Here is a 72,089-nt window from a genome sequence, read left to right on the forward strand (position 1 = left end):
AAACATCAAGAGCCCCTCTTCTAACTGAAAAGACTAATCCTTTCTATGAATTTCAACTAGATTGCAGTTAAAAGGCCATTTCGTTTTTATTTGAAAAAAGGGAAACCAAAGTTGGAGAAGCATTGCTGAGAACTGTTGAGGTGATTCTGTCAAGGTCTCACCAGGTGGTGCTGGTCAGCTCAGGCGTAATTCAGGCAAGGAGATGACACATCTCGTTGGAGAAGCATTGCTGAGAACTGTTGAGAGAGATTATAATTAGAATTGAAGGATCGGAAAATAGCTGGCCTCAGAGAAAAAACGTGGCGGCTTGAGTCGTTTTTGCCGGACTTAGAGATATATCATTAGGATTTAGTTTGAAGTCCCTAAACTCTCTGGCAAACTTACTTTCCATATTTCAATCAATCAAGGATTCCACTAACATCACACTTTTGTTTTATGAAATTAAGCTGTTCATTAATGGAGTTAATGTTGAGAGTATGAAACTTTAAGTTTGATTTGTTATTATTTATTAACAGATATATAATGGGTTGATTTCAATTCATAGACATACCAATTCTTTTGCAGTTCTTGGTGATACATAAAGATCGTCTAAAATTTTTTGTGTGATGAAAAGATTCTTGTTTCTCTATCTGAAACTGGGGATAGAAATCCTGAAGGTATGAGGATGGTAACAAAGAGAAAGCAGACAGTAGTTGGAAAGTAGGGAGAAACGTGTTCAGATTTAACAAAAGTTGTTAAAGGATCATGGTTAATCAAAGTGAAATACGGTTAACAGATTTGAAAATGTGTTAAGCTGATTAGCATTCATTTGACAGATGTTAATAATTGGTTGGAGGACAGGGAAGGGGACAGGAATTAGGGGACAGCAGATTTTCTTCCATATTGAATGGGATATAATTTTTAAAAATTGGTTCAAAAAACACAAAAGTTAAAACCAAAAATGTGGAAAAGTATTTTCATGGCACTTTGACGGTGATTTTCTTCAACCTACCACCATATTTTTTTTCTCTAATATGCACCCTGAAGTAGTGGGATGTTGGATGGTAAAAATAGAAAGTGGTGGGGTTAATGGAAGTTCAATCTTAATTCTCGAGTCATCAAGGTCTATAAGAAAATATTAGTTTACAACTCAACCAAACTCAATAAAAAATCCAGTAGAAACCATACATCAATATATATTTTCATTGACTTCCCAACATTTGTTGCTTAATTTCGATTTCCTCTACTAACCCATCTCGATCCTCAAATTTTTCGTTTCCCAAATCCGACTCCGAATAGAAGCTTTTAATTACTTCAAAGTTCACTGAAAATTTATTTTATTTCCTTAAAAATTAGATTCAACCAACCATCTTCCACCATTTTTTCTGACCACCTCGAGCTCATTAATTCTAGATTGGTTTTCCCGTTTCAATCCTTAACATACCAACTTCAACTTCAAATTTTCGTTTCATCCAAAATTGTGCCCGAAATCAAACTTTTTTAATCCATTTGTGACCCCAAAAATGCCATTTTTTTCTCATTCTCTACTCTAAAATTTCTGATTCAATCACCCTTTTTCCAATATTTTTTTCAATCCCCTTGAGTCCATTAAATACAAAACCTTTTACACTCATTCAATCCCTGACATACTAACTTCGACCCCAAACCTTTGTTTCACCCAAAATCTTACCTGAAACCTGACCCCAAGGCCGATCCTGAGATTCTAGAGGCCGAGAGGCGAAGTAGCAAATGAGGGCCCTCAAGTAAAAAGTAAAGTAAAAAATCAATTATGTAAAGTTTTCACAATCTGCTGTTTTGACAAACTCAAGAATTTTAAATACTGACATCAACAATTTTGCCAAAATCATTTGCAACAATTCTGTATTTTTTTTTATAAAATTTTATTTTTCGGCCTCTCTCTCCCCCCTCTTGTCTAGATGTATTCTGCGATTTGTTTAGGCCTAGTATTATTTATTTAACTGTTGCACCTTTTAAGATTTAATTTCTATATTTATTTATTTTTTTGAAAAAATATTATTTTTGGGCCCCTACATCCCTTGGGCCTTGGGTAGGCGCCCCTCCTGCCCATGCCCAGGGACGACCATGCCTGACCTTTCAAGTCGTTTCTAACCCTTGGGACACCAATTTTTGCTGCCATTTATTTACATTTTTGTTCAATTTGTTTAAGTGCAATATTTTCCAACATCAATTCGACCCCTCTCAAGCTACGAACCTATTATTTTTGCTGACTCGTGGCCATGACATTGAGAAAAATTCCGCAATTCATTCTCGTTCATCAAAGTCAAGTGTTCTTTTAATTAATTTTTCTTAGCAAACTTTCTTGACATTAATTTATTTCATTTTGCAATTTTCATTCCTTCATAAGATTTACGTTATAATTTCTTACTTTCGTGCATTATAAAAAAATCAATAAAAATATAAAAATTAAAAATCTTTTGCGTTTGATTTTTATTTGTTGCTTTCCTTGGTAGCCATGTGTGAGCTAGTTAAGCTCTTTATAAGTGGAGTTAGGAATCCAAGAGAGATTTTTTCAATCCTTGAGTCATCTGTCGATCGTTTCATTTTTAGAAGTCAAGTTTTTAGGCGCAATTATTTTCTTAGAAATACCAAAGTCATTTGGAAATTAATTTCCCTGGCACACCCGCATCACATCCACACACATCAAGGTTGAAATTAGGATATTTCAAAAATATCGCTAACACTCTTATATAGGAACATAAACCACAAACACTCAGAAAGGAAAACAAAAAACGATCGGCCATATAAGGAGAAATACAAAAAAAAACTCCAAATAAAATAGAATCTATTAAACCTACCACTGTAGTAGATCGATCAAAAAAAATTATTGAAAAAAAAAGAAAAAACCAAAGTAAAGTAAAGAAGAGACTTATTTTCCAACTAAAACCCAAAAAAAACTCCAAAACCTGATGAAGAACTTCAAGAAAGCAATCAAGCCTTTTCCAAATAGTTGTTGATCCTAATCGCCTATTATACCACGTGAAAGATGCCCCTTCAAAATCCAGATCGATTAAATTATTTTCTTCAGTGCATAGAAGAAAATTTGTCATATCCACATTATCTCGGAACCTTCTTCCTTTCTTCTCCGAACTCCACATGATTTGGTTAAAATTGCCAAAACATAGTCTATCTTGCCAAAATAATTTATCAGCTAGGTGAATTTTTTATTATGACATTCAAGCCAACCATATATCGCTAGCCCTCCCATACTACCGTATCATTCTTCCTCGCTAGAAAGTATATATAGTTCACTGAGTACCTGTTGATCTCGATATTTACCTCTATATCCTTCCTCCAACAGAAAATGAGACCCCCACTCTTCCTTCTTGCATCCTTAACAAAAAAAAAATTAATTGCTAAAGCTATTTAAAACATTCTTATAGACGCATTTATGCATTAGGATTTCCATAAGAAACATCAGATCTGGGCAACAATCCCTCATTATCCATTTGAGGGCTCAAAATTTCCAAGGATTACCCATCCCTGGGACATTCCAACTCAAGAGTTTCATCATGTAGGGCGGGGCCGAAGGTCGGTCACAACCGTTTCTATTTGATCAATCTTCATACATGTTTTTTTGTTCACTTACATAATATCCACTTCCTCACATTCCAAAGATCACTTTCTAAGTTTGTTACTGTCATAAGTCATTCTTGCAAAAGCATCCTCCTAATCAATTGTTTGCTTTTTACTAAGTCGAGAGCGATTAATCTTAATTGTTCGTTCTCCTTTCTTAATGATGCTCATGTTGGTGTCTCCCATTGCTTTGATTATGATATTTCCCCCTTGAATAATGTCAAGCATATTGGGTCTAGACGTATTCTTATGTTTGTTCCATTCGCCTCCCATGGCTAATCTCCTTCACTTTTGTAAACGTTACGTCGAGATTACTACATGCGTTTGGTGTTGGATTTTTAATGCCAATTCTAGAGTAACTAGATGATGAATTGTCACATTCACCTTTTTTCCCATTGAAGAGTCTTGCTTCCTTTTTTCTTTGCAGGTTCTGAAAATTGATTTTTTTCGAAAAAGCTCTTAGTGTCGGCCTATACGGCCAGTCTATAATATCATCATCGTCTAGTCGGAGCTTGCTGTTAGGGTCTTATCATATAGGGTTTTAGGCATACTTTTAGCTTTATTTTGTATGCTATGAGCGGCTAATTGGTCTATATTATGGTATACTCTTCCATTATTTGTTTTATGTATGTTTTGAGTGATTTCAGGGATAAACGCATGAGAAACAGAGTGAAATAGGATGAAAAGGAAACTGCCAACCTCTGCTCTGTGAGCAGCAGTCAACATTCGACATCTCCACATCACTAGGCAGTCAACACTCGGGTCAACACATTTGGGACCCCTGCTTGGTGAGCAAGCACATGTGTGCTCGGCGAGCAGCGACTGAGGATGGACTTTGATCAGAATTCTTATTTTAAAAGCCCAATCTGACTCCAACTCGTATCACTCCAATTCGATCCTAAAGAGACCAGAAGACCTAATCGGACTAGGAGGCGACATTGAGCACTATAAATAGAAGTTAAATATATGTTCTATGATCAATCAATTAGTGTAGAATCAATCAATTAGCGTAGAATCAATTTAGCTTTATTATAGCTTTTATGTCTTTATATTTCAGTACTATTTCCATTCCGTTGTTAATTTAGTTAAAGCAAGCTTGACATTGAATTATTTCTCATCTTTTATGAATCAAGTTCAGTTTATTTAGTCTCAAGTTCCATCTTCCTTCATCGTATTCTTGAATCAATTAATCTAAATTAGATACACAAAAGCTCTTATCCGCCCATCCCATTATGCCTCCGTGTATTAGCTCAGACATGAGCTAAGACACCTTCGGCTAGGATGATGGTGAACTGTGCTTAGCAAATAGAATCATTAAATGTCTAGATTGTGTTGTAGGAGTAACGGAGATTCAGTTAGGAATTATTGTCTATACTAAATAACCTAACCAAGTGATTAGTATAGGAGTTGGATTGTGTAGTCTAACCAAGCGATCAATTCAACCAAGCAACCCCTAATTTTACTCATACCCTAACCGGATAGTGCGGCTTCGTGGTCTAGGTTACGGCTTAGCCTTGATTTTCATAGTGTCTAATGCCCTCAATCACTGTTAGGGATTTTGCCTAACCAAGCATCTGTCTAATAGTGTTAAGGTAGATTTAGTAAGTTGTTGATCAAAGTTACTATTTTCTGATGGAGAATCACCGTCTCAAGTTAACCTTTAAATTCACACAACATTCACTTATCGATTTATAGGAGTTAGCGCACGGGGATCCTGAATCCTAGTCATCCATTCACTCATTAATTATATTCATTGTTGAAATTGCTTTGCTAGTTTTATTTGCTTTATTAGTAGTTAAGGTTACAATCTCAAAACACTTAATTCAATCCTTAGATAATATAGAATTCGAGTACGGGGCTGGGCCGCCAGGCCCAGCCCAATAGCACTTGGCCTTGGCCAAGTGCAATTTCGCTGCACTTGGCCAAAGCCAAGTGCTTTGTTTAATTTATTTTTTTTAAAAAAAAATAAAAATAAAAATAAAACAATAATAATCATTAAAAAATAAAAGTAAAAATAAAATAATAATAAATAATAAAGCTAATGATGGTTTGGAAATTTCCATGAAATTTCCTAAGCTCATTTAGCTTATCTTTGGCTCCAAGTTGGCTTGGAGCCAAAAAATAAATTATGTTTGGGGCTCCATATGCCTATAAATAGGATGGAGTCCCAAGGCATAGAGGGGGAGAAAAATTGGACCCAAACCCTTGGAAAAATTCAACGAGACCCGAAATCTCCCAAAAACACAAAAAACCGACTCAAAACACAATCAATCGACTTGATTTGGATCCCCATTACCGATTGAAGAGGTAATAATCCGAGGAACTAGACTCATTTAATTCTTTTATTGCATTTTGGTTATGTAGATCTCTTTATTTACTCTTTTATTGCACTTTTATTGTTTAGATTTGTCAAATTAATTTTCTGTTTTCATTCTACAAATACTTGAGTTTGGATCTAAAATAAAAACCTCGTTTTATGTCCCAATACGAACCGTGACCCCATTTAGGGGTAGTTCGGGACTAAAACGTTGTAGATCTAGATTTAGAAAATGTTTTAATTAACGTTTTAAAATAAAACATCGTTTTGGGAGTCTCTGTTATAGACTATGACCCGATTTGGGTAGTTCAGAGGCCAAAAATGATAGAATAGATTAGATCTAAAGCTTTTTAATAAATCTGGAAAGTTTGGGGCTGTTTCTGTAATTCTGTCTTTTCTGTTACTAAAAGCAGTTTACCGACGGATTTTTCGTCAGTAAAGCTGCTGGAATCCGAAAAATGTCTTTTTAATCCTCCTTTCTTAACTTTTTGACATTTATACTTGTATATATATGTATATAATTATGTAATATATTTATTAAAATTATTTTGGAAGTATATAACTAATAAATGTTCATTATATATCTATTTATTGTCCCCTTTAAGTATCATTTACACTAAATTAGCTTTTATAAAAATTACATGTATATATATATATAGGTTTTGCTTGTTTGGTTTTTTTGAAATAACTAATTGATAAATGATTTTGGGGGTTTATGGGCTATTAGTACATTATTTGTGTTTATAGATATATTTGGGTTAAATTGAAGGTCATATATGTATATAGGGGTATATTAGAACATTAAATATAGTCTTTATGCTTTTTGTTTTCCTAACTATTTTTAATAATAATCTACTTATTATGTATAGTATAATAGTTATTTTCCTATTTAAATGTCATTTATACTAAGTTAGCTTATATATATATATATATATGTTTCTTTAAGTCTATTTGAGCTATATTAGTGATTATTTTGGGGATTATTTATTTGGGCCTTTTGGGGTAATTAATTAATAAATATTTTTAGATTCATTAAACACTATTTTAAGTATTAATATTTAGATGTACATTTGGGGGTTATTTTCTATATATTTATTATGTAAAAACTATTTGGAGTTAAAAGTTATTTTCTTATTTATGAACCTTGTTCATCGTTTTTTCATGTTTTTAATTAAGATAAAAAAGTGTATTATATCTAATATTATTTTCATCACTATTTCTACCCATTAATATATATTATCTTCTCTATTTTGTTTTAATAAGTATTATTACCCTTTTTGTATATATGTATATATTTCAAATGTATTTGGTTGGGTGAATTTGGGCTTAATTTGTTAATTGTTGTGATTATGTTAAAATGAAGGTTAATTGAGTGAAAAAGGGGAAAATAAACCACAAAAAGAGATTTCAATTTGGTTATTCAAACTAAAGTTTTTCTAGATATTCTTAAAGTGTAAATAAAAGGTTTTTTATCATTTCAAACGATTTCCTAAAACATCACGTTTTAAAACCTTAATTCGTTCCAACGACGGATTAAGTGAACCTTGTAATTAAAACCGTTTCTTAAATTGTACATAATGGAGTTTTGAATCGCTTTCTTATCCAAATGGTTTTGTACAAAAATAAATGGACTTGTATGCTTAATCATGTTTTCGTGTTAAAGCTTTTTATCTCACACTTTCAAACACTCGAATCGTTCCAACGGCGATTCGAGTCGATATCATGTAAATTAACGGGGTTTTGAAACGTACCTAAATCATTCCAACGGTGATTAAGGTACGAACCATGTAAATAAACTCGTTTTGTGGAATGAGCTTAGCTTAGAGTTAGTGTATAATATGAAGTATAAATCACACTGTGAATAAATCAATTCTTTCTTCTCCCCCTCTCTCTCCTATGTACTTTAAATTTATGCAAAATGGGTGATTCTTTACTAAGATGGCTTTTAATGACATGCTCAAAATGGTTTTCAAAGCGAGAAAGAAAAGGTTTCAAATGAATTTTAAACTTAAAGAAATATGCGATTAGTCCGTTATCGCCTAACACGCTGAGTAGGAGGCCGGTGGTTCATAACCGGGCGATGTCGGGGTGCCTAGTAGCCTTTCTCCGGAAAGGAGCTAGCCTTCTCGGCTCGTACCTAAGTTTCCCGAACCCTCACCGGTCTCCCGCAAGGGATCGGTGTTCATTTTCCCATTCGTGGGTGGCGACTCTTCCATACTTCGAGCTCCGGTCCTGCCGAGCAGCTTGATTCCACGATTGGTTACTTTCGGCGCCAATCACCGCTTACGTCACCATGAGGTGTCCACCCCCCGGTCCGCCCGGGCGAGGCCGTTCGGCACCTTGTCTAACAGTTGGTTTATTGGTAAATCTAAATCTTAACCCAGAAATGACAATGAGTGAGAGGAATCTCGGAAGGGCGTTCATGTCCATGGAATCCTACCATTATTCCTTTCAAACAACCGAGGCTCCTCCCTTAAAACATTATTGTTATCCATTCTATTCTGAAATTCACATATAAAATGCCATGAAAGGCTTTCTTAGAATGAGCTTCTTCTGGATTTGGGGGGAAAGAAGCTGGAGCTTTCTTCAAAATAGAGGCTTTTTTAGAAGAAGTCGTTTGTGATTTCGGAGCCATGAAAGGAAATTAAGAAACAATAAATGAAGAAAAAGATGGAGAAACTTACAGGTTTATTTGTAGAAGGAATGACGAAATCAAAAGGTGAATGATGGATCTTCGTTATATATAGAAGGAGAATTTCAAGCGATTTATGATCATTACTTCATAGGCTTTTCGTTGTCTCAAACCCTAAGGCAATAATGGCAGGCTATGAAAAGACGACTCATGTGAGAAGCAAGAGAAACGTTATTCTAGATTTGTCTTCCAAAAGTAGCCTCATTTCGACAGATGGCAAAGCCCTAAAGAGCTTTTAAAGCAAATGGGGGGGGGTGGCATTTGATATGAGATAAAATAATTAAGTCCAGACTAAGGCCCAGCCGAACCAATGAAATGGGCCTACATCAGGAGCTCATACTAAATCAAGCCAAAAGGTTGTGGCACGTGCAACAATATAAAGACTTCAGCTGAAAGTTAACTAGCCTAATTAGCTGGACATGTGGACCAATGAACAGTTCAGACCTTAAAGGTATGGTATCTTTCCCTAGAATACGTCGTACATTAGGTATAACATAAAGGGAAAGGAGTCCAAAGCCAACCAGGGTGTGGAAACGTACATTATTCGAACTAATCAAGAACTTGCATATGGAAAGTGTGAAACACTTTAGGTATGTAAATATCTATAAATAACATTGGAAACAGAAATTAAGGTACATTACTATTCATTAGGGGTGCACACAAAAACCCGGAAAACCGAAAAACCGAAAAACCAAACCGAAATCAAACCGAAAATAAGGTTAACCGAAACCGATGGACTAGTGTACGGTTTTTAATTTTAAAAATAATGGTTAATGGTTACGGTTACGGTTTTCTTGTTCCAAAAACCGCGGTTAACCGAAACCGACCGAATTTTAATTAAATATTAAAAAAATATAAAAATAAATTTATTTATATGGGTAAACAATTATTTAATTCTTATAGTTTTTCATAACTCATTAATCAATCCACTATTTAATTATAAGGTCTCTAATTTTTTTTACTTTTAATGGTTTGGTCCTTCTATCAAATATTAAATACGTAAGTAACTCTCAGTTGATTTGTTACTGTCTCTCTAATCTAATTTCAGTTTATGCGACTTTTTTTTTCTTTTATATTTCTGGATGTAGAAACAAGGATAAAATTTTATTACTTGTTTTCCAAAACTTTATAGTCATAAGTTTTATTAGGGGCATTTTGCCTTTTTTTGGTCCGTTTAATTATTCTTTAACACATTTTTAGACGGAGATTTGATATACGGATTAAACAATTTAACGGAATCAAAACTGAAGGATCATAATGCACGTACATATCCTTTTCTGCAGTTAATCTCTTCAACTCGTCATTGACCCGCCGTCTCCCTCATAATAAAAATTAGAATTCTTTTATTATTTTTATTTCTATTTACTAATGGTTAGAAACCGAAATAAAAGGTTAACCGACCGAAATAATTGGTTAACCGATTAGTGGTTAACCGAATTTAATGGACTAGTGTATGGTTAGTGTTTTTAAAAAACCGATTAAATGGTTAACCGACCTAATTAACCTTAATGGACTGGTTAACCGACCACGTGCACCCCTACTATTCATTATATAGATTGTTTTCAAGTTCATACTTTATCCAGAGTATCTTACTAACTTAAACATCGGAGACGGGACGCCAGATTTGGGCCCCTCCCTAACTGTTTTCTATTGATTCAAGTCATCTCAAGACCAATCAGAAGTGTTATTCATAATTGAGACATCAATTAGCAAAATTAGTATATATTAATTTTAGTTTGATTAAAATTAATTAAGTTCATAGAAAATATAAATTATAAGAGCAAAAATATACAAGTAATTTTTGTATATAACCTTACCTTACCGTCAAAACAAACACAATTAAATTATTAAACTATCACTTATCTTACTTTCTATACAAATACACTAGGTTATTTCATACACCTTACTTACTTTACCTTACTTTAATTACACTTCATCTAAACAACGTCTTAGTGATTTGAGGAGTGACTAAAAATCCCTTAGAGACGGTTCTTAAACCAACTCATTTTACCTTAAAAGCCCAATAAATGAATCTTTGGGAGATACTCTAAAGATCAAAATGACATCTAAATTGAAGTTGTGAGACGGAGCCAGTTTAGTTGACATCGAAGTTTAAATATTAATTTAGTTCCAAAATTTGACAAATTAACCCAAAAATAATCTAAAAGTTAATCCGATTTGAATTATATTGTCAAATTTTACAAACTTCAAGATTAAATTAATACTTAGACTTCAATTTTGTTTGAGTTAAACTAAAATTCTAGGATAATTTCAAAAGATAAATTCACCCACAATTCAAATTTTGTAAATGGAAACAACAGCAAACAGCATAACACGTGTCAAGAGACTAACATCATGTAAACTTGGCGACCAATGGACACGAGTCCATGAAAACATAAATATATATATATATATAAAAAAGAATAGATGGTAAGTGCGTACAGGAGCAAGCAAACAAACAAAAACAAAACCAGTAAACAAAACAGCACAGATTTCAGAATATTTTGTTTTTATGCCATTTTCATTTTCTCTACTTTTCTCCCTCTATTTTAACTCGTTTTCGACGACTCTGTCTTCTTCTTCTTCTTCCTCCCATTTCCCCCATTTCTCTTTTTCTCGGAACCATCTCAAAGACCATCCTTTTATTCTATCTGAACCCTCATATCTGAACTTGTACTTATTCTTCTTCAACTCAATTCCTCAAGCTTATGCACAGGTTAGTTAATTTGTTCTCTCTCTATTTTAATCAGTTGAGTTGTTTGATGGGTTTGATGATCGCCTTTGAATGAACTTTTCCATTTCCATGTGTCTTTTTAATCTGCTCATACAGCTGATTTTCTTTTATCTGATTCAAGGAATTTGGGGAACTTCGCTTTCTCTTCATAAAACTAGTATCTTAGGTTATGTTTTTGTCCACCTAAAAAATTTTTCTTATGTTTGTTTGGGAAGAAACTCTTCCATTAAAACACAGCATAAAGTTAACTCATTTATGAATACTGTTTGATTTTCTCGGGTGAATTTGAATTTAATTCTATGTTTGGTGGGTGGGAAAATCTTCTATGATTCCAAAATATACTTGTCTTTCTTTTTTGTTATTCCATTATTTGAGAGGGTCTCTGGAATCTTAGAACAAAGAACTTCACCCTTTTGTTTGCCTTTTCTAATTCCTTTTTTTTTTCCTGAATTCTGATTCATAAATTGATTGAGGAATCTCACTTTCTATCTTTTTGGTGGGGAAATTCCTTTTTTTTTTTTCTCATTTCTGAAGCTTAAAAAATTGCTTCTTTGCATCTTTAGTATATTCCTAAAGTAAAGTTGAATTGATAGGATTCTAGTGATTTAAACAAATATATGTCAAAATTAGAGCAACCATCAATTAGATCATTACTTTCAGGTAACCCATACAATTTAGCTGAAGGAGACCTTTTTGCTTTGCAATCTGGAAACTCTATGATTAGGGGTAGGGTGGAAATTCGTGTAAGTAGATTGTGTTCGTGTCATGTCAATTATCAGGTTACTGTCAAATGAGCCAACCTCACCTAAAAGATTTGTGTCAATTTCATGTCAACCCAAAAATGACCCATTACATGTTTAATAGACCACTAAATTCATGTTGAGTTCGTGTCGTGTACACGATTTCCTTTGTTGTTTTTCATGTTCTTTGATGATATTGTTGAGTGATTAAATTTCTCCATTTCAGGTAATCCATTTTCCTGCCAATTTTTGCAAGCAGCAGCCATAGTTCTTCTTCTGAATTACTCATTCTACCTGGTAGAAGGTTTCAATGAGTAATCTCAAGCTAGGAGTGGAAGTTGTGAGTGCCCATGATCTGATGCCAAAAGATGGGCAAGGCTCAGCTAGTGCTTTTGTGGAGCTTCATTTTGATAATCAGAGATTCCGTACAACGACAAAAGAGAAAGATCTGAACCCTGTTTGGAATGAGAGTTTGTACTTCAATATTTCTGATCCAAACAACCTACCAAACCTCAATCTTGAAGCTTATGTATATAACCATGGCAAAGAAAACAACTCCAAATCATTTCTTGGCAAGGTTCGTCTCACTGGAACGTCGTTTGTGGCTCATTCTGATGCAGTTGTTCTGCATTACCCTCTTGAAAAACGAGGAATCCTTTCTCGTGTCAAAGGAGAGCTTGGTCTCAAAGTATTTGTTACTGATAACCCTGCAATAAGATCCTCAAACCCTCTTCCTGCAATGGACTCTTCTTTTTATACAGATTCTCGTTCAAACCAAGCTTCGGTTGCTGAACAACAGATTCGAAACTCAAATGAGACAAGGCATACATTTCATCACCTTCCAAACGTCAGCCAACAGCAGCAGCAGCAGCAACATCAGCAGCAACAACAGCAACAGCAGCAGCAGCAGCAGCAGCAACATTTTTCACCAGCAGTAGCCCAACAGACAATGAATTATGGGACTAATGAGATGAGATCAGGTCCTCCTCCTGGTCCGAGAATTGTTCGGATGTACTCTGATGCTTCATCACAGCCTGCTGATTATTCACTTAAAGAGACGAGTCCGTTCCTTGGAGGGGGGCAGATTGTTGGAGGTAGAGTCATACGTGGAGATAGGCTTTCGAGCACTTATGATCTTGTTGAACAGATGAGGTACCTTTATGTACGAGTTGTAAAAGCTCGTGACCTTCCCTCGAAGGATATGACGGGGAGCCTTGATCCGTATGTTGAAGTGAGAGTTGGGAACTATAAAGGGATTACAAAACATTTTGAGAAGCAGCAAAACCCTGAGTGGAATGAAGTGTTTGCCTTTGCAAGGGAACGGATGCAGTCGTCGGTGCTGGAAGTTGTGGTCAAGGATAAGGATCTCGTGAAGGATGATTTCGCTGGCATTGTAAGATTTGACATGAATGAGATTCCATCAAGGGTTCCGCCTGATAGTCCGTTGGCTCCAGAATGGTATCGGCTCGAAGATAAGAAAGGAGAGAAAGGTAGAGGAGAGCTGATGCTTGCTGTCTGGTACGGTACTCAAGCTGACGAAGCATTCCCTGATGCTTGGCATTCTGATGCTGTTACTCCTTCTGATAGTTCCTCTACCATCTCCACGCATATTCGCTCGAAAGTTTACCATTCTCCGAGATTATGGTATGTTCGTGTTAATGTGATCGAGGCTCAAGACCTTATGGTTCACGAAAGGAATCGATTCCCAGATGCTTATGTTAAGGTACAGATTGGTAACCAGGTATTGAAGACAAAGATGGTCCAAACTCGGACAATGAATCCTGTATGGAATGAAGATTTAATGTTCGTGGCTGCTGAGCCCTTTGAAGATCATCTGATCCTTACGGTTGAAGATCGTGTTGGCCCCAACAAAGATGAGAGCATAGGCAAGGTTGTTGTACCATTGAACTCTGTGGAGAGGCGTGCAGATGACCGAATGATCCATAGTCGGTGGTTCCACCTTGAAAAGTCTATCTCAGCTGCCATGGATGAGCATCAATTGAAGAAAGATAAGTTCTCTAGCAGACTCCACCTTCGTATCGCGCTTGATGGAGGGTACCATGTGCTTGATGAGTCAACTCATTACAGTAGCGATCTTCGACCAACGGCCAAGCAGCTTTGGAGGCCATCAATAGGTGTGTTGGAGCTTGGTATTCTGAATGCTGAAGGACTCCATCCAATGAAAACAAGGGATGGAAAAGGCACGTCAGACACATACTGTGTAGCAAAATACGGACAGAAATGGATTCGGACTCGAACCATAATCAACAGTCTTAGCCCGAAATACAACGAACAGTACACTTGGGAAGTGTATGATCCTGCAACAGTTCTTACAATCGGAGTTTTCGATAACAGCCATATCGGTGGTTCAAATGGTAACAGAGATGCGAAAATTGGCAAGGTTCGGATACGACTCTCTACTCTTGAAACTGGCCGCGTTTATACACACACGTACCCGTTGCTAGTGCTTCATCCTTCTGGTGTGAAGAAGATGGGTGAATTGCATCTAGCAATCAGATTCTCCTACACATCACTTTCAAACATGTTGTTTCTCTACACAAAGCCGCTTTTACCGAAAATGCACTATGTAAGGCCGTTGAGTGTTATGCAGCAGGACATGCTGAGACATCAAGCTGTCAACATAGTGGCAGCTAGGCTAAGTCGGGCTGAACCGCCGCTTAGGAAAGAAATCGTGGAGTACATGTCTGATGCAGATTCTCATCTGTGGAGCATGAGGCGAAGCAAGGCGAACTTCTTCAGGCTAATGTCCGTTTTCTCCGGACTATTCGCTGTTGGAAAATGGTCCGGAGAAGTTTGTATGTGGAAAAATCCTATCACAACAGTGCTAGTACACCTCCTCTTTGTGATGCTTGTGTGTTTCCCAGAGCTGATCCTGCCTACTGTGTTCCTCTACATGTTCCTAATAGGCCTATGGAACTATCGGTTTCGCCCGAGATACCCTCCACATATGAACACAAGGATTTCTTGTGCAGAAGCTGTGCATCCTGATGAACTTGATGAGGAGTTTGATACATTTCCTACTACTCGTAACCCTGAGGTAGTCCGAATGAGGTATGATCGGTTAAGGAGCGTGGCAGGGCGGATTCAGACAGTGGTGGGGGATGTAGCTACACAAGGAGAAAGGATTCAGGCACTGCTGAGTTGGAGGGATCCTCGGGCCTCGGCTATATTCGTGATATTCTGTCTAACAGCTGCAATTGTATTGTATGCAACACCATTTCAGGTTCTTGCTCTTGGTGCTGGTTTTTATTCCATGAGACATCCAAGGTTCAGGCACAGAACACCATCTCCACCTATCAACTTCTTCCGTCGTCTGCCGGCCAGGACAGACAGTATGTTGTAAAAGGGGCAAATGAATGACTAGAGTCTAGAGCCCTTCCTCTCACCGGTGTGTCGGATTCTGGTTTTGTTTTGATGATGTTTTATAAAAAAGCCTTTGCCTTTTGTGTTCTGATGTGTTCAGTGGGTGGAAAACATGATTGAAATGTATACATGGTAGTAAATTATAGTAGAAATTCAGTGTTCCAACTCCATTTTCATAGTAGAAATTCACTGTTTCAAAGTTTTCTTTTTTAAGGACCCTCTGGTTTCACAATTTGATATTTTGAGGCCGTTTGTTTTTCGTATTTACTGTTTTATCCTAAACAACAGATTTTGAAAATTTTGGAAGTGTTCGGTTAAAATTAAGTAGTACTCCCTCCATTCTCAAATAAGTGTCGTTTTAGAGTTTTTCATACAAATTAAGAAACACAATTAATATACACATAAATTAGTATTTTGGGATTTTTCGTGGAAAGTGCTTGTATTTATTTTAGAAATGTCAAGTTCTACAATTGAAAAGTCATTCAATTTGGATTTATATAGTGGACCTGTTTTCTGACCAGCATTAAATAAGGCTCAGTATGCACTTCTGCTTTGAAATTTCGATGACTATTCATTGGTTTTGAATTGATCTTTTATAATGACTTCTGCTAGCAGAGTTACTTTGCTTTGGCATGTAGTGTTCATTATTATGTTCTTTAATGGCTTCTTATTATTAACAAGAATTTGTCTATAACGACTCGGTTACGGGGTGGCGTCGAGGTGGAAGGACTAAGCAACGAGCATCTTAAAATGATGGCATGGATGGTAATGGAGTCGAAAATGAACTAAATCTCATATCGGAAATGGAGAATAAATATTTATGCTGTTTTATTAAAATGGATTTCAATCATGTATACATATTTTAAAACCGTGAGGCCAATAAATAAAACAATATCTACATGATATTATACGTTTGTTTCTTTTCGAAACTGTTTAATAGTTTTGTTTTTTCAAGGATATTGCACAACATATTTTCGTCTCAATATTCTTTGTTCCAAGTACTTCACTCCATCAATTCTCTTATAAGTTTTTTAATTGATTTAAAACATATTCATATAATTCGTTTCACACATGTTTAGCAACAATAATATTATTCTACCAATAATAAACAGGTAATAGTAACAAGATTAAATAGTTAATACCAACAAACCAAAACTATACATAAAATGATACTTATAGTTTGGTTTGGTATTCACTGTTAGATCCAGACTCATTATAATCCTACGGTGCATATCCAATACATTCTAAGATGTAGATGAGTCTAGATCTAACGGTGAATGACCAAAGAGTCCAGATGTTACTGGTTATAGTTTTCGATCTTAGCAAATAAAAATGGTAACTAAAGCAACAATGAAGTTTTGATATCACGATTAAAGTTGGTAATAGGGTGGAGGGAATTTTTGTTCATGCAATTTATTTAATTATAATAATAATAAATAAATAATGTATATAAAAAAAGAGAAATTTTAAAATAATATTAATGATCCTGTTTGTTCAGCTGTTAGCTAATAGCTGTTGCGGTTGCTGTTAGCTGTTTGTAGTTGCAGTAAGCTGTTAGCTGTTTGTTATTAGCTGTTTAATTACTAGTGTTTGGTAAAATTATATTGAACTGTTGCTATTCGGATTTAAAATGTCTAAAATGGACATGTTTTAAATTAATCAACGATGAAATTATAAAAGGGAAAATGTGAAAAAATACCCATAAAATTGCTTTTGGCCGCTAACATTAGGGTTATAATTGCACCATTTTAGACGTTAAGGGTAAAATTTCTTCTAGCTACAAATGTTAGGGGTATTTTTGCACTTTATCCTATTATAAAATAAAAAATGTGTTACACAAATTAATAAAAATAATCTATATAAAAAATAAGAAATTTATTGAACGCAATAAAACCTTGTTCTTCCGGTAATTATGTTATAGAAATATAAATAATGTTAAAAAATAAATATAATTTTTTCAATAACATATAACTACAAACAGCTGTTTATGAAAAGCTTCAAATAGGAGCTTTTCGTGAAACGCTCCAAAACGCTGCAGTTTCCAGAGAAAATGTTAAACTCTGTGGTTATGTAAACCTGATAACAAGGGAGAAATTTCTGATCGGAGCTCGTCCCTGTGGGGGGCGTCGTTGGGTTCGACGGGGGAAACTCCGATGCCAAAGTCAGTAGAGAATATGAAGAATAAACTGTATTGACAAAGTTTAGAGAATATAGAAAAGTGTGAGTACCTTGATAGCCTAGAATGGTAGGCTATATATAGTTGAGAAGTTCGTAACCTCTAGGTAACTAGAAAGTCTCCATTAATGCTCATTTAATAGCGGTTACAAGTTACTCTTAACCTGGCGGGTAAGATAATTAATGATCCATTTAATGATCCTTTATGGCCGAGCCGGCGGCCAGCCGTTACCAAGGTGAATGGAGAGATTCGCCTTAGAGATCCGCCAGCGGATCTCCTAGAGCTATTCCAGGGAGATTCGCCAGCCGACTTCCTTTGCTACGTGGCATACTTAAAGGCGAATATCTCTTTTGGTCCTCATGATAATATCTCGATGTTATCAGAAGCCCCCCCTAAAATGCCTTTAAAGTCCTTTAGGGCTTTTGGACTTCTGCGCGCCGTCATACGCTCCCTCATTAATGTGCACTCTGTTCAACGCCATTTGATGGCCGACACGTGTGGTGGCACACTGCCCTAGGAAGGTTCAAAAAAAAAACCTTTTTCTTCTTTTAGTTTCTCTTTCTTCCTCATTTCTTCATCTCTTCTTGCCCTCGAAGCGTTTTCCTAGAAATTTTTCAGAGATCCTACTCAAGCTTCTACATTTCCATGTAAGTGCATTTTCCTTTTATCCTGAATGTTTAGAAGTTCATCTTCATCTTCTGGGTCGACTTCTGAACTTTTTAACTCGACATCTCCTCCTAAGATTGAAGTAGATTTTAGTTGGACCACTTCATCATCGGAAAACTCCCAATATTCTATAGGTGTGATTAATTCCGGTTTAGCTGAGTTCAATAACTCGGTGCGTAACCATTACCAGACTCGTTCCACCAGAAATCCCTCTTTCTTTTCTTCGGTTTTCGGTGCCGTTCCGGTCGGGGCTCGTAACCAGCTTCTGGGTTCTATGGCCACTTCCTCCTTCCCTGTTAGGAAAAAGAATCCTCGAGCGGAGTCCACTCCATCTCGTATGAATGTCGTGGATCTGGTGAATCTGGCGGATCGCTTTCCGTGGGTCAAAAATTACGAGACCCAACTCGCTGCTTCTCATCAACGTCCCTCCAATCCGCCTAACGGCTTCCTTACTATATTCTGTAGTCATGTGGAGAGAGGGTTTCGTCTTCCTCTTCCCAAGATGATGGCGGATATCCTCTCATACTTTGACATTGCCGTCAGTCAGCTACATCCTAATGGCTGGCTCGACATGGCCTTAGACTGCTATCTCGCTTCAAATTTAGGCATTGTTTATACGGGTCGTATCTTTAGAGCCTTTCATAAACCTTCCAAGAGGAAGTCGGAATCCTATCTTACATTTGCCAAATTTGGTGTCTACTCGCCCTTTTACGACAAAATGTCCAACGTTCATAGCTGGGATGAGAGTTTCTTCTATGTGAAGATAAAGGATGATGAACCGTTAGGTTTCCCTTCAGTTTGGAATTCTCGTCCGCTACATATGGCGGGTGACATGCGAATCTTAACAAGCAGTGATGAAGAGGTGGCGAATCTCATGAAGCAGATCAAGGCGGATGCATGGACTTATGCGGATCCCTTAGCCTTCATGATGAGTGACATTCCATTGATTCGCCGAGAAGAGGATCAATTTATTTATTCAAAAATTACTCAGTTTGATCAAGGTACCTTTCTGTTACTTTCAGGAGTCTTGATTATTTTGATGTCTTCTTTGGCAGGGGTGTATCTAAGGCCAATCACGCTCTTACAGAGACGCGCAGGAAGCTTTTGGAAGATGAAGCGCGCAAGAAAAGTCAAGCGGCTAATCCTCAAGCTGATACGGGCAAACGTCTTGCAGAGACAGCTGTCGATCCGCCACTGAAGAAGAGGCGGCCCAACACTATTGGTAGTACTAAGATTATGGCGGACGCGATACGATCCGCCAAACCTGCTGAGAAGATTGTTCAGGTAATCCATCTCTTGATTACTTTTTTGCTCATCCGATTCTAAAGCGGTGTATGGCTCTTTTCTGTTTGTGCAGATGGCGAAGCCCGATATTGGAGGATACTGGTCCGCCAAATTGGGGGCCCAAGGTTCTTTTGAGAATGAATCCCTTCTGAATGATCTGGATGAGGCCTTGGGTCAGGTGGGAGAGGTACAAAGGAACTATAACCAAATCCCTGGACCAATTCACGTCCACAAGGGGAAATCAGAGCTTCTTTCGGTGAGTTCAAAAAAGAATGTAGATAGTGGTAATTCCTTCACTTCCTTTTCGCCCTTGGACTAAATCATTTTGTCTTTTATAGCTGTATGCCCGTCTGCGTACTTTGGAAAATGGGCTTCTTCAGAACGTGGTGGACAGGGCAACTATTGAAAAGTTAGAAAAAGAGATAGCGAATGCCAATTCCACCATTGCCTCAGCAAACGCGAATCTAGCTTCCGCCACAGCTGCTTTAGTTCTTCGGGATGAGGAGATTAAAAGTTTAAAGGCAAAGATGGCTTCTGATGCCAAAAGCCATGAGGATGCTCTCGGAGAAGCTGAATACACGGCGGGTGTACATGCGTTTTATTATGGCGAGATGCTTATGGCGTACTTCTCCCTGGCCTATCCTGAAGTTGACTTCACAGATCCCCAGTTCGCTGTCCCCGAACCAGAAGACGTGGCGAGGTTTAATAAAATGCCAGATGTCAGGGAATACCTCCGCAATTATGTACGGAGATGGATGAAGGGACCCATGCAGGAAACCAAACCTTCTACCATAGCTGTGGCGGATGATTCCGAAGAGATGCCGCCCAAGGCAGGTACAGAACCAATTCTTGATTCTGTCCTTCCACCGGGTCCTGTTCCTTCGAAGGATAAGGAGGTATCTCCTGATGGCGGATCTGTGACTGTGGTGAAGAAGGATCCTCAAGCAAGCATCGTAGGCGAAGGAAGCACAAAAGAGGATGCCCCTATTATTATTTAGCTTTTGCTAGAGATTTTTTTTTTTGTAAAAACCTTCTAAGTACAATTTGGTTAATCCTTTACGCTGCTATCTATTTATTTTACTCTTACATTTGCGCAAAGAAGTACTTTAAATATAAGCATGTTTAGGATTTATGTTTGGAGTAGGTGGCCAGCCATACTCCATGGTATGAACCTTTGCGAAGGTTTGAAGCTGTTCTATTCCTTCTTGGAGGAAGTAAAGCTGCCCAGGGGTTCAATTTGCTACCTATCTTTGAGGTGAAATGATCCGCCCGCAGGACTTGTGAATCCTTCTCTGGGAGGGATAAGAGAGTGTAAAGACCTTGCGTCCAAGGATCGTTTTAACTCTATCGGTGATCAGGATCCGCCAAGTGGCGGATCTACTGTGAATGTGGAGAGCGTTGGATGCCCCCCTTCTTTTTAAGACTGGAATATTGATATTGCAGCAGTAAACTATAAAAAGAACATAGATAATAAAACCAACAATGTTTATTAATGGGAGAAACACCTTATTACAGCGAATAGGTCTTTATAAATGAGCCTCGTTAAAACCTTTAACAAGAAAAACCACATGGGAAAAAGCTTGTTAAAGGAAAAAGAGTACTCAAGACTATGGACATACTTCATTTTTTAACAAAGTATTTGCGGAGGTTTTGGAGATTCCACGTGCGTGGCAGTGTATTGCCCTCCATATCTTGTATTTTGAATGTGGCCGGTCCAACCTTGTCTACTATCTGGTATGGACCTGTCCAGTTGAGCCCCAACTTGCCCTTGCCTTCTCGAGATTGGACTTTGTCAGTTTTGCGAAGCACAAGATCTCCTATCTTTAGATCTACAAGCTTGTCATTTTTATCATGGTAAGCCACGATCCGCTGTTTGTATGCTGCCATGCGTACATAGGATTGATTCCTGCGATCCTCAACCTGATCCAAACGCTCCCTTAGTCGTTTGTTGTTGTCCTCTTCACAATAAAAGGACACCCGATCACTGGGGACTTGTATTTCAACTGGGATCACGGCCTCCACTCGATGAGAAAGGGCGAATGGTGTTTCCCCAGTAGCTGTTCTTGGGGTGGTACGATAAGCCCATAAAACACTTGTAAGCTTATCCGCCCACCTCTTGTCATGCTCTCCCAACCTCTTCTTTATCCCCTTAACAATCGTCCGATTGGTAACTTCGGTCATTCCATTGGACTGAGGATAATAAATGGAGGCGAATCTGTTCAGGATGCCCAACCCCTCACAGAAAGCCTTGAATTTGCCACAGTTAAACTGTGTTCCGTTGTCAGTGATGATGGTATGTGGAATGCCATATCTTCCCATGATGTTGTCCTTGACAAACTCCACCATCTGTTCTGCTGTAATAGAGGAAACAGCCTCGGCTTCTACCCATTTGGTGAAATGGTCTACTGCCACTATTACATACCTCTTTTGCCGGCGAGTTGGGGGAAATGGGCCAACGATGTCTATTCCCTAGAGGGCGAATGGACGTCCCTCAATGATTGGCTTTTGGATATGTTTGATAGTATGTGACTCATTTGCGTGAATCTGACAATTGTAACAAGATTCTACCAAACTCTGGGCATCTAATTCAGTTGTGAGCCAGTAGAAACCTGCTAACCTGGATTTCTTCAAGATCGTGGCGGATGCTTCATGCGACCCACAAGATCCCTTGTGTAGCTCCTTGAGGATCTGCTGTCCTTCTTCTGGTAGAATGCATTTTAGCCAAGGATGACTAAAGGATTTTCTGTAAAGACCATCATTGATCAAGGAGAAATAGGCTGATCTCCTAACTATCCTCCGTGCCTCTTCCTTGTCTTCGGGTAATGTTCCATTTAGCAGATATTGGCGGATGACTGACCTCCAATCATCCTCCACCGTTGTGAGTAGGGACACTTCTTCAGAGGCAAATGCTGGAGCCATTTTTACTTCAAAGGGACAATCCGGGTCCGCCCACTTTTCCTCACAAGAAGCCATTTTGGTCAATTGATCAGCCTCTGTATTGGACTCCCTTGGTATGTGAATCAATTCCCACTTAGTTTCTTTAACTTCAAGGTGATCCAGCAACTTTTTGACTTCTGCAACATATTTGGCCAGAACCTCGTCTTTCACCTCGTAATTCTTGATTACTTGGTTGACCATTAGTTTTGAATCGCTATATATCACGATCCGCTCTGGGGTGATTTCTTGAAGTAGACGTAATCCCAGTATCAGAGCTTCATACTCAGCAGCGTTATTAGTGGCATGGAAATTTAATTTTGCTGCGTATCGCAATCTTATGTAGTGGGGACCTTTGATCACAACTCCTACACCTGCTCCATCCGCCGAGGAAGCTCCATCAGTGTACATCGACCATTCTTCTAACGGAGGCTTGGGATGAGATATCCCTTCGTCAGTGAATTCATTCACGAAGTCCGCCAGGACCTGACTTTTCAAAGATGATCTGCTTTCATATCTTACATCAAATTCGCCCAGGCGAATCGCCCATTCCATCAACCTTCCTGAAGTGTCCGGCTTCTGCAATACCTTTCTCATTGGTATATTGGTTCGAACTATTACAGTATGCGCCTGAAAATATGGCCTAAGGCGAATTGCCGTGGTTACAACAGCCAGTGCCATCTTATCCAGCTTTGAATATCTGGTTTCAGCGTCTTTCAAAACTTTACTCACGTAATAAATTGGAAATTGTTGGCCATCTTCTTCTCGTATCATGACCGTGCATACGGCTTTATTCGTGACCGATACATACATGTATAGATCTTCCCCTTTCAAAGGTCGACTCATCATGGGTGGCTCTGTGAGGAACCGTTTGATTCCTTCGAAGGCATTTTGACAATCTTCATTCCACTCGAATGCTTTTTGTTTCTTGATGACTTCGAAAAAAGGTTGACATCTACGAGCTGAGCAAGAGATAAACCTGCCCAAGGCTATGATACGCCCATTGAGGCGTTGTACTTCTCTGATATTCTGGGGCGCTTGCATTTCTAGGACTGCTTTGACCTTGTCAGGATTTGGGCTAACTCCTTTTTCGCTGATCATGAATCCTAAAAATTTCCCATATGTTGCCCCGAAAGTGCATTTCTTTGGATTCAACTTGATGTTGTGGTGCCGAAGTACGTCCAGTACTTCCTTTATATCCTCTGCATGCCTTTCTACAGTCGTGCTTTTAATGATCATATCATCTACATAGACAGAATAATTACCACTCTTATTGTCCGCGAATATCTTGTTCATCATCCTCTGATAGGTAGCACCTGGGTTCTTGAGCCCGAAGGGCATAACTTTAAAACAATAAGTAGCTTGATGCGTCACGAACGAGGTCTTGATTCTATCTGAGGGCTCCATGGGGATTTGATGATAGCTTGACTTCACGTCGGTAAAGGAATGCATTGCGTGACCGGCAGTTCCATCTACAAGCATGTCTATGCATGGCAAAGGATAGTTATCCTTGGGGCAAGCTTTATTGAGATCTGTAAAGTCAATGCACATGCGGTAAGATCCGTCAGCTTTCTTGACTAGCACGATGTTCGCCAACCACTGGGTGTAAAGTACCTCCTCAATGGCATCTGCCTTTTGGAGCTTGGTGATTTCTTCCTCTATCACCTTTTGCCTTTCCGGACCATGGTTTCTCCGCTTCTGAGCCACAGGAACTGCATCTTTATCGATGTTGAGTTTATGGGTGATCACGTCTGGGCTAATTCCGGGGAGAACTTCATCCTTCCATGCGAAAACATCTTCAGCTTCACAAAGTACTTTGGTGATTGCATCTCTGATCTTGCCTTGTAGCCCCTTAGCTATCCGCACCTGCTTCTCCTCTGCCATAAAGTACATTTCGGTTTCGCCTAAGGCCATTGTGACACGCTCCTCTTCGTCTTCTTCCTTAGATTGAGGGCGAATCATTAAGGATGCCGAATATGTTTCTTGGGCCACTTTTTGACAACCTTTGACCATCACACCTCCCTTGACCGTGGGAATGTAAAGTGTCAAATGGCGAATAGAGATAAGAGCTGCGACTTCGGAGATAAAAGGTCGTCCGAGGATAATATTGTAAGCTAATTGTCCATCCAAGACCGAGAACTCCAAATCTCCTCTCCAAACTTGATCACTGTCAGTAAGCTCACAATCCAAAGTAACTTGGCCTTTCGTCTGAATGGTATGACCTGTCACTCCCAAAATGTCGACCACCGTCGGCTCCACCTGGATGGGATCAATCCTGAGTTTGGCGAATGCTCCTCGGGTAATGACATTACATGAACTTCCCGTATCAATCATTACCCTCTTTATTTCCCAACCTTCAACCATCATGGTGACAACCAGTGCATCCGCATGGGGTGGAATCTCAGGACCTACGTCTGAGAAAGGGCGGTTTAATGATGTCCTATCAAGGGCGGTCGTCTTCGCCTTTTTCAATGCTGGCTGATAACCAGGTCCGCCTGCTATGACATTGATGGTACCCTTTCCTTTCTTCTTTGGGTCCTCCTTGGATCTATCATCTTCTTTTCCTTCCGCTTGGATGAACCGATCCAATTTACCTCTTTCAATGAGTCGTTCAATTTCTCGAGCTAACTCCCAGCAAGCATCTGTATCATGGCCATTTTTCCTGTGATACTTACAATAATTTTTGGGATTTTTACCTTTATTGGTGTACTCCACCCCTTTTGGCTCGGGGTATGAAATGCTCCGCTTGTGCTGGCTGTTCTCAATCCACATAAGAACTTCGCTTTTAGAAGCATTGAGAGGTGTGAAGGAGGTGACAAACGTCGATTTGTTCCGAGAATCCCTTCGTTTGTTTCGAGAGGAAGAATCCTGACGTTTGTCCTTGTCCCGGTCCCGAGGACGAGATTCGCCTCTGTCCTTTTTTGGCGATGATGGCGAACCTCGGCGGATGTCATCTACCTCTATAAAGTCTTTGCAACGCTCCATTAACTATGCCATGCTGGTGGGCTTTTTACGAATGAGATCCTCTTGCAAACTTTTACAAGTAGTGTTTCTCACAAAACACTCCACAGCTACGGAGATATCTACATCAACGATTTGTATACACAATTGGTTGAAAGTGTCCACATAGTCTCGGAGGGGTTCATTCGCCTTCTGCTTTAATTCAAAAAGCTTTCCAGATTTCACCACTGCAGGCATACAACCAGCAAATTTAGCACAAAATTCCCTGCTTAATTGATCGAAGCTATTTATTGATCCTGGAGGTAGAGATTGAAACCACAAATAAGCTGGACCTCCCAGCGTGGTGACAAACATTTTGTAGAGCACGGGCTCGGTGGCTCGATTGAGTCTGGCCAAGATTCGGTACTTTCGAACATGAGCCTCCGGATTGTCTTTGCCTGTGTATATTGCAAGATTAGGAATCTTGAAAGCTCTGTCGGTTTCCTCTGCCTCGATCCAAGCTGCAAAAGGCGAATCCCTATTGGCGAATGGATTGTGCCTAGCATTTTTTTCGTTCATTTGGAGTACTAGGGCCCTCACTCTATCATCAAAATTCTCTGGATCCGCCCTGGGGCGACCCCTTCGTGGCGATCTTCTTGGAGAAGAAGAAGAGGAAGAACTTGACTCAGACGATGGATCTGATGGCGAATGTCTTCCTGCATTACCACGTCCGCCCCCTCCTCTCCCTCCACCATCTCCTCCACCACTTCCTCTGCCTGGGGGAGTTGGACCATTTCCTCCTTGTTGACCTCCAGACGAGGTGTGTCCAACAGTTCCCGAAGATGGATGTGGCGGTGGTCCACCTACATGAGATGTTTTTTCCGGCCTTTTGCTTCTTCTATGACTAGTAGATGGAGGTGATCTGCCACGGCGCGGGGATCTTGCTCGCTTATTTTTATCCTTTTTATGCTTTTTACGAATGCGCTCCTTAAATCCGCCAAGAGACGAATTTGTCCGCGGGCGCCTAGGTACATTCAGTCCATCAAGATTAAACCTTGGAACCTCTGATCCGCCAGGAGGGACCGTATCATTCCTTCGACTTCCCTCACCAGGAAATAACTCCCTGATAACCGGTCGCCCGCCACCCGATGCCGTAGTAGTTATCATGGAATCAATGTTGTGAGCTTGAAGGAATGAAGAGCTATAGGCACCTGGTCCCAGACCAAAGTTTAATGGAGGTAAAGATGAGACAGTTGACGTAGATACTGTACTCCAACGAGGAGGAAGAGTCATGAACGCCCGGAGGCGGTTCCCAATTTCAAGCCCGTACCGTGCTTCGATATCCTGAGCACACATATCGATGAAAGAAGCAGTGGGCATATTTCCATCGATATTTGTTATAGGAGCAGTTGTGTTAGTGCGACCAGCACTAGATGGTGTAATTATCGGTGATTCAATCCCAGAGGAGGGATTTTGTCCTCCATTGGTCATGATGTTTCAGTGTGAACGAAAAACCCTTTATTTGATCAAGGATTCCACGTTCACCTCACCAATTGATAACAAGGGAGAAATTTCTGATCGGAGCTCGTCCCTGTGGGGGGCGTCGTTGGGTTCGACGGGGGAAACTCCGATGCCAAAGTCAGTAGAGAATATGAAGAATAAACTGTATTGACAAAGTTTAGAGAATATAGAAAAGTGTGAGTACCTTGATAGCCTAGAATGGTAGGCTATATATAGTTGAGAAGTTCGTAACCTCTAGATAACTAGAAAGTCTCCATTAATGCTCATTTAATGGCGGTTACAAGTTACTCTTAACCTGGCGGGTAAGACAATTAATGATCCATTTAATGATCCTTTATGGCCGAGCCGTTACCAAGGTGAATGGAGAGATTCGCCTTAGAGATCCACCAGCGGATCTCCTAGAGCTAATCCAGGGAGATTCGCCAGCCGACTTCCTTTGCTACGTGGCATACTTAAAGGCGAATATCTCTTTTGGTCCTCATGATAATATCTCGATGTTATCAAAACCTAACCAAACGCTATATTTTCTGCGGTTTGGAGTGAAACGCTAAACGCTCATTCGAAAAGCTGAAACAAATACCCTTTTAATATGTTTTTTCTCAATTGATATAATTTTTCAATAAAAATCATAATTCAACTTAGGTCTTGTATGATAATCATTTAAATTAGTCAATTAAGTTAAAAATCACTTATTTTGATAAGTCAAAATATTTAACACTTAGTAATATTCAACACTTATTTTTGTTAGCATTTAATTTCAGTTTTATCAAACAACACCTGAGTTTACTCCCATATGTGATACTATAACTGAATATAGATTTTAAAGATTCTTAAACCGAACCGGATATCTGAATAAAAAAATTTATAATTGAATTAAATCGCTAATTTTTATTTTAAGATCAAATCGGAATGTACTGTTGATTTACATTAAGTGTAATTTTGAAGTTTATTAACTTCCACTGTTACGGAATAAATATGTTAGTGATTCTTGAAGCGCAACGAAGTTGACTTTTTCTTTAAGGTCAAATCACATTATAATGTCGACTCTGATTAGGTGTAAAATACCAAAATTGGATTCAACCAATCACAGAAAAGAATCCACCGGTAGGATGAAATTCACAGTAGTAGTTGACAAGGGCCTGATTCGATCATTACAAGATTCACACAACAAGGTTCACTTTGATACAACTCTGATGTTAACGTTTTTAACAGAATCAAATATTGTTGTAAATTGTAATTCTCAAAGCTCATTGTTTACAGGGCTGGCAATATTATATACCAATTCAAAACCAAAAATGAGAGTTTATGTTTCATTAATTACAGGGCTTAATAGTATTAATACCCCTCCGTCGTCTTATTTTATCATTTAGTCTCCTCTGTTTAGTGGTCAACTTATCATCCTGTTGTGAACATTTTTTTTATTGCTTTAAAACAACCATACAAACTTAAGAGGCGCGAAGTGTTATATTTATTGAATTAATGGGCTAATATGATGCATAAGATGAATTAAAATTAGCAGGTTAGAATTTTGCTAAATAGGTTTTGGATTAAATTTTACTTCAGGTAAAGATTGACATGCTACTCTAAGGGTCCGTTTTGTTGTTTGTCGATGGAAAAAAAAAGTTGTTTTTCCAAAAAGCATGGATTTTCTGTTTGTGTGAAAATGTCCCTAATCAAACATCTAAAACTCTCCATTTGAAAATGAAAAGGCAAACATTATGGAAAAAATAGAGTAAACAAACACCCCTTAAAAATAATAGGAATATTAAAATTGAATACTCGGCTGAACCAAACAGATTCTTGTTATTATATTCTCTCGTATCTTTACTTGTTACCCTTTACAAAGATAGTAATATCACAGACATCAGTGAATATGATAAAAATGACATAAACCCAATTAGATTAATTGGATAATGACACAATTTTTTTTAATCAGATTAGAGTTAAGTCGTTGATACTATCCTGATAATATTTATTAAATCATTGATACTATCCTGATAATATTTATTAAGGAACGGATTGAACTAAAAACTTAGTTAAAATCCAATAATAACCTCTGACGACAATATTGATATCCTTAGTCAAGTTTTATGTGGTTTTTACTTTCCTATAATCCCTTTAAATACCTCGAACAGAATCCCCTTTCAGCATTCAAATTAAGACAGAGATCAAATGAGGAATTTCAGCCTGTCATTGTGTATTTTCTTGTTCCTCACCATTGTTATATATTCAATAAACATTGAAGCTAAACCTTGCAAGCCAAGTGGCAAACTTAGAGGTAAAAAACCTCCTCCAAACAAATGCAAGAGAGACAATGACTCTGTTTGCTGTGTTGAAGGCAAGCTCTACACAACCTACAATTGTTCGCCTCCCGTCACAACCCATACCAAGGCGCTTCTCACTCTCAACAGCTTCGAGAAGGGTAAAGACGGAGGTGGTCCATCCGAATGCGACAAACAATTCCATTCCGATGACATCCCGATTGTAGCACTCTCCACCGGTTGGTTCAACAAAATGGGAAGGTGCTTCCACAATATCACCATCAAAGGCAACGGGCGGAGCGTGGCAGCAATGGTGGTGGACGAGTGCGCCTCGACAATAGGGTGTGACGAGCCTCATGATTACCAGCCTCCGTGTGGTAACAATATTGTTGACGCCTCGAAGGCTGTTTGGAAAGCTTTGGGTGTCCCGGAGAATGAACGGGGTAGTCTCGATATTACTTGGTTTGATGCTTAGTGAGTGTTTGTTTAACTTTTCTGAGGAGTGTTTAGCGTTTCACTCCAAACCGCAAGAAATATAGCGTTTGGTTAGGTTTATATAACCCCAGCATTTAGCATTTTCTCTAGAAACTGCAGCGTTTTGGAGTTTTTCATGAACATTTGTTTGTAGTTATTTGCTATTGACAAAATTATCCTTCTTATTTCCACAAAATATTTTTAAAACATATACAGCTAATAACAAACAGCTAACAACAACAGCAAACAGCTTATTGAAACAGCAAACAGCTTGCTGAAACTGCAAACAGCTGAACCAAACAAGTACTTAGTTTCGTGCATTTTTACTGTAACGAGTTTTCGGAATCTTCTTTTCATTGAACAGACAAGTCTAAGAAACAAACTGATACAATCATGGATGGCTACCTAATAATGATCTAAACTTAACATAATAAACTATGAGCACTACAATTTCCATCTAATTGTCATAAAAGCTGCAAAAAAAAAAAAAAAAAGAGGACAATCCATTGTCTAGCCAATGCCAAGGTTAAAATCCAGTGAGAAACGGGTAAATCGGCCCTCATCGCCGGACTTCAGAAGATGAGAGATTCATTCAAGGAATATATACATCGCCCACGAAACAATTGGTCGACGAAAATCTATCAACCCCGCATCAAATCGATGTCGACGTGTGAGTTGCGCATGTCCATGGACTGTGAGCCTGCCCATAAGCCGACGGATGAGGTTGAAGTAAGATTCTGATTTGGAGGAATGCTGCTTGGAGTAACCGGATTCTCGACTGTCTGATGGTCCATATCCCGGCCGGCTTCTATACCTTCTTTTTTGTTCTTTGTCTTTGAACCACCCCATATGAAACTTCCAACTATCACCTGCAATGATGCACTAAAATTAGCAAAAAAAAATTGCTATTATAAAGGGCGGTCCGGTGCACTACGCGTCCCCGCTAAGTCAGGGTCCGGGGAGGGGTCCCACCACAAGGGTGTGAAGGGGGCAAGCCTTCCCCTACCAATTTCTTTTTGGCAAGAGGCCGCTCCTAAGACTCGAACCCGTGACCTCTCGGTCACACGATAACAGCATTTACCGTTGCGTGAAGGCTATTATGAAGCAACATAATTAAATATTTGATCTACACATGATGATACCTGAACAGTGCTTGCTGCAACAAGCATCCCTCCGACTCCTCCACCGATAACACGACCATCAGGACTAGCAAGAGAAACACTCAGCCCACCAGTTCGGTTTCGGGAGCCACCATTGCTAGTAACCAAGTAAGAGCCTGATAAACACAAAATCTCGAACCGCCCCTACGAAACAAAATGCTTTAGTTTCAGTCTCACAAGATATGATCACTATTAGGCTTAATTCGGGAGCCGAAGTAAATGTTCCCATCAAACACAAAGATAAAAGAACACGACAAGGATGAAGTGCTCAAACCTCATAAGTGACGGTGCCTCCAGAAGTCGATGGCTGGCGAAGAGTCACAGTAGAGACTGCACCATTTGCCGACAAGATGCATATGGCTCTTGGTCCTTGCTGTGAGAATGACATTATCTTTGTTGCAATGTCCTACACAAGATATTCGGTATTCTCTATATGAACAAAATTCATTAACACGAAACCAAGAAGCAAAATAAAATTTGACAATTGCAGAAGCATAAATCGCTATTTTCCAGCTTTCTCTCGGATACTTTTTCCTATTCATTCGTATAAGCCAGTTCAGTGAAGTTCCTATAGTTTCTACCTTCGTATTATCTTCTCGGATCTTTCTCTTAAACTACTACAATATATGATTTAAAGATTGTAACACATTGTTCTTCCCTCACTTACATGCTTATACTTTCAGGTCAATACGAACTATCTTTCCCGAAAGAGTTCTTTGTGTGTGTGTGTGTTAACATTAATTTGATACAGTAAAAAACGTTCACGGATTGAGGGGAAGAATTGATCATACTTCTCCTACTGCAATGGTGATGATATGAGGCGTAAACCCCATCCCGGCAGAACCAGACAGCCATTCACCTAGCAAAACAATTCTGGTTTCAATCACTCAAACACCAGCAAGTACAAGAACAGAAGAGAAATTTCTAGTCAAGTTACGGATCTCAATATCACAAGGCGCAATCATACTCGTAAATCATCACCAACGAGAACTTAGAAGCAAAAACGTTATGCATTCCATCAACATATATTTAAGCCAGCAAAACCTTCATTGGCATCACCAAAACAAGCATATAATTAGGACCATCAATTGCTCATACGACAACCCGTTTCATATGATTATCATTTAGATCACATAACACGATTATGACTCGATAACACCATTTTGACACCACTACATACAAATAAAGATCATGTTCAAGTTAGCATCAACACAAACATTCAACCTAGGACTAGTTCAATCCAATTCAACTATCATTGATCAAGCAATCATCTTTCACATAAACACAAACCCGAAATTCGAAATCTTACCAAGGGAAGCTAATTGTTGCTTTCTACCAGTACCAGGCGGCCGGCCTCTACCACGTTTCTGAGTAGGGGTTATTGTACCTGGATGAGTAGACAATGTTGGAGATAAAGCCAATGAAACAGCCCCATCCGGACCATATTTCCGGGGCCTTCCCCTTTTCCTCTTCATAACCTCACCCTGTGATTGTTGCATAGCTGATTGTGCACCCACATTGACACCATGAGATTGAATTGCAGTTGAAGTTTCCATTTGTAAACTAGATCCCATTGCATTTCCCCCAATATTAGATTGAAAAGGCATAGCTGTATTACTTAATTGGTTGATGTTTGATGATACATTTAAACCAGACTGATTCCCAGACCCGGAACCAGGCATCCCTCTCTGCATATAGAATGAAGCAGAACCAGATATCGCCATTGCATCTCTTCGATCCATGCATTTACTATCTCTCTCAAACTCCCAAATCTTCAATAATTGTAATTTACTATCTCTCTATGCTTTTTCAGTGACAAATTCCACCCAAATGTAGCAACTTAGAACAATGTAAAACTATAATCTGTCTCTGAAACATGAACAGCCATACCAAATACTTCAAAATGGAGCAGAAAAAGAGCATTCAAAGTAACATAGCCCAAACTAGGTAGATTAAAGAAGTGAATATGAAAATATGCAACAGAACCAGAGAAATAACTGAAAATTAGACTAAAACAAGAGAAATCTAAAAAAAAAAATACAAACTTTGCAAAGAAAAGACAAAAATGCAAGCTAGCTTACCAAACAAAAATCAGAAGAAACAACAAGAAAGGCTTCATTTTGAAGATAAAAGAAGTGAAACAGGTCCACAATCTCACCAACCCATCATTCATAAAACCTTAAACTTGAAGCATCATCTTAGTAACCCCAAATTCAAACTCAAAGTTCAAGCCAATGCCAAGTAAAAACAACAACAAAACCCCCAAAACGACCCAATTTCTCTAGAATTGAAGTCTGAAATGCTATGTGAGTGAAGAGAGAAGAAAAGTGTGTTGGAAATTAAGGCAAAAACAGAGTAGAGAGAGAGAGAGGGGAGAAAAAGGTGAAGGAAGTAAATTACTTACTACTACTAGTACTAAATAAAAGGTAATTGACACAAGTCCTTATCGGAATGCATATATGATTTTTCTAAGGTAGACCTTTCTCTTTCTTTCTTATCTATATCTTACTGTAAAACACACAATAAAGCTGGTTTTATCTTTCTTTCTTTCTTTCTGAGAGAAGGGGGGAGAAAATTGAATTGGGGGAAACAGGGAAAAGAGAAAAAAGGTGTGATCTTTATTTTATTGTATCAATTTCTCTGCAATTGCCGAGTGATGAATGATGATGATGATTTGGTTTACTGGGTTTTTTTTTAAGAGAGAGAGAGAGGGAGAGGTGTGGTTTTAGTAAAAAACAAAAACTGGAACAGAAAAAAGCGCTTCTTCTTTTTTGATAATACTGAAATTTTTTATTTTCGATTATTTGTATTTCTTTTCTTTTTCAAAGTAAATGAAATACGGCCGACCTGTTTTTTTCTGTATCACCACTCTGCTAATTTTCTGTCTCACTTGCAGCCTTCGGCGCGTGACGAAACTTCCTTGCTTTTTCATATTTCGGATTTTGAAAGGGTTTTATTTATGGGGGTAAATTGTTATTATAATGTTCACGGAATTTCATTTTTTTTTTCTAATGAAGTCAATGGTTTTTTATTATTATTTTAATAATAATTCAGGAGAACTTAACAATCAAGTCCAAAATGATTAATTCGTTTGGTTTACTTGCTGTTACGGTCCAAACAGCACGTGTCTAATCAAATATTAAAAGCTTTCCATTTTAAAAGTTAAAGATAAATAAAAGAACAAAATTGAGTAACTAAACATCCTTTAACTTTTATGTAGAATATGATATCACGTGGTAAGGTTCTGCACTAAGCTCATTTCTTTTTGCCATCGTTATGGATGAACTAACGAGTTCACTTCAAGATGATATATCATGGTGCATGTTGTTTGCAGATGATATTATGTTGGTTGATGAGACGAAAGAAGGCGTGGAGAGGAAGTTGGAACTATGGAGACAAACTTTAGAATCTAGAGGCTTTAAGTTGAGCCAAAGTAAGACGGAATATTTGGAGTGTAAGTTTAGCGGCGATAGGAGTAGGGAGGCGGAGACAATCACCCTAGATGGGAGAGTTAATCAGGCATCGGATTGCTTCCGGTATTTTGGATCTATTATCCAAACGGATGGAGAAGTAGATGAAGATGTTGCTCATAGGATTAAATCTGGGTGGACGAAGTGGAAGAATGCTACGGGTTTCCTTTGTGACCCCTGCATGCCTAATAGATTGAAGGGAAAATTCTACCGCACGGCAATCAGACCAGCATTGTTATATGGTACAGAGTGTTGGACAGTGAAACACTGTCACATTCATAAGATGTCGGTGACGGAGATGCGTATGTTGAGATGGATGTGTGGTCATACGAGAAAGATCGGGTGAGTAATGAAATAATTAGGATAAAAGTAGGGGTTACATCTATTGAGAATAAAATGAGGGAAACCCGACTAAGGTGGTTTGGCCATGTAAGACGAAGAGCGCTTGATTCGCCGGTTAGGAGGACTGAAGAGTGGCAAAGGGATGTAGTGGTGAGGGGTAGGGGAAGACCTAAGCAAACTTAGAGAAGGGTGATTGAGAGTGATATAAGTTTATTAGGGATTGAGGAAAATATGGTAGTGGATAAGACAGAGTGGAGGGAGAGAATTTGTGTCGCTGACACGACTTGATTTCACGGTTTTATTTGATGGTTCATGTTAGCCGACCCCAAATCATTTCGGGACTAAGGTTTTGTTGTTGTTGTATTTAAATCAATTGTCTGAAATTGTCACTTAACAACTAAAATATATATTTTCTTATTTAACTGTCACGTGACTGTCATATCATATATAAAAGTAAGCTTATTACAATATGGTTATCGTATCATTATTGCAGTATTTTTTATGTTTGAATGTGTCACAATGATTATTGAAATCAAAATACAAATAATGCTTTTGTCAAGAGAAAATAAAGTCCAGTAATCTTTTGAAATAAATTTCAAATTTCAGTGACAATCAATTAGAGTTGTAACGGTGTATGGATTACTTTTCTTGTGGTGTAGGGATGGAGGGAAAAAATGTGTAGAAACGAGGATGGCGGAAACAGAAACCTATATCCACCCTACGATGATCTTCATCTTCACTCCAACTCCATTATATCCCCACGCGAAATCCCATTTGGATTCTTAAAATATATTTTATATTATGTTTGGTAGATTAATTTACTTTTACATTAATTATGATTGTTGTATTATATATATATATATATATTAATATTTTATAAATTATGTTTGCTTAATTGTATTATATATGATAAAAAAAATAACTATACTATAAAAATGCTATTTAAATTTGAGTAATTAGAATTTTTCAGAGATCCGAAACGCTAAAAAAGTGGAAACAGAGATAATTTTTCCACATAAATAGAGACAACGATAGAGATTCCTATTATAGACTAATATTAAATTTCTATTATAGATTAATGTTAAATTTATTAGTACAATATGGATAAATATGGAAATAAGTACAATCTAATTAGTATGTTTTTAGTTAAATTTGTCCAATTGACTTTTTATACTTTTTTAACTTTTATACCTCTATTTTCGTCAAATCCACTCATAGCTAATGTTTTTATTAGTTTCGATTTGATAAAGTAAAAATTACTTTGTCAAATAAAGTAATCATATCCACTGTCAATTAATTTAAATGTATATGAAATTCAATCCTAAATTGATTAGGATTATGTTTATAACGTTCACCGATGTATATATGCACCTTATGTTTGTAAAATAATAAGTTGAGAATTATTTAACTAATATTATTATTATATAGTATCAGAGTTTCAACACACAAAATATGTATACCAATTCGAATTCTTCCTCCTTTCCTTCATGTCTTTCGATATGTCGGGTTCAACAATGAATGAAAACCATCCGTGCACCAAACCTCTTTTAGCATTCTGTGGAAAACCTAGTTAACAAATATTTTAAAAGGACGTATTTTCATCATTCTGAAATGGACTGAGCTGTCTAATTTGTGACTTCGTTTTCTAGGATGACGAGGCAATCAAGTTCAATCGTAGATTTTCCCTTATATTTTTGAAAACATGCACATTTGATTGGATCACCTACTGCAAAGTAAGTTTGTAATAAGTTGCATGCTACTTTCTCAACTGGATTTCGGCCTCAAATCACGAATATTTGAAATCAACTTGTTACCTTTTAAAAAAATAATGATTCCATCTATGTTTATATGCACAAAGCCAAAGGCCTTTTCGATCAACTAATTGCTTTGTAAAATTGTATAATTTTGTAGATTGTATTCCGACACTACAAAATAAATGACTATTTGGGACAAAAATTAAGGACAATTTAAATATATTGTCCTTAAATATGTTAGGAATAATTGAAATTACGATAAACGAAAATAAGCAAACACACAAGAATTGTTTACCCAGTTCGCCACTCAATATGAATGACTACGTCTGGGGGCACTACCAAGCCAGAATATTTACTATAATGAATGAGATACGGATTACAGAGAAAGAGGTTACATTTATACTCCTGAAACCCTAACCGTCTGAAACCCTAATCGCCAAAAAAAAAATTTGGATCGCTTCAGTTGGGCCTATATATATTAGTCTCCATAAGCCCAACAATCTCCCACCTGGAGACTAAATCCGTCCTCTGATGGTAGTGCCATGCCTTTAACTTAATTACCAAGGCCAGCTGAAGCCATACATAGCTTCAGCTTCTCTAAGGTTACAACCTTAGTCAACATGTCTACAGGATTCTCTGTGCTTGGAATCTTCATCAACTGCAATATCTTCCTGTCCAAAAGATGTCGTATGTAGTGATACTTCAACTCTATGTGCTTTGTTCTTGAGTGAAAGGCGGGATTCTTTGCCAAATGAATGGCACTCTGATTGTCGCTGTACAGAATAGGATCCTTCTGCTCCTTTCCCAACTCACGCAAGAAATTCTGCAACCATACCATCTCCTTACTAGCCTCAGTCACTTCAACGTACTCAGCTTCTGCAGTAGACAAAGCCACCACCTTCTACAGCTTTGAAGCCCAAGAGACAGCAGTACCACCCAATGTGAAGACATATCCGGTTGTACTTCTTCTCTTGTCGAGGTCACTAGATGCCAAATCTGCATCCACATATCCTGTCAACATAACTTTCTTACCCTCAAAACATAGGGCATGTTCAGTGGTTCCCTTTAGGTATCTCAAAATCCACTTTACTGCTTCCCAATGCTTCTTACCAGGGTCTCCCATGAAACGACTAACAACTCCCACAGCATGTGCAATATCCAGCCTTGTGCACACCATTGCATACATCAAGCTGCCAATTGCTGAGGCATACGGAGTTCTCTCCATCTGGACTCGCTCTTCTCTGCTCTTGGGTGAGTCATGTTTAGATAGCTTGAAATGGCTACCCAAAGGAACCGTAGCTGGCTTGGCATCTTGCATGCCGAATCTAATAAATACCTTCTTGATATACTCAGCTTGTGAGAGATACAACTTTCCAGCCTTCCTATCTCTTTCAATCCTCATGCCCAGAATCTGCTTAGCTTCTCCGAGATCTTTCATAGCAAACCGCTCAGATAACTGCTTCTTCAGTTTTCTCACTTCTCGAGCACTCGACCCTGCAATCAGCATATCATCAACATATAACAGTAAAATTATGTAGCCTTCATTCAATTTCCTGAAGTAACAACAATGATCAGCTTCACTCCTCACGAACTCAATTTCGTGCATGAATCCGTCAAATTTCTTGTACCACTGTCTTGGAGCTTGTTTCAGACCATACAAGCTCTTGTTCAACTTGCACACAAGCTCAGTGTTATCAGACTCATAGCCCTGAGGTTGCTTCATATAGATATCTTCATCTAAGTCCCCATGAAGAAATGTCGTTTTTACATCCATTTGCTGCAGCTCCAAATCTTCTGCAACTACCATACTCAACACTAAACGAATAGTAGTCAGCTTCACCACTGGAGTAAAAACGTCAGTATAATCTATGCCATACCTCTGCTGAAAGCCTTTCACGACCAGCCTTGCCTTGTAGCGTTTGCTACCATCAGCCTCTTCTTTGATTCTGAAAATCCACCTGTTTTGTAGAGCCTTCTTACCCTTTGGAAGCTCAACAAGTTCCCAGGTGCCATTGGTCATCAAGGAATCCATCTCATCATCTATTGGAAGCCTCCACTTGCTCGCATCCTCTCCACGAGATGCTTCCAAGTAGCTTTCTGGTTCACCACTATCTGTCAACAGCATGTAGTTGCTTGTAGGCGTGTACCTGTCAGGTGCTCTACGCTCTCTAGTGGATCTACGCAGTGTAACCGGTGGAGTTTGGGGTTCTTCTACCTCCTCCACAACTGTCTCCTCCACAACTACCTCCTTGCTCCCACCAGAATTCGTGATGTCTAGTTCCACGACCTCTGGTCCTGCATCACCAGTATCAGATGCGCCCAGACTATCCTTGTACATTATCTGCTCATTGAAAACAACATCCCGACTGCGAATAATCTTCCTGTTCTGACTGTCCCTGAACCGATATCCGAAATCATCACCACCGTATCCAATAAACGTGCACTTAATAGACTTTGCATCTAACTTACTTCTCTCAAGGGGATCAATATGAACATATGAATCACATCCAAATACTCGTAGAAAGGATAGATTTACCTGTTTGCCACTCTAAGCCTCTTCAGGAATGCCACTCTCCAAGGGACTTGAAGGCCCTCTGTTGATCAAGAATGCTGCAGTGTTAACTGCTTCTGCCCAGAACGTCTTGGGAAGTCTGCACTTCAGCCTCATGCTTCTAGCACGCTCATAGAGAGTTCTGTTCATTCATTTTGCAACTCCGTTCTCCTGAGGAGTTCCTTTCAGAGTCTTCTCCATGCGAATTCCATTCTCAGCACAGAATTCCTTGAATTCTCTAAGCTCATACTCTCCACCATTGTCAGACCTCAAGCACTTTACCTTCAAACCTGTCTCATTCTCAACCAGGGCCTTCCATTTTCGAAAGGAATCAAAAGTATCAAATTTCTTTCTTAGAAAATAGATCCACACTTTCCTGGTGGAGTCGTCAATGAGGGTCATGTAATACAAAGCTCCACCAAGAGATTTCACAGGTGCAGGACCCTATAGATCGCTGTGAACTAACTCCAACTTCTCTTTCTTCAAAGTTCTGCCACCCTTAGAGAAACTGACCCTTTTCTGCTTCCCAAAGATGCAATCCTCACATAGCCCAAGATCAGCAGATTTCAGACCCGGCAACAGACCCTTTGAATACAACACTTTCATCCCCTTTTTCACTCATGTGACCAAGACGACAGTGCCACAAATCTGCATTGACATTCTCCCTCACGACATCAATGCTATTGAAAACGTTGTCTGTTAAGTACAACGATCCAACCTTCTCACCACGGGCAACCACCATGGCTCCTTTGGTCATTTTCCAAGCACCACTTGCAAAGATTACACAATAACCTTCATCATCCATTTGCCCGATTGACAACAGATTTCTCTTTAGGCCAGGAACATGCTTTACTCCAGACAGCTTTATCACAGATCCATTCAGGGATTTGATCGAAACATCTCCCTTCCCTACAATCTCCAAAGGCTCATCATCAGCAAGATAAACCTTTCCGAATTTCCCATGGGTATAGTTTCCATCAAATCTGCACTACTACATGAATGAAATGAAGCTCCTGAGTCTAATACCCAAGACTCCAGAGGACTTCTTACACTCAATACCAGGGCTTCTGCTGCTGTTTCTGCAGTTGAGTTACTCAGAATCAACGCATCACCAAAATCCTCGCTGGTTGAATTCACTGACTTCTCCTTCTGCGGTGCCTTACATCCACTCTTGTAATGACCATTCTCATTACAATTCCAACACTTGATGTGGCTCTTGTCCTTCACAGGTTTCCCTCTCCCTTTGGACTTAGACCTGCCACGATTCTGCTTTGACCTGTGATCTGACCTGTCTCGATTCTCTGCATTCAAGGCTGATTCTGATGTGGAACCTGACTCTTTCCTGCGAATCTCCTCGCTTATAATCAAGTCTCTGACATCATCAAACCTAAGTTTTTCTTTCCCTGCTGAAGCACTTAGGGCAGTAACCGTGCCGCTCCAACTCTCTGGTAAAGAAGATAACAGAATTAGGGCTAATACCTCTTCGTCGAAATCAATATCTACAGAACTTAATTGAGTGATTGTCATATTAAAATCATTCAGGTGCGTCGCCACTGCTATATTCTCCGTCATCTGCAGATTAAACAGTCGCCGCATCAGATGAACTTTGTTTGCCACGGAAGGCTTCTCGTATAACGAACTCAAGATCTCCAACATCTCCTTCGTGGTCTTTGCTTTCACCGTGTGATGCGCCACGTTTCTGGACAGCGACAGGCAAATAACGCTCATCGCTTTTCTGTCCAACAGCTTCCACTCTTCATCATACATATCCTCCGGCTGCTCACCCAGAGGCTGGTACAGATCTTTACCGTACAGGTAATCCTCGATCTGCATCTTCCAGAAACCGAAATCTGAACCATCGAATTTCTCCACAGGGGTTTTTCCGTCTCCCATCGTAATTACCCTCGCTCTGATACCAGTTGTTAGGAATAATTGAAATTACGATAAACGAAAATAAGCAAACACACAAGAATTGTTTACCCAGTTCGCCACTCAATATGAATAACTACGTCTGGGGGCACTACCAAGCCAGGATATTTACTATAATGAATGAGATACGAATTACAGAGAAAGAGGTTACATTTATACTCCTGAAACCCTAACCGTCTGAAACCCTAATCGCCCAAAAAAAAATTTTGGATCGCTGCAGTTGGGCCCATCGCTTCAGTTGGGCCTATATATATTAGTCTCCATAAGCCCAACAAAATATACTTTTCCAATTTTAATTAGAGACTAATTTATTAATAGTCTCCTTTTCTTTCTTACTTCCAATTGAGGACAAAAATATATAATAAATATATATTAAAATTTATAAATTTTAGGTTTAAATTTTTAGGGACAAAATTATATCATTTTTCACACGTTCTCTCCTTTTCCCTTTTCTCTGTTTCACGCCTCCTTTTTTACTTCTTCGTCAATCTCCCGCCACCCTCTTCGTTAATCCTCTCTAATACTTTTTTCTTTCTCTGACCACCCTAATCTGAGCTTCCTTATTTTGTTTGTTCTTTTTTCTTTGGGTAAGCTGATGGTAGAACTGTTGGCAGGGGTTGCGGTTACAGTGCGCGGCTATCTCATGTAAGTTATTCTGGCTTGAGGCAGCGAGGAGATCTAACACGGACGTATTGAGGTGATTTTTCTATTTTGATTTCAATTATTACATGCAATCGGAGGCTTGATTTCCTTGACTATTTTACTAACATATAGGATTTTAAGTTAAATTTCTATTGGTATATATAATTTGGGGTTTTTGATAAATTTTGGGGGTTTTCATAATTTCAATTTTTCTTAGGTTGTACGTATCCAGTTGATTTAGTATATATAATTTGGGGGGCTTGAAATCGAATATACTTTTTCTTAGATTGTATGTATCTAGTTGATTAATTTCATTTATTTGAATATAAATTCATTCAAAATATTGATTTGACAAAGAAGATGACTCACTATTCTTAGACGAGGTGCCGGGGCCTAATCTCCCGGGCGGACCGGGGGGTGGACAACCTCATGGCGACGTAAGCGGTGATTGACGCCGAAAGCAACCAATCGTGGAATCAAGCTGCTCGGCAGGACCGGAGCTCGGAGATATGGAAGAGTCGCCACCCACGAATGGGAAAATGAACACCGATCCCTTACGGGAGACCGGTGTGGGTTCGGAAAACTTAGGTACGAGCCGAGAAGGCTAGCTCCTTTCTGGAGAAAGGCTACTAGGCACCCCGACATCGCCCGGTTATGAACCACCGGCCTCCTACTCAGCATGTTAGGCGATAACGGACTAATCGTATACTTCTTTAAGTTTAAAATTCATTTGAAACCCTTTTCTTTCTCTTTTTAGAAACCGTTTTGAGCATATATTATTGAAAAGCCATATTAGTAAAGAATCATCCATTTACGTTATACATACACAGAGAGGGGGGAGAAAGAAGTGATTTATTTACAACCGCATTTAAAGGTCATGTTGTGTGTTTATTCTACACTAACTTATTCCCCCAAAACGAGTTTATTTACATGGTTCGCACCTTAATCGCCGTTGGAACGATTTAGGTGCGTTTTAAAACCCCGTTTGATGAGGTTTACCCGAATCGCCGTTGGAACGACTCGAGTATTTGAAAACGTTTGAGATAAAAACCTTTTAATGGGAAAACGTGGTTAAACATACAAGTCAATTTTATTTTGTACAAATCCTTTAAGAAAATGATTCAAAAATTCTATTATTCACAAAGAAAATGATTTTAATTACAATGTTCGCTTAATCCGCCTTTGGAACAGATTAAGGTTTTAAAACGTGGTGTTTTGAAAACGATTTGAACTATTGCAAAAAAAAAAAAAACAACTCTATTTATTTACATTAGGAATCTCTAAAAATTCATTAGTTTAAATGATTAAGTTGAAAAACTCTCTTTTTGTGATTTATTTTCCCCACTTATTTAATGGACTCTCTACCTATTATAATTACATTAATAAACCCATTTAAACTAATATTCACACTCAAATAATACTCATTTGGAACATGGACCCATGAATGGGCCAAAAGAATAAAGAAAATAATTTAGACATATATATATATACGTTTAAATAAAAAAAGAATGTATGAAAATAAGAGTTAACACAAAAGAAACTATATGTATATGAAAATAATAGGTACAACACATTTATACAAAAAAAATGTAAAAATAATAAGTAAATCTTATGAATAAGAAAATAACATTTACCCAAAAATAATTTCATTCAATAATCAACAAAATAACCCAAATATCCCAACACTATATATATATACATAACTAATATAGTTTTAAATACCAAAAATAACATATACTAATATCTATCAATTATTTCTCAAAATATCAAATAACTATCATTTAAAACATAGCCTAAATTAATAAAAAGGAAATACATATACATAATTATACTTAGATTTAGAAAATAGTATAAAAAATGGTATACAAATATTATCAAATAATTATATATGCTAAAGGTCCAAAATAATTTGAAAAACATATATTACATAACTATACATATATATATATATATATTAAGGATTAAAAGCTTAAAAGTTAAGAAAAAGGGACTGAAATGGCATCTTTTACGTTTTGGCAGATTTACCGACGGGAAATCCGTCGGTAAACAGCATTTAGTGACAGAAATGACAAATTACAGCAGCACTCCAATATTTTCCAGATTTATTCGAAAGCTTTAAATTAAATCTAATTCAATCGTTTTGGATTTCCGAACTACCAAAAATGGATCATAGTCGAAAACGGAAGTTCCTAAACGACGTTTTTTATTTCAAATCATTATTTGGAAATTTCTTTTAAATTAAAACTTGTAATTACAACGTTTTCGATACCCGAACTACCTTTTTATCGGATCACGGTTCGTATTGGGATATCAAAACGAGGTTTTTTATTTTAAAACAAAACCGAATTTTATTCAACACGAAATGGAAAATAAATACGCTAATTAAATAAAATGTGACAACATAAATAAATAACTAAATAAATAAAAACTATAACATAAAAATAAATAGGAGAAGAAGATAAATAAAATAAAATAAAAGAGAGTCTAGTCCTCGGATAATACCTTAAATTCGGTATCTGACAGTCGAAGCCGATCGATTCCACGAACCACGATCTTCCGTTTTTAATGGAAATTTAGTAAAAATTGAACTTTAGGAAATTTGGAATTTTTGAGAAAAAAAAATATTTTTCTCAAAAAAATTCACTCTCTCTCTCTAAAATTGTTTAGAGTGAGAAAGCTCTCTCCCCAAAAATCCCCCCCTTTTGCATGGGGATCCGTGCCTTTTATAGACAAACGGGTCCCCGGACCAATGGGCGACGCCCAAAGGAAATTGGGCGTCGCCCATTGGGGTTGGGCGGCCGCCCAACCTTGTGTTGGGCTACCGCCCAACCTTGTTGGGCGGCCGCCCAACGCAAGGTTGGGCGCCCGCGCCCAACCTTCGTCGGGCGTTCGCCCAACGGTCGTTGGGCGTTCGCCCGACGTGGTTGGGCGCCCGCCCGACGACCCTCGGGGCGTGCCTCGCGCCGTCGGGCGTGCGCACCCCGCGGCCGCCGAACGCGCGCTTCGCGCTATCGGGCGCATGCGCTCAGCGGCCCACGAGAGCGCGCACCGTGCCACCGGACCCAGGCATTGCTCGGACGTCGAGAGCGTGCCACTCAAGGTGCGTCCGACGGACGCCGAGCGCACGTCCCGTGCCACCGATTTTCCTTCGCTTATTATTCTTTATATATTTTTTCAAAACTTCCGGAATCAATCGCTTCAACCGTCTTGTTTTCAGGTTTTCGTCACAGGTCCTCCGACTCGGTGTCTACAGTTGCCCCTACTTTTCTATTTTGACAGTGATGTGTGTGTTTCGAAAACGTTTTTTGCTAACATAACACATGCAATGTAAAACATATAAAAGTAAAAGACACGTAAAGAGTAGGAGGGAGCATACCTGACCTTTGCGCTGCGCGTTCCGGTGTCGTCCTCTGATTCCTTCCATCGTCATCTTCGGAGTGGCCGTCGATGAATGTTCTTTTCTCGGAATCTAGCGTACGTTGACTATGGGTAAGAATGGCTCAAAAGCAACCTCGGTCATGGACCATAGGTAAGATGGCTAAAAAGCTACCTCGATCGTGAACCGTAGGTAAAATGGCTAAAAGCTACCTCGGTCGTGAACCGTAGGTAAGATGGCTAAAGAGCTACCTCGGTCGTGAACCGTAGGTAAGATGGCTAAAGAGCTACCTCGGTCGTGAACCGTAGGTAAGATGGCTAAAGAGCTACCTCGGTCGTGAACCGTAGGTAAGATGGCTAAAAAGCTACCTCGGTCGTGAACCGTAGGTAAGATGGCTAAAAAGCTACCTCGGTCGTGAACCGTAAGTAAGATGGCTAAAAAGCTACCTCGGTCGTGAACTGTAGGTAAGATGGCTAAAAATCTACCTCGATCGTGAACCGTAGGTAAGATGGCTAAAAAGCTACCTCGGTCGTGAACCGTAGGTAAGATGGCTAAAAAGCTACCTCGGTCGTGAACCGTAGGTAAAATGGCTAAAGAGCTACCTCGATCGTGAACCGTAGGTAAGATGGCTAAAAAGCTACCTCGGTCGTGAACCGTAGGTAAGATGGCTAAAAAGCTACCTCGGTCGTGAACCGTAGGTAAGATGGCTAAAAAGCTACCTCGGTCGTGAACCGTAGGTAAGATGGCTCAAAGGCAGAAAAGTTCTTTCTAACGATTCTGAATTCTTTTAAAACACCATTGTCTAGAGCTAGTGTCTCGGAGGTTTAATGGGGACGTGTTTTGGTCTGGAATGATATAGACTAATGATTATTTTTCTGTCGACTGTTGTCTGTATTTTGACTGGTGTCATTGTTCTGTAAAAATTGGCTGTTGTCTGGAGTTCATATCTTGGCAATGTTGGTCGTTGTCTGGGAGAAATGCAGACTGAAACGGGCTGCAAATCGGAGGTCTGTGCACCTAGTAATTAATTATTTACTTTTTACCTTTATGTCAAATCGTACTTTTTTCACTATTTACGGGAATGACATTCCCTTTTTCTATATAAGGTGGTGGGGTTTCATTTCAACCCCACACCTTCTCTCTCTTCTTTCTCTCACTAGACTTCAATTTGGATTATTCTCGGGATGGATTTAGATGAATGGGATGGCACTAGAGGCATGGACGAGGTTTACGTAAACCTGGACCGAGTGGATACCTTCCACGACCCTACGACGCATTTGAGCAGGACACGCTGCAACGAGGTAAGTAATTTCTCACTTTTATTTGATTCGAACTCTAGGCTTTAGCATTCCTATCCGAACATGATTTGCATGCTAACCCTTAGACTGCCTTAGAGGACTCTAGCTAGAAAACGTGAATTCCTTTATTTACAAGTAGCACTTGTTTATTTTTGTAAGAACGCGCGTTATATACATGTGAATAGTGACACTGTGAATTTATGCATGCTAACAGTAAAAAACAACGTGGATAGTGCACGTGAATAGTAAAAACGTGAATAGTGCACGTGAATAGTGCACGTGAATAGTAAAAACATGAATAGAAACGACATTCCTTGAATCTTTGTGCCAACCCTTCTAGCTGATCTAGATATGGACGTAGCCTTTCTTCCCTTACTTCCCAGTTTCCTTGTGCCTGTTCGATGATCAACTTGGAATCACCCCAAATTTCGACATATGATGCTCCCAGTGCTGCTAAGGACTCTAGACCATAAATGCACGCTTCATACTCGGCCATATTATTGGTAAGAGGGAACGACAACTTCTTGGCCATCGGGATCCTTTCTCCCTCTAGTGAGGTGAGTAGTACTCCTACTCCAGCTCCATTCGAATTAACTGCTCCGTCGAAGAACATTTTCCACGGTATGACTTCGATTGCGTTCAAGTGCTTATCGGGGAAATCATAACTTATCTCTTCTTCCTCTGCATTCAGGGGTTGGTTGGCCAGAAATTCTGCCACGGCCCTCCCTTTGATAACCTTCTTCGTCACATATTCAATGTCAAACTCGGATAAAAGCAACAACCATCTGGCTAACTTCCCCGTCAAGGATGGAGTTCGGTATAGATACTTCACGGGGTCCATCCGAGAAATAGTGATCACTTTATACGATTTGAAATAGTGTCGCAGTTTCTTTGTCAACCACACCACTGCCACATATGTCTTTTCGATCATGTTGTACTTGAGCTCGTACTCCAGGAATTTCTTACTCAAATAATACACCGCGTGCTCCACACCGGTGTCTCCCTATTGAGCCAACATTGCCCCAATAGATCGCTCCTCAATTGCTACGTAGAGGAGAAGCTGCTTTCCCAGTTTAGGCGGTCTCAGCACTGGCGGATTAGACAAATAGTTCCGGACACTCTCCAAAGCTTGCTGACACTTATCATTCCAAATAGTGGGTTGGTCTTTCCTTAGCAACTTAAAGATTGGCTCGCAGATTGCGGTGAGTCTTGCTATGAACCGACTGATATACTGAACCTGCCCCAGAAACCCTCTCACTTCCTTCTCATTTCTCGGCGCCGGCATCTCTTGTATAGCCTTCACTTTATCAGGATCCACCTCGATTCCCTTATTTCCGATTACATAGCCTAAGATTTTCCCCGACGAAACGCCGAAAAAGCACTTCTTCGGGTTTAGCCTTAGCTTGAATTCTGCAATTCGGGCCAAAAACTTCTCGAGCGCGGCAAAATGCCCTTCTCTTGTCTCTGATTTGACCATCATATCGTCCACATAGACTTCTACCTCCTTGTGTATCATATCATGGAACAGTGCTGTGGCCATTCGCTGGTAAGTTGCCCCGGCATTTTTCAAACCAAACGGCATTACTCTGTAACAGTATGTCCCCCACTCAGTTGTGAACGAGGTTTTTGCTTTGTGCTTTTCGGCCATCTGAACTTGCATGTAGCCCATGAAACCATCCACATTCGTGTGTAATACACTTGACGCTGCACTGTCGATCAATACGTCGATATGAGGCAATGTGAACTCATCCTTGGGGCATGCCTTGTTAAGATCTCTGTAATCAATGCACATCCTTACTTTGCCGTCCTTCTTCGCAATTGGTACCACATTTGCGACCCAAGGGGGATAGTCGATCACTTCGATGAATCCTGCTTCTAACTGCTTCTTCACCTCCTCCCTGATCTTATCTGCCCATTCGGGTCTCATACGTCGGAGCTTCTACTTTACGGGCTTTGCTTCGGGATAAGTTGGAATGCGGTGAGTTACGATAGATTGATCAATTCTAGGCATGTCTTCGTATGTCCAAGCGAATACAATTTCGTATTTTTTAATTATTCTCTCAAATTCTTTTCTCTCTTCAATAGTTAATTCTTGAGCAATTTGTATAAGTTTAGGATTTTCATCCGTACCAAGATTGAAAGTTGACATTTCTATTGCATTGATTTCAAATGTAGGCATGTTATATGAATGAGAATCCATGGAATGATCATGATCAACATCAAGCAAGTAAGCAAAATCAGAATTCATTTCATTGATGGCATGGGTGATTACATCATCTGATTCAAACAAAGCAGTAATACAATTTTCATCATCAGGGTTCTCGGGCTCCTCATGAACCTTGGAGGTACTAGGCTCGTCCACCGCTCCCGCAGTTGCTTCAGTGATGACTTGCTCCTCGGCATTCAAGTCTAGCACCATAATCTCCTCGACAAAGCAGCTCGCCTTTCCTTTGCCCCAGTCGGCAACATCATTGAAGATTTCGAATCCTGGCAGAATCTTTCCTTCGGCGCTAACAGCCACTTCCGACTCATCATCAGACTCGTCCCAGATGTTGATCGGAACCCTCTGATTGATACCTTCCTCGTCGGAGGAACTTCCCCAAACGTCCACGACCATCAGATCCATTATGTGAGGGACATTTGGATTTATGTAGGAAGGGTCCGATGATCCATACCGAGCCCAGCCTATCAGTTCTTCATAGTCCTTGAGGAACACTCCATTCATTCTTCTAGCCACGAGTGGAATAGCACCTTTCCGGATGCGCATGAGTTGCTCCTGATCACTCAAGGTGACCCGACACGAGGCATACTTGAACCTCCATCTTCTAGCATAATCCACAAATGGTTCCTCGGGGAATTGCCTGATCCTTTCTAAATCTTCCAACGACCCTGTCCACGGAATATACCTCTCATACCTCTGCACAAAGGCCTCCATGAGGGATCCCCAGTCCCCTTTTGTCTTTGCCGCGAGCATTCGGTGCCATATCAAAGCTTCTCCTATGAGTGTCTTTGGAAAATGCTGGACTAACTCACTTCGGTAGAGTCCCGCGTCAAACATGTAGGCACGGAAACGGTTTATGTGATCAATGGGGTTCTCATCTCCCTTATACTTAGACATGGCTGTTACTGCTTCAGGCGTCTCCTCTTCGGGTAATGCAGGCATTTCCTCTGGACATTCCAGTGCGGCGTATTTCTTGATGAATCTCTTAGTCATTTTTGCCCAATCTGCTTTAACGTGCATTGGAAGAGACATGTACCACACTAGTGAATCTCCTGCCAATGAGTTGCAAAACAAGCTTGTGATCTCCTCCTCTTTGAAACCTAGAGGACCCATAGCCGACAGATAAAAATGCAAGTGCTCCATGGGGTCCTTCCCTTCATTATACTTGTTGACAGTTGGAAACGGACGTTTGATAGGCCCAATTTGCATCGCGCTATATTCCCCTGCCCGTATTTTGTCTCTTCGATACTTCATCAAAAACAAACTTGACATCAGTGACCAATCATGCTTAGTCGCGTCAGGTAGCGATTGAAACCACTTCAAAGGTTCGCCCACCAGCGAAAGATGGAACCATGGAGCGACTTCTTCCACTTTGTATGGCTCTCCAAACATAGCACACATGTATCCATACAAATGAGCTTCGGGGTCTTCTACCCCACTAAACAATTTCAACACAGGCATGATCCTCCGAGATGAGACTTCCTCGGTCTCCTCAGTTTCAGTTCTATCATCCATCACTCCTTCCGTTGGCTCCTCTTCCAAAGCCGACACATACAAACCATTTCCCACATTATTCTTCTCATCGGAGTCCAACAACTCCTCTACGTTCTCCTCGAAGGATTCCATCACTACACGTTCTGTCAGACCAATTCCGATCATGCTTACCCTATGATTAGGCAAAGGATTGCGCCTAACGGAAGGGTTCGCTGACAAAGGATCAGCTATCTTCTTCTCTTCGATTAAATCTTGGATTTCGTGTTTCAGCCTCTCACAATTCTCTATTGTATGCCCATAACTGCTATGGAATTCACAATACCCTCTAGCCTGTATCTGCGGAGTAGGTTGAGCTTTGTTATACGGGGTAAGGGCTTTCAACAATCCCTTTTTCTGCAGACGCTCAAAAACTTTTGCGTAGGTCTGATCGAACTTGGCGAACCGCCTCTTTTCAATAGCATTAAGATCAACCACTTTCACTGCTGTGGATTCCATACTCGCACTAGGCCCTCCGGCACTATATCCAGACTTCGTCCACTTGGTATAAGCTTTCTTTGGCTCCCCATCCCCTTCAACAGTCAAGGCACAACTATACATCTGATTGAAATCAGTAAATGGCATATACCGCAACTCATTCTTGATATACGGCAACGTGTTGCCAACCACCATTCGGATCTGATCCTGCTCGAGCGGCTTTTGTTTCATCACTGCGGCCTTAGCCCTCCATCTTTTCACAAAATCGGAAAAGGATTCCCCAGCCTGTTGCTTAGTGCTCTCTAACTCTTTCAAAGTGACCTCAAGCATGGTGTTAAAGCTATACTGAGCGATGAATGACTTCGCTAATTCCTTCCAATCCCTCTTTGTCACCATCGGCAATGCATGGAACCATGTGAGGGCAGCCCCCTCTAGGTAGGTGTTAAACAGCCCTAGGACTTGATCCTCAGTCAGGATCGTGTGCTTCATCACAGCAACATACTGATTCATGTGAGCGGTGGGATCTCCCGTTCCATCGAACTTTTTCATGTCAGGGAGCCAAAATTTCAAAGGCAAAGCTGTTGCCGATAAACAATTCTTCAAGTTATAAAAGTCCTGACTTTCGGAACTTCCTCCGCGCAAGTCCTGCACCTCCTGCGTGATGTGTTGCTTCCATTCCTCTTCCTTAGCTTTCTCTTTCTCTAGCTGTTTTCGGATATAATCCTGATAATCCTCCTCATTCCCAAAGCGAGGGCCATCGTTCACCTCATTCTCAGCATGCTTACTACCGCTCTTGTTGTCCTTCAGTGCTAACTCAGCTAGCTGGGCCAAGATCGCGGCCAGCTGATCATTGATATTGTTCACAGAATTCTCCAATTCAGCCACTTTCTCGTCGGTCGCAGACATACTGACGGAAGACTGAGTATACCCAGACGAAGATGATTCAGAAGCCACAACTACCGATTCGGAACTGTCTACTCGTAGCTGATCAAACTGTCTGACAAGCCGATTACTCTCGCGAACCCACAACCGCTTAATGATGACGTCTGCGCGAACGGTATCCATTAGTATGTATGCATGATTTTATATGCATGATTCGTGGTGTGTGCGTTTATTTATTTACGGATATATAAGATAAGAAGAACAAACGTTAGTTCTATTTACACGTATCACAACATCTCTCTTCCACCCTTATTCCTCCACACACTCGTCGGTCCAGGTCTCTTTCCTAGGATTTTGGTTTTTTGGCTCACATTGCGGTCCAGGGGACGCGTGATGCCGTCGATTATTGCGGGAAATTAAATCATCCATCAGACAATACAGTTCGTTTTGACGTATCCACGTTCGGTGACTAAGAAATCGACCAAGTTGGATTGTCCTTTCAGAATAACTCGTCTTTTGTCCTTTCGCGAGACGCATTAGTTCGGTTTTGACTCCCTTTGAGCGCATCTCAGTTTTTAGACGTGGTACGAGTTATTCTTCTAGTCCAATCGTTCGTTATTGTCAATGACTCGTTCCCTTTTGTTCGCGCGGGTTCGTGTCTCGATTTTTGGATTACAACGGGATCTTTTGGATCTATCGAGAGACATAACCACGTGTTTATTTAGTGATGGAATCACTTTTGGATTTTATTTTAGGGAACGGACTCATCGCGTAACGTGTTTGTTCTTAGCGTCGAGGATTCGTTTGCTCATTTTGCTACGTGAAAAGATGGCGAGTCTTATTTTGAGCGCACGATAATCTTTCGGCTAATTACAACTCCTGTTCCTCCCAACCCACGGGATATATCATCTCAGTGTGGTTATAGAAAATCAACGTTTCGTTGAATCGCATGTTTATTCGAGGCGAGGATATTACCGTTCTCTTTCCTTTACGCACGAATTAAGCAAACACGTACATCGGGCCATATTTCTTACAGTTTTGGTAACTGTCGAAATGATCGAGTCGTTAGTCAAAACCCGCAGTCTCGTCCATATGGCGCAATTATATGGTTTGGCTTAATTCGGCCTCGAGATTTTAAACGGGGTATACACTCGTTCGAGGCACGTATTCAACGGCATTGGTTTATTTTCTTTAACTACTCGCGGGATTAACATATATCGTAGATTCAGAATGATTTTGGTCGTTTAGTTCATTTTTGTCTTTTTATTTTCTTAGTCGCCTTTTGCGGACACGTCCATTTCTCTTAAGAATGACACAAGGCATAACGTAAAAGCTCGTCTTTTATTCGGAAGGGACGGGCTACTGGTGCGAAACTTTTCACGTTACAACAAGGTCGTTCGAAACAGAAATGTTCTTCGTTTTCGTTTCGTCGTGATCTCGTTTTATCCCAATTTATCTAAAGAATGTGAATAACGGCTACTGTTAATATAGTCTTTTGTATCGAAATGTAACTATCCTTAACACCGAACCGATTTATACTAATACGTGCTTACGTCATAACGTATTTCCTGAACACGTGCCTTCGTCGGGACACCGAAAGGGACAAGGCGGGTCGCACATGTTCATTCATACGAGATAACTAAGTCGTCTTTAGTTCAAATCATTTCGATGTTTTAGGGTAATTAGTATGTCGATTCATGAGTATATATTAACGCATCGTCTCATTTTCTTTACATATTTTAGGATTAGACACGTATCATGGCGGTTTGAAAACATGAACTGATTCATTTATCACATCAAAAATAGTAACGGGTGATCCTATGGAAACTACTAAGGCTACTATATGCTGACACGGCTGACCGCGGGACCTCACAGGACCGCACAGATTCGCCCCTAACGAATGGATGGGGACCCTCTGGCGCCTTATTGTAAGGGGGAACTTACGCTAGCCTCTTTAGAGCGACGAATGGACTCTCGCTAGAGGTTTCGCGGAAATTACCCAAAGGGTTTGCAATAATGCACATGAATGCATACGAAAAGAAGTAAAACGATCCGTCCCCGTTAAGGGCTTAATACACGCCTTCCGGAATCAAATTTCTCGCTTCCCCAGCAGAGTCGCCACTTGTTAGACGAGGTGCCGCGGCCTAATCTCCCGGACGGATCAGGGGGTGGACAACCTCATGGCGACGTAAGCGATGATTGGCGCCGAAAGCAACTAATCGTGGAATCAAGCTGCTCGGCAGGACCGGAGCTCGGAGATATGGAAGAGTCGCCACCCACGAATGGGAAAATGAACACCGATCCCTTGCGGGAGACCGGTGTGGGTTCGGGAAACTTAGGTACGAGCCGAGAAGGCTAGCTCCTTTCCGGAGAAAGGCTACTAGGCACCCCGACATCGCCCGGTTATGAACCACCGGCCTCCTACTCAGCATGTTAGGCGATAACGGACTAATCGTATACTTCTTTAAGTTTAAAATTCATTTGAAACCCTTTTCTTTCTCTTTTTAGAAACCGTTTTGAGCATATATTATTGAAAAGCCATATTAGTAAAGAATCACCCATTTACGTTATACATACACAGAGAGGGGGGAGAAAGAAGTGATTTATTTACAACCGCATTTAAAGGTCGTGTTGTGTGTTTATTCTACACTAACTTATTCCCCCAAAACGAGTTTATTTACATGGTTCGCACCTTAATCGCCGTTGGAACGATTTAGGTGCGTTTTAAAACCCCGTTTGATGAGGTTTACCCGAATCGCCGTTGGAACGACTCGAGTATTTGAAAACGTTTGAGATAAAAACCTTTTAATGGGAAAACGTGGTTAAACATACAAGTCAATTTTATTTTGTACAAATACTTTAAGAAAATGATTCAAAAATTCTATTATTCACAAAGAAAATGATTTTAATTACAATGTTCGCTTAATCCGCCTTTGGAACAGATTAAGGTTTTAAAACGTGGTGTTTTGAAAACGATTTGAATTATTGCAAAAAAAAAACAACTCTATTTATTTACATTAGGAATCTCTAAAAATTCATTAGTTTAAATGATTAAGTTGAAAAACTCTCTTTTTGTGATTTATTTTCCCCACTTATTTAATGGACTCTCTACCTATTATAATTACATTAATAAACCCATTTAAACTAATATTCACACTCAAATAATACTCATTTGGAACATGGACCCATGAATGGGCCAAAAGAATAAAGAAAATAATTTAGACATATATATATATATACGTTTAAATCAAAAAAGAAGGTATGAAAATAAGAGTTAACACAAAAGAAACTATATGTATATGAAAATAATAGGTACAACACATTTATACAAAAAAAAAATGTGAAAATAATAAGTAAATCTTATGAATAAGAAAATAACATTTACCCAAAAATAATTTCATTCAATAATCAACAAAATAACCCAAATATCCCAACACTATATATATACATAACTAATATAGTTTTAAATACCAAAAATAACATATACTAATATCTATCAATTATTTCTCAAAATATCAAATAACTATCATTTAAAACATAGCCTAAATTAATAAAAAGTAAATACATATACATAATTATACTTATATTTAGAAAATAGTATAAAAAATGGTATACAAATATTATCAAATAATTATATATGCTAAAGGTCCAAAATAATTTGAAAAACATATATTACATAACTATACATATATATATTAAGGATTAAAAGCTTAAAAGTTAAGAAAAAGGGACTGAAATGGCATCTTTTACGTTTTGGCAGATTTACCGACGGGAAATCCGTCGGTAAACAGCATTTAGTGACAGAAATGATAAATTACAGCAGCACTCCAATATTTTCCAGATTTATTCGAAAGCTTTAAATTAAATCTAATTCAATCGTTTTGGATTTCCGAACTACCAAAAATGGATCATAGTCGAAAACGGAAGTTCCTAAACGACGTTTTTTATTTCAAATCATTATTTGGAAATTTCTTTTAAATTAAAACTTGTAATTACAACGTTTTCGATACCCGAACTACCTTTTTATCGGATCACGGTTTTGGGATATCAAAACGAGGTTTTTTATTTTAAAACAAAACCGAATTTTATTCAACACGAAATGGAAAATAAATACGCTAATTAAATAAAATGTGACAACATAAATAAATAACTAAATAAATAAAAACTATAACATAAGAATAAATAGGAGAAGAAGATAAATAAAATAAAATAAAAGAGAGTCTAGTCCTCGGATAATACCTTAAATTCGGTATCTGACAGTCGAAGCCGATCGATTCCACGAACCACGATCTTCCGTTTTTAATGAAAATTTAGTAAAAATTGAACTTTAGGAAATTTGGAATTTTTGAGAAAAAAAAATATTTTTCTCAAAAAAATTCACTCTTTCTCTCTAAAAATGTTTAGAGTGAGAAAGCTCTCTCCCCAAAAATCCCCCCCCCCCCTTTTGGATGGGGATCCGTGCCTTTTATAGGCAAACGGGTCCCCGGACCAATGGGCGACGCCCAAAGGAAATTGGGCGTCGCCCATTGGGGTTGGGCGGCCGCCCAACCTTGTGTTGGGCTACCGCCCAACAATCGTTGGGCGATCGCCCAACGCAAAGTTGGGCGTCCGCGCCCAACCTTCGTCGGGCGTTCGCCCAACGGTCGTTGGGCGTTCGCCCAACGGTCGTTGGGCGTTCGCCCGACGTGGTTGGGCGCCCGCCCGACGACCCTCGGGGCGTGCCTCGCGCCGTCGGGCGTGCGCACCCCGCGGCCGCCGAGCGCGCGTTCCGCACCGTCGGACGCTCACACGTCGCGGCCGTCGAACGCGCGCTTCGCGCTACCGGACGCGTGCGCTCAGCGGCCCACGAGAGCGCGCACCGTGCCACCGGACCCGGGCATTGCTCGGACGTCGAGAGCGTGCCACTCGCGGTGCGTCCGACGGACGCCGAGCGCACGTCCCGTGCCGCCGATTTTCCTTCGCTTATTATTCTTTATATATTTTTTCAAAACTTCCGGAATCAATCGCTTCAACCGTCTTGTTTTCAGGTTTTCGTCACAGGTCCTCCGACTCGGTGTCTACAACTATAATATGATTTTTTTGGGACTTGGAAGACTTTCATACATATTTTACAGGAAGGAGGAACTTATTAACACAATTGAAGAAAAATCAGTCCAATGTCATCCATCAGTACATTTATGCTTTCAAATGCCTTGTGTAAAAATATAGGATAAGCTAACCAAAATTAGGGAACATTTTAAGCAATTTGGCACAAAAATGGTTAGAAATAAAACTTTATTTCCTTGTACTGAACAACTTAAGAAAATCTCTATAATTAATTATAAGCTTATAATTTAAACTAGGAATAAAATCGTATATATATGTATATAGTGGTTTGAGTTATGTTAACTTGTTTTTCTTTGAGTATTGATCTTCTTGATCATAATGATCTTGTTCATTTTAGTTGAATTGCTGTTACATTCTTAATTTAGAGTCAATGTATATAACGTCTCCTGTTCTGTTATCTGTAGAGATAAATTGATTATTGTTGTTTGGGAATCTCTAATTTTAAGTCTTGAACATTATGGAGGCAAGATAATTTAAGGATGTGTATGTCACGAAATGAAGTTTAGAAGCTACAACATTAGTAGCGTTATAGTTCAGAGGCCGTGAATGTATTTTACCGAGTTAATTGGCTTTGTAAAACACCTACAACTAGATTTGTTCAATAGAACCATAAATTGTTAAGTACTCAAAAATAACATCTTGATATATTTGATGTTGGGTTTTTCTAGAGCAATCAAAAGTTAAAAACTTAAAAGAGACTGCAGAGTTCAGAACTGAACATTTTCTATTTATCTTAATTTGTAATTTGTAATTTGTTCATCGTGTGACAGGTAGCATTGGCAAAGCAAAGGGTTGATGAAAACCTTTGTTCTTCGATGGTACAGAGATAAGGTTAATTTGCTTTGTAAATTAATTAAGTTAGGATTTGATTGAACTTTAGTCTTTAGATTTGGAATCTATTATTATGAATTATGATTATGGAAGAGTTAATAGTTAATCGAAATAATCAATTAAGTAGTTATCTTGTACCTCGTCAAGAAAGTTTTTTTACTTCTGAAAAGCTTTAAAATTGCAATAAAATAAGGAACAATGCCAACAAATTCTAATATGCAGTCTTTTGTGATTAAGTTCATAATCACACTCTATCTCATGTTTATTATATGTGGTGTAGCCATAGATAACAGTGCTGTAAGTTATAATTTCTTCACCTAATCATTGATTTCAGTTGCCTACTTGTTCACTTTATAATTGCTTCTTCCTTGTATTTATCAATGAAATAATTTCAGTTTTATTATATGGTATCTTTGAAAGTAATATGCGATATTGGAATGATTAAGATTATTTGTTTTGCACTATGCATATTGGTGAACTAGCTGGACTAGCAATTGACTCTAAGGTTCTCTTGAACGTCATTATCGGCGGGTAAGTAGACATTTAGTTTATCTGCTAAGAATAATTTATCAATGTTATTCATTAACTAAGGATGAAGTAAATGACATTTAGTCTGGTTTCTTCTACATTACTCTCTAATTTGAACTTAATATAATGTAGGTGTTGATTCAGTTGGGAGATATAGTTGCTCAGGGTGAAGATGAAACAACCATATTGTATTTGTTGCCTGCATTGCATATGCAGCAAAGTCACAAGCTGGAGCAGTTTTCCAGGTTTGGAATACTGAATCTAGAAACTATTGTTTGACCATTTACATATCAGTGTTTTAGGCTTTTAAGAGTTGGGCTCTAGGTAAATAACGTGTTTGTGCCACAAATGTTTCGTGGTCCTTTTATTTTCTTCCTTCTATATCTCTTAATTTCATTTTCATCATAAATATTTACACCAATCTGAAAGGCATTCTGTTATGGTTCCTCATCATGGTAAAAGTCCACATTTAAACACCTAAATTTAGTAGGGAAAAATGCAAATATTGGTTATTGATTCGGCTGAATGCCTACATTTTTGTCCCTGAACTTTAAGTTGACCATACTATGGTAATTCTGCAGTTTCATATGTAATAGAGAGGAGGAACTAGCAGATGTAATTCTGCAGTTTAACTTTAATTTGATACTAAGTAACCCATGAGTTATGATAGTGTTGTCTCCAACAGATAATACTCCATAGGCAGCTTAATTATACTCCTAAAACAAATTATACTCCAGAGACATCTTGCAAGTGCCTGGATAATTCCTACCATATATCACCATTGATGAAAGTAGTCGGTAATATTGTTTATCAAAACACACAAGTGCTATTCACCAATAGAAATCGGTGACTAGACTAGCTATAAAAATTTGTTTAATTTATTTTGAAGAAGATAAATAGATATTCACCCTAAAAATCTAAAACTCGTCAACCAAAAACAGATCAAGCTCCTTATGCCCTCTCCTCTCCATTAATACAGAAGCTTCCATATATTTAAGGGTTTCTCTGAATTTAATATCTGAATTGCATATTGGTTTAGTGCTTGTGGTTAACAGTAATAATGCCTCTAATCTCGAAGGTGTAATTTATTGACAGTATGAGGTATAGACAATTTATAATTAGCTTGACAGATTTTGGTTATTGTGTATGTTAACTTTGTCAACAATTTGTTATCCAATATGCTTAGTCAAGTGTTGTTAGCCGATGTAAATGCTTTGCTTGGTTTAAATGCCATGTACTTATAGACTTGTTTACAACATTTGGATGATGCATACATAGTTTTTAATGACTATATATACTAATGGTTGCCATGTGATTTATTTGTGTTTATAAATATCCTTCACTGCTATGCATAATCTTTTAGTTGTTGTATTTGTGTCACTTATCTCTGTAATTTTCATACTAACTTCTTATATTATGTTATCTATATTATGTGTTGGTGCTCTCTTCAATCCAAATAATTTTTTATTGGTCGATGATCACACCATTCATATCTTTATTTGATACAAATAATGTCTCCTAATGAAGGGACAAAAATCGTTCCCTTTGCATGCGGACGACAATTGCCCCTTTGTTTAGAGACAAAAAATCGTCCTCTAAGAATAGGGACAAAATTCGTTCCCTTTGCATGGAGATGACAATTGTCATCTTTTTTAGAGACAAAAAACGGTCCTCCTAATGATAGGGACGAAATTCATCTCCTTTGCATGGGGACGACAATCGTTCCTAGAAATAGGGACGATATTTGTCCCTTAGAATGGGGATGACATTAGTCCTATGTTTAGGGACGACAATCGTCCTACAAAATAGGGACGAGTCAACTTTTTGTCCCCTATAAAATCAGGTACGCTCGCATAGGGGACGAAACAAGAGGACGAAAAAAATTGTCTCCTAAAAATATAGGGGACAATTTTCTTTAGTTTTGGGGACACATTTAGTCGTCTCCAATAATCATTTTTTTTGTAGTGCGACTGGTTTGGGACCATCATATAGACTAATTTTCCAGGCTTTGGAAGCTCAGTTGGAGCCTATTATGATAATTTATTTGGTTTATTGCTCACTGAAGAAATTCATCTAGTTAGGGACAATATGTCAGATATTATGGTAGCTCCAACAGTTCACTATTTCTCTCGGGGAAGGATGATTTTTTATGGAAAGGGACATGGACGGTAGTCCAGCGGCGGATGGTCCACTTTCCAAAGCAATCAATTTTATTTACATTCACGAATTTTGCACACCAGTCAAATAGCTTCATCTAATTTGTCTTTTGTTATTTGTTTTAATTGCAAAGGGTGAGGCCACTTTGCTCGAAATTGTTCCTTCCAAAAATGAGCATGAGTTATAAGTACCATTGCCACATATCATCTCACCTCAGACTTGAAAAATCTTGCTCTTCACTCTAAATGCGAAGGAAATGAAAAAGTTACAACTGGTAATGATTCTAAACTCCCTATTCATTTTATTGATTCGTTTGATTGCCATCCAAATAGTAAAAATCTCAAGCTTACAGATTTATATATGTTCCATCTGATTCTTAAAATTTTAATTTTTTTCATTCTCTAACACCTTGTAATAATAATTATTATGTTGAATATTTTGCTAATTTGTTTCTTGTGAAGGATTTGGCAACCAACCAAATGCTCCTTAAGGGGTGGAGATGGGCTTTATTACCTTCCAATGTCATCATTTGTTCTAATTCAAATAAATTTTGTAGCATTATCTACTTGCATGCATTCTTAAAGTCATGTTGCAGTTCCCGTTATTAGGAAATTTGTTGGCTCACATGTTATTTTATCTTCAAATAATAAAACTCATTCTCTTTGTGAACCATGCTTATTGAGTAAAATTTACAAGCTTCCTTTTATGCGTTCTGATTTTCATACAAAACAACCTCTTTAGTTAATTTGTTCTAATGTTTAGCGTCTACAAAAAAAAAATCAATCATATAATGGGTTTTCTTACTATGTTATTTTTTTTATCATTATAGAAAATGTTCATCGATTTATTTTACTAAGCACAAATCTAAAGTTTATCATACTTTCTATCAAATTTTGAATGATTATTGAGAAATATTTTGGTTTACCAATTAGATCCTTCTAATCGGAGTTTGGGGGAGAGTATCAAATCCTTACAAAATATATTTTTTAAATAATGTGATTATTCAATGGTCCTTGCAGTCGTATACTTCTGAACAAAATGTATGTGTTGAACGAAAACATCATCATATTGTTGAAACTGGAGTTGTTATGCTTAATTATGCTCATTTACCTGCTTATTTGTTGGCAACTGTGTTTGATATTATTGTTTATGTTATTGATTTTTGGGTAAATAATTTATTAGTTCTCACATTTTTACCTTACACATTATTTAGTCCCCTATTTTGAAAACCTCATTATAAGGTCTCTATCCTTTGTCACTGTTAACCTTTTTTTCTTGAAAGCAAGTCAGTGTTAACCTGCTAGTCCTTCTGTCCTTTTTTTTTTAGATTTTTAACCATTATATTCTATATTCGGCATAAATAGACAGATAGAAAATAACAAAGTAATATGGATATTTTGCATTGCACTATGGTTGTCCTGAAAGTTAAGATATGTTTGGTTAAAAATCTAAAAAAATATACAAAGGGATCAAAAGGTTAACCGTGATAAAAAAGATATGGACTTTAAAATGTGTTTTTGAAAATATGGTGATTAAATAGTGTGTTACGTAAAAAAAATCTTGTTTATTTAGCTATCACGACATGACATATACATGATCGTCATATCATATGTAAAAATAATCTTATCACAATGTGGTTATCATGTCAATATTGCAGTATTTTTTTTTATGTTTGAATGTGTCACTAATTATTCAAATCAAAATGAAAGTAATGGTTTTGTTGTGAGAAAATAAAGTCCAATAATCTTTTGAAATAGATCCCAAATTTCAGTGACAATTAATCAGAGTTGTAATAGTGCATATATTACTTTTCTCATAGTGTGGGGATGGGGAAATTTTTCTAGAAATGAGGATGGTGAGAACAGAAACCTGTATCCATCCTATTAGATCTTCATCTTCACTCCCACTCCAGTATGTCCCCATTCGAAATCCCATTTGGATTTTTTAAGAACATTTGGATTCTTAAAATATACTATATTTTATATTATGTTTGGTAGATTAATTTAATTTTACATTAATTATGATGGTTGTATTTTAATATTTTATAAAATTATGTTTGCTTAATTAAATTATATGATAAAAAGATTTTAACTATACTATAAAAATATTATTTAAAATTGAGTAATGAGAATTCTCACGACATTCAAACCCCAAAAAATGGGAACATATATAATTTTTTCCGCATAAATGGAGACAATGATTGAGATTCCTATTATAGGCTAATATTAAATTTCTATTATAGGTTAATGTTAAAATTATTAGTACAATAAGAATACATGTGGAAACAAGTAATTAGTATGTTTTTCACAAAATTTGTTCAATTGACTTTTTACTCTTTTTTAATTCTTATACCTCTATTTTCATCAAATCCACTATTGCCTAATGGTTTTATAAGTCCTAGTTTGATAATGGTAAAAAAAACATAAAGTAATAATTACTTTGTCAAACAAAGTAATCATAGCCTCTACTGATTAGCTTAAATATATATGAAATTCAATCCTAATTGACTAGGATTATCTTTATAAGGTTCACCAAGAGCTTATGTATATATGCACCTTATGTTTGTAATGTAATAAGTTGAGAATTATTTAACTAATATTATTATTATATAGTATCAGAGTTTCAACACACAAAATATGTCTACCAATTTGAATTCTTCATGCGCTCCTTCATGTATTTCGATACGTCAGGTTCAACAATGAACAAAAACTCGTTCGTGCACCAAAACTCTTTTAGCATTCTGTGGAAAACCTAGTTAACAAAGGACGTCGTCTTTCATCATTCTGAAAGACTCTATTGTCTAATTGTGATTTTGTTTTCTGGGACAACAAGAAAATCAAGTTCAATCATAGATTTTCCCTTATGTTTATGAAAACATGCTTGCACGGTTGATTAGATCAACTACTGTAAAGTAAGTTTATAATAAGTTGCATGCTATTTCTCAACTGGATTTCAGCCTCAAATCACGAATATTTGAAATCAATGTGTTACCCTTTAAAGAAATAATGATTCCAGCTATGTTTATATGCACAAAGCCAAAGACCTTTTCGATCAACTAATTGCTTTGCAAAATCTGATAATTTTATGGATTGTATTCCGGCTGATCTAGGACCACTCTATAGATCATTTGTTTGAAAGCTCGGTTGGAGCCTATCACATATGATAATTTATTTGGTTTATTTCTCACTAAAAAAATCAACTAGCTAGGGACAATATGACTAGTTATAGTAGCTCTAACAGTTCATTATGTCTCTCGGGGAAGGACAGTTTTTTGCGGAAGGGGACGTGGACGTTAGTCCAGCAGCAAAAGGTACACTGTCCAAAGCAATCAATTTTATATGCATAATGAACAATTTGATTATTTTGTATTCTATACGTGGAAAATTTGCTTCTTACTAGTTGGCATGTTCAAGGGTTGGGCCGGGCTCGGGCCCGACCTAATCAAATTTGACACCTAATTAGTTTGTTTAAGCCCAATTCAATCCGCATTTTATTTACAATAGGCTCGGACCAAAATGGGCCAAGGTAGAAAAATTAATTCCCAAGCTCAGCTCATCCGTTTAATTAATATATTTATATTAAAAATAAATTAAAATAATGATAAAATGGTTAAAAACTAAATTTATTCATGCATTGAAAATTCTAAGAATAAATTAAAAACTCCAAATAATGATAAAATAATAATAATAATAATAATAATAAGCTAGAGAGGATTGTAAGGGTGTGTTTGGTTGCTCATTTTCATGCTCGTGTTTGTCTTTTCACTTAAAAAATGAGAGTTTTAGGTGTTTGTTTAGTGATCTCTTGTTTGCCTTTTACACCTAAAAAAGTATCCTTTTACAAAAGCAAAGAATTCATGCTTTTTGGAAAAGCAGCTTTTTCTAACAGCCAATTGTAACAGCAAACAACAAACAATAGTTAAAACAAACATGCCCTAAGTTAACTAAACGAGTATCAGTGATTTTATAGTTATAATTAAGTATCATTTGATTGAAATTTTCGAAAAGGGTGATACAATAATTAAAAATAATATTGTATATTATAACAAAAAATATTATGTAAATGCAAAATAAATACTAACTATAATTTAAAAAATATTCTATAAGTGCGGGTCAGGTCAGGCTGATTTTGGGCTTTGAGACAAATCTTAAGTTCGGCCCATTTTATATTTAGGTTTTTACGGGCTTGGGCTGGACCGGACCAAATATTAGATATGTATGTCCAAATGGGAGGGTTGGACAAAGTTTTAAAACTCGCAGCCCAAATCTGAAAGGTCATATTTCTTTTGAGAGTCAAATTTCTTTTGAGGGTCATGTTATTTTCGATGGACATTTGAGAAGGTTTACTAAATACACTGCGTACTTTGATGTTAGACTCATAAGGAATCATATCGCATTGTTCGACATTATTGAACACTTTGAAACACTAGGAATCTAAAAAGACAGTTGCCACCCGATTCAAGCCAAACCAAGAAAATCCGGTAAAGCAGGTCATAGATGACTATTCTACCGTTCAGAGACTAAATTCGCGGACAATCACTTACTTGACCAATTGTTAATTGATATAAATTCTAATGAATTGTTTTCCTAATAATTACTTATATATAAGTATATGTTCTATATGTTAATACAATATGCAAAATATGCTTGTGAGGTTTTCTAAGATATAGATTATTCTTTTCCGATATTTTCCTTCAAACCAATTTCGTTTATTGAAACTTTGTTCTGAAAAATTCTTTTACTCAAATTAGATTGAAATTGGTTAAATATGTAAAGATTTTGTTTTTGAAAGTTTCATTACCCTCAAACCATTTTATTTATCTAAAGCATAATATTACAATATATCTCAAGTTAGACTCATAAGCATAATAATAGTCAAAACAACTAAATAAAAAGATTGAGGGATTTTATTCCCCTCAGTGCTTTAATCTTGGAATAATCTTGGAACATGCTTCTAGTATATGCTGTGGTTTTTGAAACAAGAGCGCTCTTAGACTACTTCTAATCCAATGGAATGTTCATTCTTTAGTTTGAGTCCAATAAACAGACTCCTCCGACTTAAAAGAATATGTAGGACATCCTCTGCAACTTCAAGAGCACAATACAAATTAATGGGCGATGACACCACACATTTAAGATTCATCTTTAGTTAGGAATATCAATTTTCCGGCCATTGCCCACTCTGTGACAACAACCATTAAGAATAACCTTCCCCGCCTTTCATAAACACTGCCAAATGAATCTGGAACTATAACCATGCTTTTGCTGATAAAATGTCACACCCGACCCTAAACGACCTCAATCGGCATCATGCGTGAAATAGAAAGATCATAATCAATACTTAGAAGTCTCCAATTTATCCAAATATCATTATATTACAATTGCAATACCAAAGTTCTTACCATAATTCTAACAATAAGCAACAACTTCCGATCCTTGCCTAATCGGTCGGTAACCTTCTCTCTATCATGTACTTTCTCACCTAAAAACATTAAAACATTTAAAAAGGTGAGACAAAAATCTCAGTAAGAAACTATCAGCTATAAAAACCAATTTTATTTAACATAGCTACATATATACATTTATAAAGGGATTTAATCCAAACCTTATAAAATATACTCAAAACGTAAGTTCATACTATAGTCAAAGTAGTAAACCAAAACCATAAAAATATATAATCTTGTATCCATTCTTGAGTTCAAAACCTTATATCTAAGTCCTAACCGAAGAGTTTTTGAGTTTCGACGGTGTTTGGAGGGAAACGTCTTAGACAAAATTTAGAGGAGAATTGAACGGGTTGTTTTCTTCAATTAATAGCCAAGGTAAGTAACTATCAACTATATTTTGAGTTTTATGTATACAGATGTATATATAATCAAAGAAGTTTCAGAAATTGATATTTTAGGGTTATGCAGGAATTTTGTAAAATTGTGATTTTTCCTGATTTTGCTTTTTATTGTGAAATTACGGTTCAAATGAAGCTATTGATTATACTTCTATGTGAATTTCAGATTTTACTTGATTACGTTGATTTAAGGCTTAATTTGGTTGATTTACATATATACATATATGTTTTTGGTTTCAATGTATATATATATTGAATAAAATGAATTTGATGATTTCTTACGAATTGGTTTTGGATTGAGAAATCTGTTGCGGTTATTGTTGTTATTATTTTGGATTGAAGTCCAAATATGATTTTTATGATACAAAATGGCTAATTGAAGCCAAATGATTTATGGTTATGAAATAGTTTGAAATTTGATTGTGAAAGGAAATTTGAATACGTTATGATTTTATGATTTAATATCCATCGAGAGTTATCCGGATCGGTGGTTTTCTATTTGAAGACCATGTTCAGTGATGGACATGGCCTGTGTACACAGTCTGAAGACCTATTGGGTATGGCAGTGAAGTGTTGGGTAAGACCATATGGGATAGGCAATGTTAAGAGACGTCTCAACTATATATGTGGTTATGGATCGATACTTAAGGGGAGAAACTCGAGGATGGATACAATGTTTTAAGTTCATTTGGATTATGTTTTCGATTATGATTGATTTTGATATAAGGTTTTACGTTTGATTAAATACGAGTTGGTTTGATAAAACACTTATTTGATTACAATATTTTATAAGGTTTTGAACTCAAGAATGGATACAAGATTATATATTTTTATGGTTTTGGTTTACTACTTTGACTATATTATGAACTTACGTTTTGAGTATATTTTATAAGGTTTGGATTAAATCCCTTTATAAATGTATATATGTAGCTATGTTAAATAAAGTTGGTTTTTATAGCTGATAGTTTCTTACTGAGATTTTTGTCTCACATTTTTAAATGTTTTAATGTTTTTAGGTGAGAAAGTATATGATAGAGAGAAGGTTACCGACCGATTAGGCAAGGATCGGAAGTTGTTGCTTATTGTTAGAATTATGGTTAGAACTTTGGTATTGCAATTGTAATATAATGATATTTGGATAAATTGAAGACTTCTAAGTATTGATTATGATCTTTCTATTTCACGCCTGATGCCGATTGAGGTCGTTTAGGGTCGGGTGTGACAGTTTGGTATCAGAGCTCTAGGTTAAATTCTTCGAACCTAAGGTTGATAGTAGTTGAGGAATATAGATATTTGGTGATAGCTAAGAAATAATCGATAGTAATTGAGGAATATAGATATTTGGTGTAAGCTAATAAATACTTTGGAATTTTTCGAGGATTTAGAAACTAGCTAATGAGGTGTAAAAATGAGATTTGATGGTTAGCAATATCTAGGTGTATGAAAAATAGTAAATTATCTGATATTTGGTGATATGGGTTATGAGTAAGTCATCACTTTGAGCTAGAGATATAGAGAATTGTCTATATAGGTGCTGTTGGAAAATCAGATTCGTACCTGAATTTTGTGATGCATTTTTAGACTAGATATAGGTCGAATCTGTCATGGAGTCCTTAATGAAAGTTCTTTATTATTATTTTACGTTTCCAAGGGTTTTTGAATCGCCTTAATCGGACTCCGTATGAAAAAGTTATGCTGAAAACGGCATATGTTGGTCATTTTAGCTTTAAACCAGAATTTGGTTTTTCTTTTGATTTTTCTCCTTAGTGTGACTTGGAATTGATATTTGAGAGTTTAATAGTTAGCTTAAAAATATACGTATCTCAGATGTGAAGTAAGATTAGGAGACTTTGAAATGATATGATGAGTTTTGAAGTTAATATATATGTGATATGTGATTAAGAAAGCGAAAATGTGGAGATTTCAATTAATTGTTTTGGAGATTGATTATAAATTGGAGATTATGATAGGAGTTTAACAAGTTATGGAATCTTAATTTGAATAAATGATATCTGAATTCGAAGTGCAGATCTATTGTTGAATTTTATCGGGTTGAGGTTTAGAATTATTGAGAGTTATATAAATAATGTTTAGAGAGATACTGATGTGGTGATCAATGATAAATAAAGTGGGAGAAAATCGTAAAGTTCATGATTTGATGATTAATATGAAAATAAATATTGTTTGAGGAAATAATTAGGATATGAATATTGAGGATAAAATTCTTTGATCTTAAGCACAGTTGATGATATATATATTGACATTAAAATTTATATATTACTTTTATCATAGTCATGATATTTTAGTTGAAAGTTGGAGGATTATAGTGTAAGTTTATATAATGAGGATCAAATTAAGAGTTTATAGGTCAAATAAGAAAATTGGATGACAATATAAATTTTACTGACTCTATATGGGTAAAGATAGCATTTGGAGTTTGGAGAAAATTGATTATCGTAATTTAGGTACTCTATATTTCTTGATTATATAGTTTGGAGAAACGATTGAAGTTTATTTGGTTGGATTGATGGTATATATAGTGGTGATTATAAGAAAAACAAATATGTTAGCTTAATTGATTTTGAGGAGTTAAATGGAGAATTATAAGAGTGATGTTGATATTAAGAGTTTATGAAATGACTCTTATTGATAGAAAATTGTATCATCATAATGAGGTTTATATTGGTAATGTTGATGTTGATGTTTATGAAATGACTCTTATAAGAATGATGGTGATGTTGATGCTAATGATTGAAGATTATAGTATAAAAAAATGATTGGAGTGAGAAATTATAGATACAAGTAGTGTTATTATGATGAAATAAGATTAGATATTGATGCAAATCATTGATTCGACTTATTTGAAGTTTAAGAAAAATAGAATATCATATATATTAGCGGTTCAAAAGTGATATTTTTGACGTCTATAGAACTTGAAGATAGAGGAAATATATTTGATATATATGCAATTGATGGAATCAATTGTGATTTAAATCTATTAAAGTGAGATTGGGTTTAATGCTTGCAAAATACGACTATAAAGTGTATCATATATCAAATATTTGAAGTTTCGAGTTATATATATCAAATATGATATTTGAAGTTTTATTGTGGATTTATTAGTGATAGAATTGACTAGGTTGAAATTGAGAGTTACTAAGGGTCTGCTTGGATGGGGGTTAGAGGAGGTTTATTAAAGGGAGGTTATTTTCCTCACCCTGCTTGGGAAGGAGTTTAAATAGAGGTTTATTTTTTTAACCTTGTCTAACCTTGCTTGGCTAGGAGTTTAAGTTTAAATGAAAGTTAAATGAGGGTTAAATGGAGGTTCAAAAACCTTGAAATAACCTCAATTTCAGTCCCACCAAATTGGTGGGATCTGGAGGTTCTATAAATAATCTCACATCCCTTCCCTTCCCTTCTCCTTCCATCCCCTTCCCTCCCCACCCTTTAATGAACCTTGTGAAACCTTCATCCAAGCAGACCCTAAGAGTTATGTATAAATAATTGTTACAGTGATGTGGATATGGATAAATGATGAAGTTAATGGAAGGAAACATTAGAATTTGTGATCTTATGATGATTATGAGGAATCTTGATAATGTGAAATAATTTTGTGCTCTTGGAGATTGTTTGAGGAAGAAAATTTAGATTAGAGAACGTGAATTTCGAGGACGAAATTTCTTAAGGTGGGGAGAATTGTCACGTCCGGGTCTAAATTTCTAGAATTTATACCTAGACATTAATATATATTATAATTATTGGATGTGTGATTTTTATTTGGTGTTATAGAAAAAGTTTGAAGTTAATTTGAGGGTTTTATGTGTAAATTAAAAGTTTAGGATAATTTTTAAAAATTATATAAAGATGGAGGACCGAATGAGATTTTTACTGGATTTGGGATATATATCCCAAATCTCCAGCCGCCATCAACATTATTCTTTTCTTTTCTTTTCTTTTTTCTTTTTCTTTCTGCTTCTTCTGCAGATTATCGATTCCGAAGCGTTTCTCCACCGTTTCTTTGATTTACGGAGATTCGACCGTCCGAATCACTCGAAATTGAAACCATAGCATCCTTATGTATAGATCTAAGTCCTAACCGAAGAGTTTTTGAGTTTTGACGGCGTTTGGAGGGAAACGTCTTAGACAAAATTTAGAGGAGAATTGAACGAGTTGTTTTCTTCAATTAATAGCCAAGGTAAGTAACTATCAACTATATTGTGAAATTGATATTTTAGGGTTATGCAGAAATTTTGTAAAATTGAGATTTTTCCTGATTTTGCTTTTTATTGTGAAATTACGGTTCAAATGAAGCTATTGATTATACTTCTATGTGAATTTCAGATTTTACTTGATTGCGTTGATTTAAGGCTTAATTTGGTTGATTTACATATATACATATATGTTTTTGGTTTCAATGTATATATATATTGAATAAAATGAATTTGATGATTTCTTACGAATTGGTTTTGGATTGAGAAATCTGTTGCGGTTATTGTTGTTATTATTTTGGATTGAAGTCCAAATATGATTTTTATGATACAAAATGGCTAATTGAAGCCAAATGATTTATGGTTATGAAATAGTTTGGAATTTGATTGTGAAAGGAAATTTGAATACGTTATGATTTTATGATTTAATATCCATCGAGAGTTATCCGGATCGGTGGTTTTCTATTTGAAGACCATGTTCAGTGAGGGACATGGCCTGTGTACACAGTCTGAAGACCTATTGGGTATGATAGCGAAGTGTTGGGTAAGACCATATGGGATAGGCAATGTTAAGAGACGTCTCGACTATATATGTGGTTATGGATTGATACTTAAGGGGAGAAACTCGAGGATGGATACAATGTTTTAAGTTCATTTCGATTATGTTTTCGGTTATGATTGATTTTGATATAAGGTTTTATGTTTGATTAAATACGAGTTGGTTTGATAAAACACTTATTTGATTACAATATTTTATAAGGTTTTGAACTTGGATGCTATGATTCCAATTTCGAGTGATTCGGACGGTCGAATCTCCGTAAATCAAAGAAACGGTGGAGAAACGGTTCGGAATCGATAATCTGCAGAAGAAGCAGAAAGAAAAAGAAAAAGGAAAAGAAAAGAAAAGAATAGAATAATGTTGATGGCCGCTGGAGATTTGGGATATATATCCCAAATCCGGCAAAAATTCCATTTGGTCCTCCATCTTTATATAATCTTTAAAAATTATCCTAAACTTTTAATTTACATATAAAACCCTCAAATTAACTTCAAACTTTTTCTATAACACCAAATAAAAATCACACATCCAATAATTATAATATATATTAATGTCTAGGTATAAATTTTAGAAATTTAGAGCCGGACGTGACATAAAATGTCCATCCTAAGAAAGTATTTATGCTTGAAAACTCGAGCATAAATGGAATCGAGCATTTGCAATAACATCCAATCTTGTTTGGCAAAGGGAGCCAAGTTAAAAGCATCAAATTTCTTAAACCTTAAACTATCTTCTGTTTTAGCAAGACACGTATAATAGATTTTTCTTCCTTTAAATGAAGTTCCTTGAGTCAACTCCTTAATAACAAATTATTTATGACTTATTCAGTCATATAGGAAGATTTTAGCATGAGCAAAAACCAATAACAATTTATATATGACTGATTTAGTCATATAGGGAGATTTTAGCATGAGCAAAAACCAATGGTTTCCTTTACAACTTCCTCAACACGTCGTTTGATAGATAAAGAAAATGAGTTGAAGACGCCTTTTAATCTATTTCTTCCTACTGCTTTTCTACCATGACATCATAATTTTTACTTTTTCCCAACAACATCTTTTCTTATCCATTTTTAATAAAAAAATATAGCTTGAATCTTGAATTCCCATAGACCAAAATTTGCCGATCTATCGAATTTTAAAACCACATTATTCATGTCTTGAAACAATCAATACTTAACAAAGCTCTGATACTACTTGTTAAGAATTAGATTAGATACAGTATTGTTAACAAGCTTGATATGCAGAAAATAAATCATAAGTTAACTCAAAACACAATATTTATGTAGTTCGGCCAATTCGCGTGTATATCGACAAGGGAAAGGAAAACTTTTATTGAAGAAAAATAACAACTTAAAAATAATATATCAACCTTATAAACCTAAAAAAATTCTAAGAAATTATATAGTAAAGTGTTTCCAACTCTCTATTATTATTATTATTATTATTATTATTATTATTATTATTAATTTTAACATGGAAATACAAACACAATTGAATGCCCAATCAAAAGCATGTTTTCACACACTATTCCAAAAGCATGTTTC

General features: G+C 37.5%; 3 protein-coding genes across 4 annotated transcripts; 2 read left to right on the forward strand and 1 right to left on the reverse strand.

The window, feature by feature from the left end:
* Window positions 1-11,119: 11,119 nt before the first annotated feature.
* On the forward strand, window positions 11,120-15,674 carry LOC136216870 (multiple C2 domain and transmembrane region protein 5-like). Its single transcript, XM_066003416.1, has 2 exons — window positions 11,120-11,319; window positions 12,304-15,674. Exon 2 carries the CDS (start codon window positions 12,388-12,390, stop codon window positions 15,439-15,441), a length of 3,054 nt encoding a protein of 1,017 aa, XP_065859488.1. The 5' UTR covers window positions 11,120-11,319; window positions 12,304-12,387; the 3' UTR covers window positions 15,442-15,674.
* A 13,480-nt stretch (window positions 15,675-29,154) lies between these two features.
* LOC136217230 (kiwellin-1-like) lies at window positions 29,155-29,718 on the forward strand. The gene has a single exon (XM_066003829.1). It carries the CDS (start codon window positions 29,155-29,157, stop codon window positions 29,716-29,718), a length of 564 nt encoding a protein of 187 aa, XP_065859901.1.
* A 290-nt stretch (window positions 29,719-30,008) lies between these two features.
* LOC136216874 (AT-hook motif nuclear-localized protein 9-like) lies at window positions 30,009-33,632 on the reverse strand. Of its 2 annotated transcripts, none has more exons than XM_066003421.1 (6): window positions 33,282-33,632; window positions 32,187-32,746; window positions 31,669-31,736; window positions 31,152-31,283; window positions 30,860-31,021; window positions 30,009-30,586 (listed from the first exon to the last, which is right to left on the reverse strand). In XM_066003421.1, exons 2-6 carry the CDS (start codon window positions 32,617-32,619, stop codon window positions 30,359-30,361), a joined length of 1,023 nt encoding a protein of 340 aa, XP_065859493.1. In that variant the 5' UTR covers window positions 32,620-32,746; window positions 33,282-33,632; the 3' UTR covers window positions 30,009-30,358. The 2 variants fall into 2 exon arrangements, with proteins under 2 accessions (XP_065859493.1, XP_065859492.1); XM_066003420.1 differs by having other exon boundaries at window positions 32,959-33,632.
* Between the last annotated feature and the right edge of the window lie 38,457 nt (window positions 33,633-72,089).

Source organism: Euphorbia lathyris, chromosome 2 (genome assembly GCF_963576675.1).
Source record: "Euphorbia lathyris chromosome 2, ddEupLath1.1, whole genome shotgun sequence".
Classification (NCBI taxonomy): Eukaryota; Viridiplantae; Streptophyta; class Magnoliopsida; order Malpighiales; family Euphorbiaceae; genus Euphorbia; species Euphorbia lathyris.

Excerpts from the sequence above, each read along its gene's own strand:
- LOC136216870 (XM_066003416.1), top strand. The coding sequence starts at position 12,388 with ATGAGTAATCTCAAGCTAGGAGTGGAAGTTGTGAGTGCCCATGATCTG.
- LOC136217230 (XM_066003829.1), top strand. The coding sequence starts at position 29,155 with ATGAGGAATTTCAGCCTGTCATTGTGTATTTTCTTGTTCCTCACCATT.
- LOC136216874 (XM_066003421.1), bottom strand. The coding sequence starts at position 32,619 with ATGGATCGAAGAGATGCAATGGCGATATCTGGTTCTGCTTCATTCTAT. Across the intron at positions 31,284-31,668 it reads TCACCATTGCAGTAGGAGAA|GACATTGCAACAAAGATAAT; the intron begins GTATGATCAATT and ends TATCTTGTGTAG. Across the intron at positions 31,022-31,151 it reads GAGGCACCGTCACTTATGAG|GGGCGGTTCGAGATTTTGTG; the intron begins GTTTGAGCACTT and ends TTTGTTTCGTAG.